At 39.0% G+C, this 72,089-nt stretch overlaps 1 protein-coding gene across 2 annotated transcripts; it reads left to right on the top strand.

The window, feature by feature from the left end:
• The first annotated feature begins 24,597 nt into the window (after positions 1-24,597).
• On the top strand, positions 24,598-60,306 carry LAMP2 (lysosomal associated membrane protein 2). Of its 2 annotated transcripts, none has more exons than XM_012739013.3 (9): positions 24,598-24,855; positions 37,244-37,362; positions 38,640-38,859; positions 42,741-42,899; positions 44,938-45,125; positions 46,273-46,395; positions 49,764-49,827; positions 50,232-50,399; positions 59,788-60,306. In XM_012739013.3, the coding sequence occupies exons 1-9, from the start codon at positions 24,624-24,626 to the stop codon at positions 59,925-59,927; spliced, it is 1,413 nt and encodes a 470-aa protein (XP_012594467.2). In that variant the 5' UTR covers positions 24,598-24,623; the 3' UTR covers positions 59,928-60,306. The 2 variants fall into 2 exon arrangements, with proteins under 2 accessions (XP_012594467.2, XP_012594459.2); XM_012739005.3 differs by lacking the exon at positions 59,788-60,306 and adding an exon at positions 52,754-54,821.
• Positions 60,307-72,089: the final 11,783 nt, after the last annotated feature.

Genomic DNA, 72,089 nt, shown 5'->3' with positions numbered 1-72,089 from the left:
GCTCCGCAGCCAGTTAACAACACCAAGAGAGGTGGAGAGGGGAGGGAAGGCTAAGTCTGGTTAAGTTTCATTTTTTATTAAAATCTTCACGTGACTGCCCAACTCTTGACTCAGCGATTTTTCTAAATAGCCTCCTTTAATTTATTCGTTTGTCATCACCGCCCTCACCTTTTCTTGTACAGTCCTACCTACCAGTTTTGAGCATTTAAACAGAATTCCCCCATTCGATACAAAGAACAAATAACTTAAAAACAAAAATCAAGGTTTAGTTTCTAAAAAAGTTCAGTTTAGCCTAATTCATTTCAAGTCCGCCAAAGACAACATAGGGGTTTTAAATAATCACTTGACACGAGTCTCCTCCCTCATTCTCCACGGAAGCAACTGCCACATTATTTTCTTAAAAGGACCATCAGGTTTTCTCACTCTTCTACCTTGCTTCTGGATTATTATAGACCCTTTTTTCTACCCTACCTTCCTTTCTTCCTTCCTTTAATTGACAAGTAAAAATTGTATATATTTATGGTGTACTGCTTTGATATACGTATACATTGGGATATGACTATATAAAGCTAATTAACATATGTCTCGTCTGCCACACTTGTCTTTTTGTGGTGAGAACACAAAATCTACTCCCTTTAGCAATTTTCAAGCGCACAATATATTGTTATTAACTATAGTGAGCATGATGTGTGATAGATTTATAAACCCATTCTTAAGCAAATGGGAGAATTAGAAAATGACTTGATAAACAATTCTCCTGGAAATTTTTCTTCCTCAATAGTGACACCTCAATAGTCACCTTGATAATGACAATTCTGGAAGGTTTTGTGCAAATAAAATTTTTAGAAATCAGATCTTGAGATGGGAGGATCACTTGAAGCCAGGAGTTCAAAACCAGCCTGGATGCCAGAAGACGCAAAACCTTAAAAAAAAAAAAAAAAAAACCAGCCTGGACAACATAGTGAGATCCCTCCCTCTTCCCCTGCCCCATCTATACAAAATTTTTTAAAAAAATAGCGGAGCATGATGGTGGAAACCTATACTCCTAGCTACTCCAGAGGCTGAGGTGGGAGGATTGCTTGAGCCCAGAAGTTTGAAGCTATGATCGTGCTACTGCACCACTGCACTCCAGCTTGGGTGACAGAGGAAGACTCTAAAAAATAAAAAAAAAAATAATAAAACCCAAAGATGAGGAATTAAAGGCTCAGAGAATTTTTAAAAAAGAAATCAAATGTTGATTTTTGTTTTAAAGTTTATTTTAATCTTTGTAATACAAATAGTACATACCCATTATAGAAAATGTGGACAGACAATTCAATAGACAAAAAGAAAATTATTTACAATCTTGACATTCAGAAATAGGAAGTACAAATGTTTTGGTTACATAAATTGCTTTTGTACTGTTTGAGTCAAAGTTAGAAGTTTGCCCATCACTCAGATAGTGTGCATTGTACTCATTAGGTATGAATTTACCCATCCCCTCTACCCCCCTTCCACCTGCTTGATTTCTGATGAATGTTATTTCCATATGTGCATATAAGTGTTTGTTGATTAGTTCCAATTTAATGGTGAGTACATGTGGTGTTTGTTTCTCCATTCTTGTGATACTTCACTTAGAAGAATGGTCTTCAGGTCCATTCAGGCTAATACAAGAGGTATTACTTCATCATTTTTTTTTATAGCTGAGTAGTGCTCCATGGTATACATATACCACATTTTATTAATCAACTCATGTATTGATGGGCACTTGGGTTGTTTCCACATCTTTGCAATTGTGAATTGTGCTGCTATAAACATTCGAGTGCAAGTGTCTTTTTTATAGAATGTCTTTTTTTTCATTTGGGTAAATACCCAGTAGTGGGATTATTGGTTCAAATGGTAGGTCTATGTTTAGTTCTTTGAAGTATCTCCATATTACTTTCCATAGAGGTTGTACTAGTTTGCAGTCCCACCAGCAGTGTATGAGTGTTCTTATTTCTCTGCATCCATGCCAGCATTTATTGTTTTGGGACTTTTTGATAAAAGCCATTCTCACTGGAGTTAAGTGATATCTCATAATGGTTTTATTTATTTACTTATTTTTTTAGGCAGAGTCTCACTCTGCTGCCCTGGCTACAGTGCCATGGCGTCAGCCTAGCTCACAGCAACCTCAAACTCCTGGGCTCAGCAGATCTTCCTGCCTCAGCCTTCCGAGTAGCTGGGACTACAAGCATGCACCACTATGCCCGGCTAATTTTTTCTATATATTTTTAGTTGGCCAATTAATTTGTTTTTATTTTTAGTAGAGATGGGGTCTTGCTCTTGCTCAGGCTGGTTTCAAACTCCTGACCTTGAGCGATCCTCCCGACTTGGCCTCCCAGAGTGCTAGGATTACAGGTGTGAGCCACCACTCTGGGCCCTCATTATGGTTTTAATTTGCATTTCCCTAATGATTAGAGATGTTGAGCATTTTTTCATGTTTCTTGGCCATTAGTCTATCTTCTTTTGAAAAATTTTTGCTCATGTCTTTTGCCCACTTTTTAATAGGGTTGTTTGATTTTTTTCTTGCTGATTTGCTTGAATTCTTTATAGATTCTGGTTATCAGCCCTTTATCAGACGTATAGCATGCAAATATTTTCTCCCATTCTGTAGGTGTCTATTCACTATAATGATAGTTTCCTTGGCTGTGTAGAAGCTTTTTAGTTTGATCAGGTCCCATTTATTTATTTTTGTTGTCGCTGTGATTGCTTTTGGTTTCTTCTTTATAAATTCTTTGCCTAGGCTGATTTTTTTTGTTTGTTTGTTTGTTTGTTTTGAGACAGAGTCTCACTTTGTTGCCCAGGCTAGAGTGAGTGCCGTGGCGTCAGCCTGGCTCACAGCAACCTCAATCTCCGGGGCTCAGCGATCCTACTGCCTCAGCCTCCCGAGTAGCTGGGACTACAGGCATGCGCCACCATGCCCGGCTAATTTTTTCTATATATATTTTTAGTTGGTCAATTAATTTATTTCTATTTTTGGTAGAGACAGGGTCTCGCTCAGGCTGGTTTCGAACTCCTGACCTTGAGCAATCCGCCCGCCTCGGCCTCCCAAAGTGCTAGGATTACAGGCGTGAGCCACCACGCCCGGCCTAGGCTGATGTTTATATGAGTTTTTGCAAGATTTTCTTTTAGGATTCTTATAGTGTCAAACCTTAGGGTTTAAGTCTGTTATCCATCATCAGTTAATTTTTGTCAGAGGCGAGAGGTGTGGATCCTTTTTCTGTCTTCTACATGGGGCTATCCAATTTTACCAGCATCATTTATTTAATAGGGATTAGAACATAACTTTTAATGACTGTTTAGTAGTTCATTTTATGAACTGAACATGTGTTGGGAGCTGTCCCGAACACGGGAGAGTTAAAGTGCGGTTGCTGCCCGGAACACTGGGGTCCTTGAGACACAGCACCTGGCGCCTTAACTCATAGCTCTGACATTCTTGGCCTTTCTTCTAGCTCACGGAGGGTGCTGGAGATAACAGTAGCAGTTATAGAAGGTCACTGAAGTAATCCTGTGCACACAGCCCTCGTAGCTCATAGCCCCCCCTAGGCCCTGCACACTCCTTTCTCAGAATTGTTAATTACGCTTGGGTGCTCTTTCCTTGAACTGTCTGAGTGATCATAGTTGAGTATTTGTAGCTTTTTTGATATCAGAAAAAAGTTAAGTTGTAGATTAGAAAACTGCTTAAGCGAGGGAAAGGACTATCAAAGTGACGTAAGATTAAAAGAAACAAGAACTGTTTTGTTTTCTGGTTTAATGAAGACATGCACCACCTGTTCCAATGCATTTTGCTTCTCCTTTGTTCTTATCTGTATAAATACAGCAACTGAAATAAACGAGGCACGGCAGTCAGCAAGGACTCCGTCCTCCCGTCCCCATCTTTTTGTTGTCTTTTCATTTCTCAGCCTCGCCCCCTAACTCCAGGTGCCGCTCGTCGCCGGCTGCCTCCGGCAAACATGGATCACTTAATCTCAGTTCCTCTATTTTGGGATGTTTGGGTCAATTTCTTTTTCAAATGAGCTAACTATTTCAAATAAACCTGTAGAAAATTCTTTCTATGAGGTGAGACATCCTTTGAAATGTGAACAGCCACTCCCAGACCCAATCTATCTTTATAAATTTGAGTTCTCATTTATTGTGGTTTGGTTAAGGTAATTTTTTTTTGAAGTTTAGGAATTGTTTGAGGTTTTCCTACAAATGTATGTTAAACAAACAAACAACAACCCCAAACTATTGTTATAAGCATCTTTGTGTTTTTTTCCAAAGCATTTGAACACTATATATATATGTAAGTACATTCAGTGAAAGGAATGATTTAACTCCCTTCCCATGCAACATGCCTTTCTGAAGTTAAAAAAAACTCCCTTCCCACTCATTCCTTCCCACTGAGGAGAGAAGAGAAACTTGGAGAGAATGGGCGACCACTTGAATAGCAATTAGGGTTGGAGCTCAGGGAGAGAAGGGGACTGAGTGAGCATTGGGGGAGTCAAGGAAAATTAAAGGTGGTTTACCTGCCCGCAAGTGTTTACAGCCTAACCTGCCAAAACAAAATCAAACACGTGTCTGATATTTAGACAGATTCTAACTCATACAATGTCTTATTCTTTTGTAGCCCTGCCACAGGATCTGTAGGTACAAAGAAGAGAATAAATTCATACATTCAACAATATTTACTGAGTAGCTCAGGGGTTCTCAAACTTTTTAAACAGGGGGCCAGTTCATTGTCCCTCAGACCGTTGGAGGGCCAGACTATAGTTTAAAAAAAAATTATGTCCGAATAGTTTCTGCAGAAGAACATTCAATTAAAGAAGATAAATAAAATTAAAAATTATTTTTAAAAAAGAAAAAACAACTATAAACAAATTCCTATGCACACTGCACATACCTTATTTTGAAGTAAAAAAAACAAACGGGCAAAAACACTCGCATGTGGCCCACGGACTGTAGTTTGAGGACGCCTGGCAGTAGCTACTATATACCAGGCACTATTAATGGTGCTTAGGATATATCAATGAAGGTAAAATGCACATATTCCTGTACTTTGTGGCATTCACACTTTAATGGGGGAAGACAGACACTAAACATGCAACATAATAATAAGCACATTCTATTGTATGTTAGGAGATAAGTGCTATGAAAAATGTGCAGGAAAAGGGAGTTTGAAAATGTGTATGTGTGTGGAGGTAGGGTGGGGCAGTTAGTATTAAATAGGGTAGTCAGCATAGGCCTCATTGAGAAAGTGACAGTTAAGCAAACACTTGGAGGAAGTGAGAGAGTTAGTCATCTGGATATCTGGGGGAAGAATGTTCCAGGCAGAGAAAACAGCCAGTGTCAAGGCCCTGGAAGTGACAGTGTATCTGAAGAACAGCAGGGAAGCTAATACGGGGAGAGAAGCCAAGCTGATTGCTTAAGTGAACAAATGGATAGATATTACAAAGCAAAATGTTAAAATGTTAAGTGTATGACAAAACCCCTATTCATACAGCAAATTGAAGGGATGAGTACTTGAGCAGCTGCTGAGTTGGAAAGAAGTTATCCTGTGAAGATGGTTCTATTAATAAGTAGGCTTCCTGAAACTTGCGTTGTAGAAGGGAGAGGGGAGTGCAAAGGGGGTAAAAAATGGAGCCCCACAATCATTGTCTAAACCTACAGGTTTCTGGAGGACTAGATGAGAAACCTAACCCTTGAAACTATTGAAAATTGGCATGAGCTCTTATTCTGGGACTTTTGTTAAGTGGCAAAGAAATAATCCCCAAAACAAAAATCTGCATTTTCCACCAACATCCTATAAATGTCAATTTCAGGGGCAAAATGCTCAGAGCCCCACCTCTTTTCCCCTCTAACCTGCTAATCTTTCAGACAGGAGTGATTGTATTTGTCTTCTTTTCTTTCTTTCTTTCTTTCTTTCTTTCTTTCTTTCTTTCTTTCTTTCTTTCTTTCTTTCTTCCTTTCTTCCTTTCTTCCTTTCTTCCTTTCTTCCTTTCTTCCTTTCTTCCTTTCTTTCTTTCTTCCTTTCTTCCTTTCTTTCCTTTCTTTTCTTTCTTTCCAGACAGGTAACTGGAAACAGAGTAACCGGGCTAGAGTGCCGAGGCGTCAGCCTAGCTCACAGCAACCTCAAATTCCTGGGCTCAAGCGATCCTCCTGCCTTAGCCTCCCAAGTAGCTGGGATTACAGTCATGCGCCACCATGTCCAGCTATGTGTGTGTGTGTGTATATACATATATATATATATATATATATATATATATGTATGTATATTAGTTGTCCAGCTAATTTCTTTCTGTTTTTTTTTTTTTTTAGTAGAGACAGGGGTCTCACTCTTGCTTAGGCTGGTCTCGAACTCCTGAGCTCAAAGGATCCTCCCACCTCAGCCGCCCAGAGTGCTAGGATTACAGGCGAGAGCCACTGCAGCCAGTTGTATTTTCTTTCTTTCCTTCTTTCTTTCTTTCCTTCTTTCTTTCCTTTCTTTCCTTTCTTTCTTTTCTTTCGTCTTGATTTGTTGCCCAGGCTAGAGTGAGTGCCGTGGCATCAGCCTAGCTCACAGGAACCTCAAACTGGGCTCAAGCGATCCTCCTGCCTCAGCCTCCCGAGTAGCTGGGACTACAGGTATGCGCCACTATGCTCGGCTAAGTTTTTCTATATATATATCAGTTGGCCAATTAATTTCTTTCTGTTTATAGTAGAGACGGGGTTTCGCTCTTGCTCAGGCTGGTCTCGAACTCCTGACCTCGAGCAATCCGCCCGCCTCGGCCTCCCAGAGTGCTAGGATTACAGTCTTGAGCCACCGTGCCCGGCCTGTATTTATTTTCTATTGATGTTTTCCATTGCTGTTTTCCACTGAATTTACCAAATCACCACAAATTTGGTGGCTTAATACAACACAAACTTATTAGCAGTTCTGGAGGTCGGAAGTCCTAAAATCAAGGTGTCAGTAGGGCTGCATTTCTTCTGGAGACTCTAAGGAGAGAATCCTTTTCCTTGTCTTTTCTTGTTTAAGTAGGCTGCCTGCATTGCTTGTCTCATGGCCGTTTCCTCCATCTTCAAAGAAAGCAATGGCTGGCCAAGAATGTCTCATGTTAAATCACTGTGACCTCTGCTTCCATTGTCACATCTCTTTCCAAAGAAAGACTGACTCTGACTCTATCACCTCCTTCTTTCCTTTATGAGGATCCTTGTGATTACATTGAGCCATCGGATAATCTAGTTATAATCTCCCCATTTTAAAATCAGATGGTAGCAAACTTAATTCCACCTGAGACCTTAACTCTGGGCTCAAGCGATCCTCCTGCCCCAGCCTCCCAAGTAACTGGGACTACAGGCGCGTGCCACCATGGCAGGCTAATTTTTTCTATTTTTGGAATTCATGGGCATCTCACTCTTGCTCAGGTTGGTCTTGAACTCCTGAGCTCAAGCCATACTCCCGCCTCAGACTCCTAAATTGCTTGGATTAGAGGTGTGAGCCACAACCCCGGCAAACACCTTTTTTTTTAATTAAAAAAGAAAGGGTCACGTGGACAGGTGTGGTGACTCACGATCTGAAGAGAAACCTGAGACTAATCCCAGCACTTTGGGAGGCCGAAGCAGGAGCATCACTTGAGGCCAGGAGTTTGAGGTTCGAGATCAGCCTGGGCAACAATCCCGTCTCTACAAAAAATTAGCCGGGTGTCATGGCTCATCCTCTAGTCCCAGCTCCTCAGGAGGCTGAGGGAAGAGGATCCCTAGAGCCCAGGAGTTTGAGGTTGCTGTGAGGTATGGTGACATCACCATCACTACACTCCAGCCTAGGTGACAGTGAGACCTTGTCTCAAAAAAAAAAAAAAAAATCACACTGTTGATTGTTGACTCATTGAGTTTCTGGGTCATAAAATCCTGCAAGATGTTTTTTTTTTTTTTTTTTTTTCTGCAAGATGTTTTTCGCATGAATTTTTGCTAAGTATGGTCTCTTCCATCTTGTATTTGTGAAATGGATTTTTAAAAAAACTTCTAAAACCAGACTGCATGTTTTTGTTTGTTTGTTTGTTTGTTTGAGACAGAGTCTCACTATGTTGCCCGGGCTAGAGTGCTCTGGCGTCAGCCTAGCTCACAGCAACCTCCAACTCCTGGACTCAAGCAATCCTGCTGCCTCAGCCTCCCGAGTAGCTGGGACTACAGGCATGCACCACCATGCCTAGCTAATTTTTTCTATATTTTTAGTTGTCTGGCTAATTTCTATTTTTAGTAGAGATGGGATCTCGCTTATTGTTCAGGCTGGTCTCGAACTCCTTGCCTCAAGCGATCCTCCCACCTCGGCCTCCCAGAGTCCTAGGATTATAAGCGTGAGCCACCACGCCCAGCCCAGACTACATGTTTATCTTTGTACAGTTTAATCTCACTGGTTTGGACCACTCTTCCTATCTGTTACAGACAATTAGAAATCTTGATGAATTTGAATCTGAATCATGAGACTAGCTTGCCCTCTTAAATTTGGATCATTTCAAAGTTTATGTTTACTTAATTTTCATAAAAATGTTTCCATCATTTAGAATGTAATTTTCATTTTCTTTTCCATACTTACACTCACGTTAAGCATATTGGAAATTAGTATTGTCCTTTAGTTTGAATCATCAGTTTAACCTAAACAAATCTTGTTTTTTTCTTTCTGTAGAGCAGAGAACCATAATTGCTTTTCCCATATCTGACTATAACAGCTACAGTTTAATTTTCTGTCAAATGTGTGTGTGTGTGTGTGGGGGAGAGAGAGAGAGAGAGAGAGAGAGGAGAGAGAGAGACAGGGTCTCACTTTGTCACCCAGGCTGGAGTGCAGTGGTTTGATCATAGTTCACTGCAGCATCGAACTCCTGGGTTCAAGGATCCTCCTGCCTCAGCCTCCTGAGTAGCTGGGACTACAGACGCACACCACCTCCACCGCACCCAGCTAATTTTTCATATTTTTGTCTCACTATGTTGCACAGGCTGGTCTTGAACTCCCGGCCTCAAGCTATCCTCCAATCTCAGCCTCCCAAATTGCTGAGATTACAGACATCGGCCATCAGGCCTGGCAATAGCACATTCGTAAGGAAGTAAAAAATAAGCTATAGAATTTTCCAAAATTTTCATTTAGAACAGAGTTTCTCAAAGTATGGTACCTAGACTACATATGTCTGTATCAACTGGCTATTTTCAAAAAAATGCAGATCCCTGGATCCTACTCAGACCTTTAGAATCTCTGGTAGTGAGGCTCAGAAATCATCATTTTACATAAACTACAGGTGATGCTTTATGGACACCGGAGTTTAAGAGCCCTTTCTTAGGACTTCAACGTGGTGATCTATAGCACTGGGTCTCAACACTGGCTGTACATTGGAATAATCTGGAGGCCTCTTAAAATTCTGATATCTAGATCACACCTTGTGTTAAGTCAGAATCTTTCTGGGTAGAATCCTGGCACCTGTGCATTTAAAAATTTTCCCCACGGCTGGGCCTGGTAGCTAACGCCTGTAATCCCAGCACTCTGTGAGGCTGAGGCAGGAGGATTCCTTGAGCTTGGAGTTCAAGACCAGCCTGAGCAAGAGCAAGACCCCATCTCTGCTATAAATAGAAACAAATTAATTGGCCAACTAAAAATATATAGAAAAAATTAGCTGGGCATGGTAGCACATGCCTGTAGTCCCAGCTACTTGGGAGGCTGAGGCAGAAGGATCACTTGAGCCCAGGAGTTTGAGGTTGCTGTGAGCTAGGCTGACGCCACGGAACTCTAGCCCAGGCAACAGAGTGAGACTCTGTCTCAAAAAATAAAAAATAAAAATAAATAAAAATGTTCCCCAGGTGTATTGTGCAACCATTTTTGAAAAACACTTATTTATATGTTACCCAGTGTAGATTTGAGGGTTTAATACTATTTAGCAGCTTGTCAAATCTCTTAAACCATTTAAGAGCTCATAAAATGTCACCTGTTTACTTTGGGGTTTTTTTTTTTTTTGAGACAGAGTCTCACTTTGTTGCCCAGGCTAGAGTGAGTGCCGTGGCATCAGCCTAGCTCACAGCAACCTCAAACTCCTGGGCTCAAGCAATCCTCCTGCCTCAGCCTCCTGAGTAGCTGGGACTACAGGCATGCGCCACCATGCCCGGCTAATTTTTTCTATATATATTAGTTGGCCAATTAATTTCTTTCTATTTATGGTAGAGATGGGGTCTCGCTCTTGCTCAGGCTGGTTACGAACTCCTGACCTTGAGCAATCCGCCCGCCTCGGCCTCCCAGAGTGCTAGGATTACAGGCGTGAGCCACTGCGCCTGGCCTTACTTTGGGTTTTTAATTATCCTAGAGTAAAAGGTGACTTTATCGTGAGAGGAGGCACTCAAAGTTCCAGAAGCAACTGCCACTATTATTCCTCAGACAAGGAAGGTTGAGGATCTACCATCTGTGCAGCACAGTGCTAGGAAAAATAAACTACTGTAGTATTAATAGAAGGCACAATCCTCAAGGAACTTAGTCTTGTTGGAGAGTTAAATGAACCTGGGAGAAGCCAGAGTGAAAATTTATATAAAAGCTCATTGTAATGGCCGGGTATGGTGGCTCATGCCTGTAATTCTAGCACTCTGGGAGGTCAAGGCAGGAGGATTGCTCAAGGTGAGGAGTTCAAGACCAGCCTGAGCAAGAGCGTGACCCCATCTCTACTAAAAATAGAAAGAAATTAGCCAGACAACTAAAAATATATAGAAAAAATTAGCTGAGCATGATGGAGCATGCCTGTAGTCCCAACTACTTTGGAGGCTGAGGCAGGAGGATCACTTGAGCCCAGGAGTTTGAGGTTGCTGTGAGCTAGGCTGACACCATGGCACTCTAGCCTGGGCAACAGAGCCAGACTCTGCCTAAAAAAAACCCCCAAAACAGACAAACAAAACCTCATTGTAATGAAGTACTAAGCTGCAAGACAATTGTTAAATGCTACTTCAGAAGTTCAGCAGATGAGATTGGTGAGGTCTATAGTCATCAAGGAAAGATTTGCCAATACGTAGGGCATCTTGAAAACGTTTCAGGATTTAAATTGATGGTGGAACAAATGGGTAGCTTTCTGAATGAAGGATATTACACTAGTTCAGATGACTTCAAATGCAAGTAACAAAATTCCCCAACTAATAGTAACTTAAACTTATACGGGCATTTATTATCCAACTCATCTTAGTCTAGCTTTGGCTCCTATAACAAAATACCATAGACTGAGTGGTTTAAACAACAATTTATTTCTCAGAACTCTGAAGGCTGGAAGTCTAAAATCAAGGTGCCAGCACATTTGGTGTCTGGTGAGGGCACCCTTCCTGGTTTACAGACAGCTGCCTTCTTGCTTTGTCCTCACATGGTAGAGAGAAACAGAGCTATGGTCTCTACCTCTTCTTATAAGGATGCTAATCCCATCATGTGGGATCCACCCTCAGAACCTTGTCTAAAGCTAATTACCTCCCAAAGGCCCCACCTCCAAATACCATCACTGGGTATTGGGCTTCAACATAAAAATTTTGGGAAGACACAAACATTCAGTCCATAGCACCACTTCACAAGAAATTAGGAGATGGGCAGTCCAAGGGTTTGTGTAGCAACTCAACAATAACATCAATATTTTTGTCTTTTTGCTATGACATCCTCAGTGCAATAGTGATGTCTCCCCTCATGGTGGCCACATCAAGCATCACATTCTAACTCTAGTATGTTAAACAAGAGATTGCTGTAGCTCTTTTCTACATTTATCTCTTTTTCAGAGAGGAAAAATCTTTCTCACAATCTCCCCGAGTCTTCCTCATGTCTCATTAGCCACAGGTAAGTCACCTGGTCACCTCTATATCCTTCACTTGAAAAAGTTTGTATGACTGGCTTAAAACAATTGTGGGCTGGGCACAGTGGCTCACACCTGTAGTTCCAACAACTGGGGAGGCTGAGGCAGGAGGATTGCTTGAGGCCAGGAGTTCGAGACCAGCCTGGGCAACATTGCAAGACCCTCTACAAAAAAATTTTTAAAGTTAGCCTGGCATAGTGGTGCATGCCTGTAGTCCCAGCTACTTTAGAGGCTGAGGCAGAGGGATCACTTGAGTCCTGGAGTTCAAGGTTACAGTGAGCTGCAATCAGGCCAATGCACTCCAGCCTGAGTGACAGAGCAAGATCATGTCTCTAAAAAAAAAAAAAGAAAAAGAAAAAGAAAAATTGTGATTCACCTCTCAGGGCTGAGCATATTGTCACCTGTAACATAATCAAGCTTCTGTTACTAAGGAAGTAAGGGGAATGACTGGTAGGCAACAAGCCATGCCTGCCACAGACGTAATGTGAATGAAAACTTATGCAGCAATAAGGAGACAAGCCAAGTTAGAGCAGGCAATGTGTAATGTGAAAATAAGATTGGCTTGGTAGAAAGGGACCAGATTGCGAAAGCCTTAAACGCCAAGTAGAAACATCTTAATATAGTAGAAAAGGGAAAGCTATTGAAAGATTTTGAGTAGGAGGAGGATGTGGTAAAAGCAATATTTGAGAAAGATAAATGTGACTTTGGTGTATAAATGGATTGGAATCAAGGAGACCAGCTAGAAGGCCTGGTCTAGGGTGGAAATCGAGTGCTAAGGATGCATTCAAGAGAAATAATAAAAGAAAAAAATTAACAGAAATTGATGAGTCATTAGTTTGGAGTATGGAGGAACTAGATTAAAAGTAATGTCAACATTTCTAGTCTGGGTGACTGGGAGAATGATGTAGACAATAAAATTGGGAGGGACACTTGGCTTGGGAAAGAAGAGAAATGATGAGTTTGGTTTAGGATATATTAAATTTGAGCTATCAGTGAACTATTTGAATGGATATGTTTAACGGGCAGATGGATTTTCAGGGATTAGAAACAGCATCTATACTTGGGAATTGAGGCAGGAGGATCACTTACGCCCAGGAGTTTGAGGCTACAGTGAGCTATGATTGCACCACTGTACTCCAGCCTGAGTGACAGAGTTAAGACCTTGTTTCAAAAAAAGAGAAGAGAGAGAGAGAGAGAGAGAGAGAGAGAGAGAGAGAGAGAGAGAGAGAAACAGAATATGGTGCTAGAGAATTTTCAAAATAGTGTTGTGGTTAGGAACAGGGACACTAGAACTAGACTACCAGGGTTTGAAATGTGGCTTGGCTCTACCACTTACTAGGCATGTGACCATTGGCAAGTTATTTAAACCTTTTGGGCTTCTATTCCCTCATCTGTAAAACAGAGATAATAATACCTATCTCATAGAGTTGTTGTGAGGATTACAGGAAGTAATATATGTAAAAGGTTTACAATAGTCCTTGGCATATAGTAAATCCTAGTTATTATTACTCTTTGGGTGTCATCAGCTTCCTGGAACACTGCCATGGTTGTGCTCTTCAAGTGTTCTTATTTGAGCTGCTATTATTAGAGCCAAATACACCAGAATGTTTCATTGTAAAACAAGCCCATATTGGAAACCCAGAAAGAACCTAGAATTTTAGACTATTGCAGCTGGAAGTGAGTTTGGTGATTGCAGGCAATTAGCTACGCTCCCAGCAAAAACGGGTCCCTTGGCAGGGTCATTGCAAGGCATATGGAAATGACAGAATTGAAGAATAGAGAAATAATCAAGAGATACAGAAACAAAAGTATAGTTTTAAAGATTGGGGATTCAGGGGACCTCTAGCATTCCCATGAGCTGTGAGGCTCTGCATGAAGTCACGCATCAGTATTTATTGGTGCAGTGATTAGTTGCCAGTGGTAACAGATGTACATAATAACAGTCTGTTTAGGTTTTAAGTCTCCCCCAAAGCTTCTAGAGATCCCTTAATTAACTCTATCTTTGTGAGCAAACAGTTACAAAACTTTTCTAAGATAAACTTCTAAGTCCTAAGATAAAATTACCACTCCACTTAGCAGAAAGGCTAAACAGAAATATTGAGTCTCTAAATTTCTTTATCTGGTTTCTTGTTGATTGAGACAAGTGATCAGGAATGAAGCAGGAACTGTCCCTTAGGCCAGTTGTCTCTAGCTGCAGGTGACTGTCAGGCGGGCATTCTTCCGTCAGTTCTCAACCTGTGGCCCCATCCCGAGCCTTTTCCTACAGAGACAACAGGCGCAAGTCTTTAGGTCTGAGAGACGTGAGTAGCCATGCAAAATGCTACCCATCGGTGAGATGCCCTCCTGAGGCGAGGCAGCTTTTGACCTGTAAACTAACACGTTCACATATTCCTTCAAGGCAAAGCCCTATAAAACTCCTGCAATCTTTTATGTCTCTATAGGCCAACAGGTGATTTCCTAGTACAGTGTTTCTCTTTTTTTTTTTTGAGACAGAGTCTCACTCTGTTGCCTGGGCTAGAGTGCCGTGGCATCAGCCTTGCTCACAGCAACTCAAACTCCTGGGCTCAAGCAATCCTTCTGCCTCAGCCTCCTGAGTAGCTGGGACTACAGGCATGTGCTACCATGCCTGGCTAATTTTTTTCTGTATATTTTTAGTTGGCCAATTAATTTCTTTCTATTTCTAGTAGAGACGGAGTCTCACTCTTGCTCAGGCTGGTTTTGAACTCCTGATCTTGAGTGATCCACCCGCCTTGGCCTCCCAGAGTGCTAAGATTACAGGCATGAGCAACCACGCCCGGCCCCTAGTACAGTGTTTCTTATAATTTTTTAGCCACAGAGCTCTTCATTCAAATTAAATTTCACACAAAAACCCATTATCTAAAAGAGAGAAAACTAGAGCCATTCTTATTGTTGTTGGGTGAAATGTGGGGTGTCCTGTCCACCCGATCTCTTCCTCACCCCTTCTGAGATACTGCCCCTGAACCCAAGGACTCCATGGGACACACTTTAAGAAACACCAATGTAGTTCAAACTCTTAGACAGTGGAGAAAATTGTGTTCCAAAGAGATGAAATGGCCTGAACAGGCCACAGGCAGAATGAGTAGTGATCAAACTGGGATCAGAAACCAGCTCCCCTGATTTTTATGTTGAGGAGAGTGAGTGGCTGTTAGGCACAAGTGCTGTGCTAGATATGGTATCATGCTGAAGCCTCAGCAGGGCCTGTGAGATCCATCAGTTGGGTTTTATCCGATGACTTCAAGTGGGTGTGCCTGTCCCTGGAAGCCACCTGTGGATCTCAGGGTGTCTTCATTGTGTCTGGGGAGAAAGGATTGGAAAATATGATCTAGAGAGGAATGGAATCAAGTGAGCTGTATTTAATTTTTGTGTGTGTGTGTGTGTGTGTGAGAGAGAGAGAGAGAGAGAGAGAGAGAGAGAGAGATGCTTTTTAATTAATATATTCAATAACAATACTTAGTAGGGTATCTAATAACTCAAAATTCCATCATAATGATGAATATGAATAATATTTTAAGATCTCTGCCTCAGGTCTATTATGTAAAAAAACTCTATCTGCAATTTCTGCTGTTAGCAAATCACAAGTACTGAAAATATTATTGTGGTTTGTTGTGTACTTTAATAACTAAAGGAACTGCTAAGTTTCAGTTAGAGGTTGTGAGTATAAAGATGGAGATTTCCCCCCCTATGTTTATAAAGCCCTAAATTCTACTCTTGGACCCTAGATTAAGAACCCCTGAATTAGAGCATAAAATAAATCCTATAAATGGGAAATTGGCATAAGGAAATTAGTTGATGATGTGTACCTTAAAACACAGTATGACATCATAATATATTAGTATATTTCTCAAAAGAAGAAAGCTATTCTTTTTGCAGTTTTATTGATGCACAATTGACAAATAAAAATTGTATACATTTAAGATGTACAACATGATGTACTTATTTTTATTGACTTCTATTAAATCCCTAATGAAGGGATTGGCTGGATGAAATGTCTTCCTTAAAACTCACTGTAAAACCAGCAAATACTTATGTAAACAGTCAGCCGGAAAAGGGAATAAATAACATCTGGAAGAGTAAAGTTGCTAGGAAACTTACACATTTCAATTCAGAAGAGTGCTAAGGTCTCCATCTAATAAATTCTGTACCAGAATTGAACAGGGCCTTCAGTGTTTTCATGGCCTTTCTCACTGACATGAAACTTTAATGAAGGGGGCCTTTTAGGGCACAGCATTTGAGCCAACTGAGAATAGAGTACTGGACAAGAAATACAAAGGTAAGAGTTCTATTCCCAACTCTCCTGCCTACTTGGACAAATAACTTGACCCCTATGGGCAGAATGAAGGGGTTGAAGCAGACAAGGACTCTTCTGATTTTAAAATGTCTATCATTCCATAACAAGAGTCTGAAACAAGTGGCTGCCATCTTATGTCAAAGACCTGGCTGCAGCCTTTTCAGTCACATTAAACAGAGTAGGTTATTGTCATCATCAATAGTGTCATAAAGGGAGAGGTAAGAGTTTCTGAATCTGAACTCTCTCCTCCAAATCCCTACTGCAAAGGAAAAGAAAAATATGACATTTTTCCTAAGCAATGTATCATTTCACAGTCTGGTAGATCATAATGTCCTAGGTTCATTCTTCTTCATGATCTACTGAATTGAAAGAGAATATGGAGATTACAGTGGAGAGATAAGTAAAGCTGGCCTACAAGTGTGTGTGTGTGTGTGTGTGTGTGTGTGTGTGTGTGAAAGAGAGAGAGAGTGAGAGAGGGAAATAGCATGAGAGAAACACACACATACACAAAGAATGAAGAAAGGCTCAAAAAGAAAGAAAGAGAGAGATAAAGACAGACACATAAGCCAGGAAAAAGCGGTCGAGGTGGAAATCCGAAGTTTGCCCACGTCAGCTGGCTAGTCTAGTGGAAAAAAGGCACATATCCTGCCACTTTCCCTGATGTGACACACATGGGAAAAAACCTGGGAAATATGCTGGGAAGATCTTCCACCAGCTCAGCAATTAGGTCATATGGTCTCCAAAAGCCAGAACCTATTGTTATATCTTCTGCTCATTCATTAGTTCAATAAACATTTACTGAGCACTTACTATGAGAAGAGATTTGTGGAAAAGTGGCCACTTTTTCTGCCCTAAAGAAGTTCACAGTTACTACAGGGTCTGGGCCAGTGAACAGACAATTACATGAGGGAAGTCCAGGTTATTAGGGCAGCACATAGGCAACTCCCTCTGATTCAGCCTTGGCTGTTTAAGGAGGGTTTCTTTGGAGAAAGTCATGTCACCTGAAGAAGGAGCAGGAGCAGTCAGCCTGGTGGGAAGGAAGTAGAAGAAGGAATGTGCTAGGCAGAAGTAGGACTACAGGTTATTTTTTCTTCTTTGTGCTTAGCAATGTTTTATACATGTTATTCATTGAACACATACTACATAGATATAAAAAAATTATAAAATATGAAGGGTAGGAACGGCTTTCAGGTCAATTGGCTCCCTTGTTCAGTGATCACCAGTGAGAACTCCATGAGGTTTATGTTACACCACCTGGGAGAGAAGGGAACACTACAATTATTAGTACTAATAACAGCAATTGTTAATATTTATTGAGTGCTTACTACATGTCAGCATTTTCCATGTACCTCATTTAATCCTTACTGCAACCCTATATGGAAGGTACTACTATTATCATCTCTATTTTTTTTTTTTTTGAGACAGAGTCTCACTTTGTTGCCCAGGCTAGAGTGAGTGCCGTGGCATCAGCCTAGCTCACAGCAACCTCAAACTCCTGGGCTCAAGCGATCCTCCTGCCTCAGCCTCCCGAGTAGCTGGGACTACAGGCATGCGCCACCGTGCCCGGCTCATTTTTTTCTCTATATATTAGTTGGCCAATTAATTTCTTTCTATTTTTACAGTAGAGACGGGGTCTCACTCTTGCTCAGGCTGGTTTCGAACTCCTGACCTCAAGCAATCCGCCCGCCTCGGCCTCCCAGAGTGCTAGGATTACAGGCGTGAGCCACCGCGCCCCACCTATCATCTCTATTTTATGCATGAGAAAATGGAGGCCCAGAGGTCACACAGCTAGTAAGTGGCAGAGGCAGGAATCAAATCCAAGTAGTTTAATGCCAGAGCCTGCCTGAGCTCTTTCTTAACCATTATACTATACTATGGTGCCCCTCTGTAAATGATAAAACAGATACACACAAGAGACCAACTAGTGTTTTAACTTGGCCTTCTTCTAAGAAGCAACTTCTTGCCATCAGCTGATTACGTCCCTGTCTCCTCCAAATTGGGGAGAGGTGTATCTTAATTTGTATGTGGAGAGAGGGATCAGACGCACAAAGGCGATGAAGTGATTTTTCTAAGGTCAAATAATAATCTGATGGCTGAATGGGTTCCAAAAAAACTAGTTGAGCATTGCAACTGCTAGAAGTTATTTTGTTCTGGCCACACCAGCAATGCTTATCTTGAGGCACATTTCCAATTTCCAAAACAATGACATAAGTTCAAATGGTTTATTAAAATTCCCTATAAAAATGATATTCTGTGATGCAATCCCTATGCTAACCACATGGTGATGCTACAGATAGATGTAGGGATTTGTCTGGGGAAGAAGGGCTTAAGAATATATGTATTTTTTGAGACAGAGTCTCACTCTGTTACCCAAGCTAGAGTGCCGTGGCATCAGCCTAGCTCACAGCAGCCTCAAACTCCTGGGCTCAAGCGATCCTGCTGCCTCAGCCTCCCGAGTAGCTGGGGCTACAGGCATGTGCCACCATGCCCGGCTAATTTTTTCTATGTATTTTTAGTTGGCCAATTGATTTCTTTCTATTTATAGTAGAGACAGGGTCTCGCTCTTGCTCAGGCTGCTTTTGAACTCCTGACCTTGAGCAATCCACCAGCCTTGGCCTCCTAGAGTGCTAGGATTACAGGCGTGAACCACCGTGTCCAGCTAAGAATATTTTTATTTTTATAGATTATGGTAAGGTCACACAGTTAAAGATTACGCTGCCATTTAAAAGAATGAGGTATAGCAACAGACAGGGCGTGGAAAAGAAAAAAAAAAAAAAAAAGAAAAATAAAATAATAAAAAAAAAAAAAAAAAAAAAAATAAAAGAATGAGGTAAAGCTGTATGACTTACAAGAAACATCTTCAAGATACGCCACCAAGTGAGAAAAGCAAGTCACTAAATAATATGAAAAGCATGCTCACATTTGTATAATAAAAAAAAAAGAATATAAACATATATGCTGGTACATGCACAGTTTTTTCCTGAGAGCATAAAACAAGGGACACTTAACAGTTGCTACTTTGGGGAGTGAGACTGGGGAAAGGGTGTTTCCTTTTGATTTTATCTGTTTTAAATTATTTGATTTTTTAATGATCTACATTCATTTAAGAATTATTATTACAAAAACAATCCATTTGTTGTACAAACTTTTTTTTTTTGGAGACAGAGTCTTGCTCTGTTACCCAGGCTGGAGTGCAGTGGAGTGTAGAGGCTCACTGCAGCCTCCTGGGCTCAAGTGGTCCTCCTGTCTCAGTCTCCCAAGTAGCTGGGACTACAGTTGTGTGTCACCACACCCAGCTAATTTTTCTTAATTTTTGTAGAGACAGGGTCTGACTACTTTGCCCAGGCTGATCTCGGACTCCTGGGCTCAAGCAATCCTCCCACTTTGGACTCCCAGAGTGCTGGGATTACAGGTGTGCACCACCATGCCTAACCCTGTTGTATAAATTTGTTAATAAAAATCCTTTCTCCCTAACCTCTTAATCACATTCCCCAGAGGACAAAGAACCACTGAAAAGTTTGGGACCTTATTACTCAGAATGTGATCTCCAGACCAGCAGTATCAGGATCACCTGGGAAGTTGCTGGAAATGCAGATTCTCATGCCCTACCCCAGACCTGCTCAAACTCCACAATGAGGCCCAGTGATCTGTGTTTTAATAAACCCTCCAGGTGATTGTGATGTATGCTCAAAGTTGAAAACCATTTCGTTTTGGCAGATTAGATCTGATCTTTCTGCATGGAACTTTGAGAAGAATTCTGCTTGGAAAACTAACAACTCAAAATGGCACATCTCTATTTACCCAGAGAGCTCTAGTTCAAGGGTAAGAAACAGAACACACCACTTCAGTTCACAGTGTTAAGGAAATCTGTAAACAACCGAACATCTAGCTGCTTTCTCTAAGTGAATTTAAGTGTTTTCATACGGAGCATCTTTTTTTCTCACATGATGTTCCTGCGAAAGTGCCTTAGCCCACTGTGACCTCTCTGTAGGGTTGCACAATGACCATACTGTCACAGTTTAGAGGCATTACCCAGAAAAGGAGGAAAAGCTAGAAGGAGAAAGGAAAAAGAGGGAGTGTAGGAGAAACTATAAGGATGAATAGGGAAAATTGGGTAGAGAAAGAGAGCATATAAATAAAAATATGAAGATCGTATGGTGGCAAGTAGATTACATTAATACCTCAGGGTCACTTATTTATTTAATAAGTATTTATCATTTTTCCGTTCTAAACTTCTGCACTTTTTTTTTTTTTTTTGAGACAGAGTCTCACTCTGTTGCCTGGGCTAGAGTGCCGTGGTGTCAGCCTAGCTCACAGCAACCTCAAACTCCTGGGCTCAAGAAATCCTTCTGCCTCAGCCTCCCGAGTAGCTGGGACTACAGGCATGTGCCACCGTGCCCCGGCTAATTTTTTCTATATATTTTAGTTGGCAAATTAATTTCTTTCTATTTTTAGTAGAGATGGGGGTCTCGCTCTTGCTCAGGCTGGCTTCGAACTCCTGACCTTGAGCGGTAGATCTGCCCACCTCGGCCTCCCAGAATGCTAGGATTATAGGCATGAGCCACTACAACCGGCCTAAACTTCTGCACTTTTAAGTTCACTTCCTCCCCCACCCTATTCCCACATGTCAGTGTCTGTCATTTACCAAATATGATAGGGTCATTATTTCTTACACCATTCAGTGTGTTGACATTTAGGGAAGTGCTTGCCTGTGATTTCCTGCTTATTGGCCAAAAAGTCATGTGTTTAAAAGCTTCTCGAAAGAGACTTAATCTACCTATGGCTAGGGGTGGGAGGGGATCATGAGGAGTTATGTGCACTGGATGGCAGTAGGAGGCATGGTCAGGAGAGCACATAAGTGTGCTCTGGATACAGCAGTATCAACAATCAAGTCGACCTATGTGAAGCTTAGATCAGAGGGCATCTCACAGAGTCTTTCAAATGTCAACCCCGGTCCCATGTATAAATTTGCCTACACCACAGAAAGCCTAGAAAAAGCTCCTTCAACCTGGGGTAGGATAATGGGGAACTATATACAAAAAGGGGTTGTTCTCATAGTGTTTTGGGGGAAAAGCATTAAACAATTGTGAGTGTGGAAGGCCAGAGCAAAGATTTGACGATTTTTAGCCTATCTATTTTGACAAAATAACCAGCACATACCTATAAATTCCAAAACATTATTCTGTTTCATGAGGGTGCCTGTCCCAGTCCAAGGAACAAGCATTTGTTTTTGTCTGAGGAAAAGGTTGTGATGGGGGGATTTCGCTTATAAAGCTGTTTATATTTCACTCTGTTTCTTTTTTTAAACTTGATGACACCTGCGAGAAATAACAGGCAGCAATTTTTTAAACCAGATATTTGACAAATTGGGACACTTTGTTTTCTTACACTTTAAATAAATGAGTATTTACTCATATAGAATCCTAGAATTGTAAATCTGGGGCCACCTTAGACACCTTAGAGATCATCTGTAGCCTATTAACACTGCCTTGGGGAGTTTTGAGAAAAGCACCATGCCCAGGCCTGGCTCCAGACCAACCGAATCAGAATCTCAAAGCATGGGACCAAGGAGCATCTGTACTTTTAAAGTGCTGCAATTAATTCCCCTGTGCAGCCAGGATTGAGAAACACCTCTAGCCTCACAGTTTCATTTTACAGATAAAGAATAGAAACTCACTCTAGCCTGGGCAACAAAGTGAGACTCTGTCTCAAAAAATAAATAAATAAATAAATAAATAAATAAATAAATAAATAAATAAATAAATAAACAAACAAAAATAAAAAAAATTTTAAAAAAGGAATAGAAACTCAAAGAGATACAGTGACTTGTCCAAGGTTACACTTGCCAGTAAGTGGTGTCTCACACTCAACTCCTCTGACTGCCAATCCAATATTCTTTCCATGATGCTCTTTTCTGTTCTTCTAGAACTTAGGGTTTTGCTCAACATTAAAGTTACGCAATTTACAGTTGAGGAAGAAAGGCCAGAGCCTATTATAATAGTAAGGATTGGTGGGGCAACTTTGGAGGATTCTTCTCAATCATGAATTCTCTGAAGACTACTATACCCAGGACATAGCTGCTGCCAAGTCTTATTGATGATGGGGCAGTCAAATGACATTTTACTAAGGGCAATGACTAATAATGTAGTGTATATTAGTCTTGTGTGCTGGCCAAGTTACTTGCTCATGACTTCATTTCACCCATGGTGGCAGACATTCGTTGACAAATGTTCTCACTTTCAGGAATTTATCACATTAAAGCAAATGATAGTGGGGGCAGATCAGTGTTTTTTTGTTTGTTTGTTTGTTTGTTTTTAAGACAGAGTCTCATTGTGTTGCCTGGGCTAGAGTGCCATGGCATCAGCCTAGCTCACAGCAACCTCAAACTCCTGGGCTCAAGCAATCCTCCTGCCTCAGCCTCCCGAGTAGCTGGGACTACAGGCATGTGCCACCATGCCCGGCTAATTTTTTCTATATATTTTTAGTTGATCGGCTAATTTCTTTCTATTTTGAGTAAGAGACGGGGTCTCGTTCTTGCTCAGGCTGCTTTTGAACTCCTGACCTTGAGCGGATCCTCCTGCCTCAGCCTCCCAGAGTGCTAGGATTACAGGTGTGAGCCACCTCCCCCGGCCAGTGGTTCTTAATATTTGTGTTGGGGTGGGGATTAGGGTGGAGAACTAATGAAAACTATGAACTTCCCCATAAAAATACCCATGCATAAATGTTCCACGTAATTTCTGCGGATTCACTGACACCGTCTACACTGCCTGCTTAAACTCATTCATAGACCTCAGATTAAGATCTCCTAGATTAGATTATTTTGAAGCTCTCTTTTAGTGTTTCTCAAAATGTGGCCCATGGCCCACAGAATCAGAACCTTTTGGGGTGTTTGTTAAAGAAAATAAGAGTCAAGCCGGGCGTGGTGGCTCACGCCTGTAATCCTAGCACTTTGGGAGGCCGAGGCGGGCGGATTGCTCAAGGTCAGGAGTTCGAAACCAGCCTGAGCGAGACCCCGTCTCTACCAAAAATAGAAAGAAATTAATTGACCAACTAAAAATATATATACAAAAAATTGGCCCGGCATGGTGGCACATGCCTGTAGTCCCAGTTACTTGGGAGGCTGAGGCAGGAGGATTGCTTGAGCCCAGGAGATTGAGGTTGCTGTGAGTGAGGCTGACGCCATGGCACTCACTCTAGCCTGGGCAACAAAGTGAGACTCTGTCTCAAAAAAAAAAAAAAAAAGAAAACAAGAGTCACAGGACTGCCACAGCCCTACTGTTTCAAAATCTCTGGGGAAGGCCGGGCGCCACGGCTCACGCCTGTAATCCTAGCAGGCTGAGTCAGGTGGATTGCTCCAGATCAGGAGTTTGAAACCAGCCTGAGCAAGAGCAAGACCCGTCTCTACTATAAATAGAAATTAATTGGCCAACTAATATATATAGAAAAAATTAGCCAGGCATGGTGGCACATGCCTGTAGTCCCAGCTACTCGGGAGGCTGAGGCAGGAGGATCACTTGAGCCCAGGAGATTGAGGTTGCTGTGAGCTAGGCTGACGCCACGGCACTCACTCTAGCCTGGGCAACAAAACGAGACTCTGTTTAAAAAAAAAAAAAATAAATCTCTGGGGAATGAGGTATAGGAATCTGAATGTCTTTTAAAATCCCCAAATGTCGTTGTGGAAACTAACATTTGAGACTAAGTGCTTTGTTCTAACTTGAGATTTTTATGGGTTTTAAATGCTTTTATCTGTTGAATATTTTAGGTTTTGTCTGTTCACCTGTCAAGTATACCAAACAGTATGTTTAGTATGAAGTCATTACAGAATATTTGTGTGTATATACATAGGAAAAACGTCTGGAATAATATATAGGTGTATATATGTATTGTGTATATATATGTATATAAAATGATGTTAACAGTGTCTCTCTCTGGGTAGTAGGAATATGGATGATCTTTATTTTTTCCTCTTTGTCCTTCTTTCTCATTGTTTTCTTTCTATATTTAAAAAGGAAACTTTTTGTTGCTGAGCTTACTTTCCCCTTCTGAGAAACAGGGTGTTGTAACTATGTGAACTTCAAGACCACGTCCTGCTCCGGCGGTCAGTGTCTTCATACTACCCTCTAGCTCCCTCGTCCATCTGATGGCATGAACTGCATAGGTAATAACAGTGTTTGGAGAATAATCATGTATTATTTTTGTATGTATTACGTTGAGATGCCTAGCAACCGTTTTTGCTCCAGCAAAATTATTCTGTCCTTCCTCAAGGAGCCAAAACGAAAATAATCTACTAACTACAGCCCTCAAAAGTTCCTCCTCTCTTCAGCCTTAGAAAATGCCGTCCGCGCGTATCTCTTTAGGAGCGTAAGAATGATTGTGAACCAAAAAGCCAGGGCGTGGTCGCCCCGCCCACCGGCCTCTACATCACCACCCCTCTCGCCGCTTTCCAGCGCGGACATTGGCTGTGAGCAAGAAAGAGCCCCGCCCCTAGTCTTATGACTCGCGCTGAAGCGGCGACTCCTGGCTTTTGCAGCGTTGTGGTCGGTGGTCACTGGTGCTCCCGCCCCAGGTCCAGCAAGCCTTTTCCCTGGCGGTGCTGCTCTTGTTGCCACCGCTGCCGCCGCCGCCGCCGCCGCCGCCGCCGCCCCCTGTTCTGCGGGATCATGGTGTGCTTCCGCTTCTCTCCCGTTCCAGGCTTGGGGCTCGTTCTGTTCTGCCTTGCCCTGGGTGAGTTGTCAGGCCCTCCTGATTAATCTCTCCGCCTGGGCCCGGGGCGCCGGTTCAAAGGCTACAACCGGCGAGACTGGTCGCGGGGGAGGGGGTTGAAAGGCTCGGCAGCTGACACTGGGCGGTGGCTGTTGGCCCAGTGAGGCGAATAGTGACCTAGAGAGGGCCTGACTGAGGGACGGTGGGGAAGAAGGGCCCATTAGAGTAAGAAGGGGCAGATAAAAGGGGGGTGGACGTTGGCAGGGAAGAGTGAAGAGTGGAGGAGGTCGGGGTGGAAGGAATAACTTGGGGAAGACACTAAGGAGCCAGAGACAATTAGGATAGTCCTGGTTTCCTGGGATCAGGGAAGAGTTTTGAAGATGGTGGAAAAACTATGAGGCGAGAAAGAAAATTGGGAGGGAAGAGACTGTGCCTGCGTTGAGTAGCTTTGGGAAAATGTGTGGGTGGGGGACAGATTGGACAGTGGAGCCAAAGGGGCAGGGACAGGGTTGGGGATTTTGTAGGTGGGAATTTGAGGTTGTGGAGAAAGGGTGATTCAAGACATGAGAAATAATGCTGGATTTGAGTTTGGTAGTCAGTTTTCAGGGTGAAGGAACCTAAGGAAACTGGGACTATTTCCAGGAGAGAAAACTTGGGCCCAACCTTTGGAGAATACGGGAGTGAGTATCTGACTTTCGAGGTGTTGAGGATGTCAGTTTTCTGCCAGTTTTGCTACTTCCAGCCAGATCCGACAAAAAAATCCCCAGACACTTCAGTGGGGAGGGCCTCCCAGAAGTGAGGTTTTGGGGTGGTATATGTATCTGAGTTTTGTGTACTACCTCCTTGCCTTCAGAGTATCTTGTTTTCTTCTTCCCATCACACAACTGGCCCATTACCTCATTTTTTGGGGGGGTCGGGGTAGATAACATGCTAAGGACTGGGTTTGTGACCAGGTCCTAAAATGCCTGGATGAATGTTGGCCAGTTGTGCTCTGCCCCAATAGGCAGTGGGTCCCTAAGAACTTTAATGCCTAAAGGCGAACTTTGGCCAGAGTCTCTCTTCCTGACCCTATTCATCCTGTGCTTGTTGGTACCCACTGGCTGTTGCTGTTTGTGACCTAATAAAAGAACAGAGGGAACGGACCCAGATGGGAGTGGGGAGGAAATAGACGTATTAAGGGTCTGAGAAGGCAGTGGGAGGTATATGTTTTGCAATTGACATTTCAGTAGAATAAAATCAACACCTTAGAGTAGTGGGTTCTCAACCAGAGGACATTTGGCCATATCTGGAGACATTTTTGGCTGTCACAACTGGGGGATTGTTTTGGCATCTTGTGGGTAGAATTCAAGGATGCTGCTAAACATCCTACTAACCACAGGACAGCCCCTCACAACAAAGATTTATCTGCCTCAAAAATGTCAGTAGTACCAAGGTTGAGAAACCCTGCCCCAGAACCATAGCATTGGAAGGGTTCTTGATTATCTAATCCAGTGATTCTCAAGAACCTTTTCCAGGGGTCTGTGAGATCAAAACTCTTCAGAATAATACTAAGAAGATATTTGTCCTTTTCACTTTCATCCTCCCACCAGTGAACAGTGGAGTTTTCCAGAGGCTACATAATGTGTGATGACATCACTACTCTGATGGCTCCTGATGTTCTTGTGTTTTATTTATTTCTCAGTTTTAATCTATAATACAGTAACTACTGATAGATAAGACTCACATAAACCGAAGCTCTGTGAGATCCTCAGTGGATAAAAGAGTAAAGGGGTCTTGACACCAAAAGGTTTGCAAATTCCTGGTCTAGTCCAGCTGTTCACAGGGTGCAGGAAACTCTTCTGTAGTACTTCTGAAAGGAGGCCATGAGGCTTTTCTTGAACACTTAATTTGAAGCCTTAACTGTACTGTGAAGCACTTACTGAGTGAGGGTCAGCTGACCCTAAGAGAGGATTGTTTACAACGGAAAGTACCTTATCAGTGACTAGAACACATCTGACCAAGGCATCTGTTAAACAGTACTTCCCTGCCAATTGAATCTGTGCACAAATACAACACAGTTATTGTTTAGAGAAAGTGAAGAAAAATAATAGTTGTCCTACTTGTTGGCTTTCATGTCATTATATTTTTTTTTGTTTTTTAATGAAAGCTTTTTTGTTTTATTTTTACAAAAGCAATGCTTGCTCATTGCAGAAAATAAACAGGCAAAAAGAAACACATAAAAGAACCATCAGCTCATCTGCTAGTTTGCCATTTATTGATCAGGACTAACTAGATTCATCCTCTTGGAAGATTTCCAAGATTGATTCCCTCCACCTCCAAGTTCAGAGCAGGATTTGGAGGAGTAAAGTTAGTAATATACGTAGATCCGATTTTTAAAAAGGTTCCAGGATGAAATAGAAACCATCTTTCTATACAGCTGCTTTTTCTGACAGCTCTTGGTTCAGTGTGGAGCTCAAAGTCCTCCCATATGGCTTTTTATCCTAAGAATTTAGTAGTTTTTTGGTGGGGTTTACATGTTACTTTTCTGTATCAAAATGGATACCAAGAATAGGTTTTTGAAAAATTCATAAATATTGGTAAAGTACCTACTATGTACCTAGAACTATGCCTGAATACTGTAGAGCAGCCTTCTCGAACCTTTTTGACAGCAGGGACCAGTTTCATGGAAGAAAGTTTTTCCATAAAAGGGGGTGGGGAAGGGGGAATGTTGATGGGAGGTGTTGCCACCTGGCTCCACCTCAAATCATCAGGCATTGGATTCTCATGGGGAGCATGCAACCTGGATCCTTCGCATGTACAGTTTGCAGTCAGGTTTGCACTCCTGTGTCTGACGCACTGCTGCTGATCTGACTGGGGAGTGGCTGTGTGGGTGCAGGTGGGGCTTTGCTCCTCCCTAGCCTGTCGTTTGCCTCCTGCTGTGCAGCCCAGTCTGGGGGGGGGTGGGGGTGGGGGGGGGCGGGAGGGGTTGGGGACCGCAGCTGTAGAAGGTGCCAGTAAAGGAAGATCTGTCCTGAATTTATAGTCTCATTAGCATTGGTGCTCTAGTTGTGCCAGTTTCGCTTTGTAACTTTATCTCTATCCCAGCTCCACCCATAGCTTTTTAAAAATAGCTGCTTTAGCAGTAAGCATAGAAAAGGATTCTTAGAGGCTACGTATTGGTCTTTGTCATAGAGATTAAATTATGCTGATATTTATTTGAATGAATTATAACTGACCAGAGAACTTTCTGAAGAAAAACTATGATTCAGAGGCATCATAAAGAAGGTAGTGGATGAAAATCCTTTCCTAACATCATCGCCTAATTATATTCCCTTTGTGACATCATACATTTCAGGCTTCTTCTGTGCTTATTGATTTTTTTTCAGAATATTATGGGGGCACAAATGTTTAGGTTACATATATTGACTTTGCCCCACCCGTGTGGGAGTTACAAGTGTGTCCACCCCCCCAAATATTGATTCTTCTAAGTAGCTTGATGCTTGACTTCTGTTTTGTGTGGCATTTTTTGTTTGTTTTTGTTTTGTTTTGTTTTATTTTGGTTTGGTTTGAGGCTTTCTGGGTGGGAAAGACCTCATAGAATATTCTTCATGTGTACTTCACTGGTAGGGGCCCCTCCCTCCCACAGGTGTTTATTGAGTGCTTACTGTGTCCCAGCCACTATACTAGGTGAAAGGGACAGATCACTGGATAAGACAGATGAAGTCCCTGCTTTCATGGAGCTTACGTTTTAGTGGGGGAAGACAATAGCCCCACAGATAAATAATGTAATGTTAGATTGTGATAAACACTGCAAAGAAAATTAAGCAGGTAATGAGGAAGGAGAATGAATAGATGATGGGGGTGAGTGATGGGAGATGACCTTCTTAATATATATTTTGTAGTCAAAGGGCCTTCCTTTATTGGGTGACATTTGGGCAGAGACCCGAGTATTGGAAGGAGGCCAGCCATGTGACCACCGGGGGAATAGAAATAAATCTTGTCATTCCCAAATTCTTAGGTTAGTATGCTAGCCTATTTTCCACTCTTTTTTCTGCCAGTTCCAGTCAAGTCTGCCATACCTTATTAGTCTCTGAGAACAGTGACTATCTTATGTACTGTTATTTCCCACTGCTTACCTAGCATAGGGCCTGATGCTTGGTTAACCCTTGGTAAATTTTTGTCAAGGGCATTGGGGATATGATGGTGTACTAGACTAACTTGCTTTCCTTTTTCTTCCTTGAACCTAAAATGACATTTTGCAAGAAGTTCTTTTGTGTCTTTGGATTGAGAACTTCAAGATCAATTCTAAGCAGTACAGATAATTATTATATAAACCAATTTACTAAAGTATAATCCCATATAGTAACACTAATCTCTTAGCTGCACCCTTCAGATATACCTCCCTAGTCATGGAGGGTAATATGCAAAAATAGGAGGTCCTTGGTGAGGAGAGTTCAGTTTTCACAAAGAACCAATATCTCTCTATTTAGAGGCAGTCTGAAAGAGAGAAAGTAAGCAGGAGATGTTTCTGTAGCCTTACCACGTATCATTTAACTGATAACTTTGATTTCAAAGTTCTGTCAAAATTATGCTAACTATAATAGAGACACTCGAAAGGACAGGTTTGTCATTAGTCTGTTAGTCATTGGTTATCATGTGTGATAGGATTATAGATATTCAAATATTTCCCTTGGGAACAACTTCCTTCCCCTATACCCTTGGGTGGATTTTGTCTGTAACCAGGGATTATTTTGCAGCACTGGAGCAGACTTAGGTGACCCTTGGTGCAGGAAGGCTGCTCTTCTTCCTGTAGTTACAAAAGCATTCCGATCATAATTTCATATTAAAGTGATCAGAGATCCCTTAGATCCAAAAGTGTACTTTATAAGTACTTGTTGGTATCCTGGTGTGCATTGCGATAGAATTGTGGAGGTTTGCCAAACAGCGCTCAGCAATAAGCGCTTTCCATTAGTTGAGGAGCGTTCAATCTTGTTTCCTTACCCACTCTCTGACCTTAAAAAAAAAAATTAAGTCATTTTGTAGCCTAAAAATCATATTTTTATTAATTTTTACTGCTCCTTTTCATGTGTTTAACATTCTTAGCTTAAAATCATATTATTCTTTTTCTGTTTAAGAGACTTACCAAAAAGCAAGAGTATAAGTAACCGAATGCAGTGAGTGTATGTATTATTATGAATGTAAACGAGGAACAGTTAGTCTGACTTAAACCTATAGGAAAACCCTCACTCTGAGTGGAAAAGAAAGAGTAAATAGGTACTGTGTGTATCTATGTCCTGATTTTTAAAAGGACCTTTTTGTTCAACATCATTCTGTATTGATGAGTGTGAGGATAAGAGTCCAGAACTTAATATGATGAAAATAAACATAAACCTAAAAGTTGGGAAAGATTCCTTTAGGTGCTGTGTTTACTAGAAGAGTGGCTTGTAAATTAGAATCTAACTTTCTTGGCAAAGTTCTCTTAATTCTGAAGCGTTTATATGCTTTTTTTTTTTTTCCGTTTATATGCTTTCAAAGAACTTACACACTATAGTGTTGAGCAAGAGTAACCTACCCAAAATCTTACAGCTAGTAAGTTGAACTGCCTGATTCAAATTATAGCTCTTCAACTCCAGGAATGGAGGCTCCTAATCACCTCATTATATTGCCTCTTAGATCATTGTTTGTTTTTTTGTTAGTTTTATCACTAGTATTACATTCTTCTCCCACCCTCAATTTTGTTTGTAGATGTGTATTTTTTTTCAGCTACACTTTGGGTCAAATAGATTTATTAAATATAAAAACCTAGCCACTTTTTGCACTGTCTTATGCTTGGAAAATAAGGTCTGAGTTCTAAAACAACCTATAATGACCTTTTTGTAAACAGGATTGAGAGGATATTTGACTTTGAGAATGTTGATTTTGAGGCATGCCTCTTTTTTTTGGAGAATAAACTCTCAGCTCAGCAATTGTACACTCTAGGCTAGGATATAGTCATCTATGGATTTTTAATGACATGAAGCCTTTTAAACGAAAATGGCTTGGTTGTTCTAAAATCAAACACAGCAATAGGGGTGGAAATTGCTTGCTAGAGACTTTTTACCAAAGTGTAAGCATTTCAACTGCAAGCCTACCTTATGGGAAAAGCATTATTCCTAACTTGAAATTCACGTCAAAATTTATTGAGGAAAAACGTGATATGGGGTTTGAGGGAGTATCCAGAAGACTGATAGGTTCAAGATTCGGAAGAGCTAAAAGACTGGTCTTCGTGTAATTAGATTAAGCTAAATTTCAGGTCCTTATTACAGGTGTTTTCACCTTGATATAATCAGTATTTATTGAAAATCTAATATGTATTCAGCACTCTTAGGAATGATAGGAGATAGAGGAAAAGTAATAGACATGATCTCCCCCACCATGACACCATGACAGATGACATTCATATAAAAGGCACATTGCTAGGGGCTGTGGCATAGATAAGATCATCCGATCAAGGGAGCATATTGGAATTCAAATGAGTGACAGAAATATTATCAAAAGATAATATCTTGAATCTATCCATATATATCATTCACTCACAGACTTTGGTACTTTTTTTATTAGTAACAAATTACATGCTGTATACTATAATTTACCATGGCATACCAGTTTGTTGTGAAGTGACAGTTGAAAACTGCTGTTTTGGAACTTATGACAGTAGGGGCGATGGACTTTACTGGTATAAAATAACTGAATAATTCAGGATCTTATAAGACATACTGAAATGTGGCAATATGCATTATGACTGCTCCTTGAGGGCTTTTATAGTCAAGAAAAGCCTTGTGGAGAAAATGGCTGCTAAAAAATGGATAGCATGTCAGTTCAGATTCTTAATTTCAAGCAGGACACAATCTGATCTATTCGAAGCAGAAAAGGAATTTATTAAAAAGATGTCAGGACATATGGCATACCCTTTGACCCTATAATTTTATTCCTAGCTATATACCCAACAGACACATATACATTCGTTTACCAATGTGGGCAAGAGTGTGTACAGCAGCATTTATAATAGAACCAAACTGGAAACTATCCAAATGCCCATCAGTGGTAGCGTAGATAAGTAGTGTAGTATTCACCCGATAATAGAAAGCTATACAGCAGCGAGAATGAATAAATTGCAATTACGCACAACATGAGTGAATCTCACAAAACATAATATTGAGTGAAAGAAGCCAGGCACAAAAGAGAGCATTGTGAATGATTCCATTGATATCAACTTGAAAAACAGGTAAAACTAATCTATACTGTTAGAAGTCAGGATAGTGGCTAGCCTTGGGAGGGGAATAGTAAGTGGAAAGGGAAACAAGGGGGCTTTGGGAGTACAGTTGACCCTTAAACAACACGGGGGTGGGTGGGAGGGGAGAGGGGTTAAGCACATTGACCACTTGCGAAGTTGAAAATCCACATGTAACTTTTGATTCCCCAGAAACTTAACTACTAATAACCTACTGTGACTGGAAGCCTTACCAACAACATAAACAGTTGGTAAACACATATTTTGTATGTTATATGTATTATATACTGTATTCTTACAATAAAGTAAGCTAGAGAAAAAATGTTGTTAAGAAAATTATAAGGAGGAGGAAGAAGAGGATAGATTGGTCTTGCTTTCTCAGGGGTAGAAGAAAATCTGTGTATAAATGGGCTCACATAAACCTGTGTTGAAAGGTCAGCTGTACTTGTAACAGTTCTGTTTCTTGATACAAGTGGGTTCAGTTTGTGAAATGCTTTGAGTTTTATACTCCATGTTACGTGCACTTTTCACTTAATTTGTTATGCTTTGTACTTTCCTATATGTATATTACATACCAATAAAATGATTGCGTTATTTATTTATTTATTTTTTGAGACAGAGTCTCGCTTTGTTTCCCAGGCTGGAGTGAGGGCCGTGGCGTCAGCCTAGCTCATAGCAACCTCAAACTCCTGGGCTCAAGCAATCCTTCTGCCTCAGCCTCCCGAGTAGCTGGGACTATAGGCATGTGCCACCATGCCTGGCTAATTTTTTTTTCTATATATATTAGTTGGCCAATTAATTTCTTTTTTAAATTTATAGTAGAGATGGGGTCTCGCTCTTGCTCAGGCTGGTTTCGAACTCCCGACTTTGAGCGATCCACCCGCCTCGGCCTTCCAGAGTGCTAGGATTACAGGCGTGAGCCACCGCGCCCGGCCCAATATACATTTTTAATAACTGCAAACATGGCCTGGCGCAGTGGCTCACGCCTGTAATCCTAGCACTCTGGGAGGCCGAGGCAGGTGGATCGCTCGAGGTCAGGAGTTCGAAACCAGCCTGAGCAAGAGCGAGACCCCATCTCTACTGTAAATAGAAAGAAATTAATTGGCCAACTAATATATATAGAAAAAATTAGCCGGGCATGGTGGCGCATGCCTGTAGTCCCAGCTACTCGGGAGGCTGAGGCAGTAGGATCGCTTGAGCCCAGGAGTTTGAGGTTGCTGTGAGCTAGGCTGACGCCATGGCACTCACTCTAGCCTGGGCAACAAAGTGAGACTCCCGTCTCAAAAAAAAAAAAATGTATATTGGGTAAGTGGGAATTACTGCCACTCTTGGCTGTATAGCCCAAAGCGTGATTCAGTACTCCAAGCCCTGCCACTGAACTTCACTACCACTGTCAAGCCTGAAACTTCAGCTTACTCTGCTGGCCTTGTTGCCTGGGAGCTTTATCCTGCTGTAGCTATTCCACCCCACCCTCCCATCACCCCACTTCCATTTGCAGCTCTCCTATTCAGTCTCTTAGGCAGAGCCTAGCATAAGTGCTCCTCCTTGCTGCAAGGGAGGCTGGGAAAGCAAGTATCCAACATTTTCAGCTTTTATAGTAGATGGTGACATCTGCCAGAAATTGTAACAAAGAGGGGAGGTTTCAGATTTTGGACCACCAAAAAGAGAGGAAAATCCATCTGGAGGTGAACATTTAGGTCAGTAGAAGAAAGTGGATTTCAAGTGTTAGGAACAACAGAAGCCTGGGGCAGAGGCTGAATGGAGTATAGCATTTGGGTCCAGTAGAAACAAGTTTAACCGGATTAAAGGGTGTGTTCTGGGAAAATGGTTTGAGAAAAGTTTAAGGAATAGGGTGGGACAAGATTAAGGATTACTTTGAAAGTCAGGTAGAGGCAGAGCAATTTAAATTAAATATGGGAATTCTGGAGGCAGTAAAAGTTTTTGAATAAGAAAGTATCCTAAAAGGAAATGGTATTTAAGACTATTAAGCTGGCAGCACTTCTGGGGGTGGCTAGTAGGTGTCTGTCCTAATTTAGGGGTGGGGTGGTAAATTGGGAATAGAACTAAAAGGCAAAGGTTGGATTTAAGAGAGAATTTTCAGGAAAAAGGAGGACTTTCTGAAGAGAATGAAGTAGAAACTATTTCCAAAACTTCCAAGCCTGAGTGATTGATCTCTCCTTTCATTTAGAGCTAGAGAGGCTGAGGAGGGGACTCGTTTGGAGGAAGTAGAAAAATGAATTTTAGTTTGGGAATTGTTGAGTTTGAGGTGAGAGATATCTGCATAAAAGTGATCCCTGTACAGTTGAAGGTAAGGACAGGGAAGTGGAAGGAATCCCTCTTCCTGGCAGAAAGGCTGTGAAGGGAGTGGAACCAGTGTGCGGGAGCCCTCAGGGCATTTCCCAGTTCTCATTTATGGGCCCCTGGGTAGACTATCTTGAATTTTATTTCAAGTGATAAATTTGAAGGACAGCCTGTGCCTTCTCCTTCATAAAATTTCAGTTCTCATACCTCAGAACACATTGATCCTATTTACTATTTTACATGATTTTCTTCCTATTGCTCTAATATCTTTGGAAAGAAAATGATTAATACATATGAGGCTTTTCTTGGTTTTTAATAGTTTTTGAATGCATTGAATACAAGGAAAATAATATGCTAAAGCTAGGGACTTTAAACAAGACTAAGAGAGACTGCATATAAAAAGTAAACCTCCAGTGGATGAGAAAAATTGTAAGTTGGTATTCTCAGCACCACTGCAGGGTAGCCTTGCATTAGTATGACAGCTCTCTTCCGTATTGTACTTATAAAAGAATGGTCATAAAACCTACTTAGGCCTCACAAGGTCTTTTTGAGCCGTAGCCAATGCATTTAGTCACTGTCAGTAACTGCAAGCTTCAGCATAATGTTCAGGCATGCCAAGGCAGCCAGGTCTCCAGAGCATGTCGGTAGGCTCTTGTGTACAACTTGAAAGCTGTTGCTGAGGCACGCCTTCTTGGTATTTCTCTTAGGACATTTTTCTGTACAGTCTATAGCATGTCCCTGCCTGTAGATGACACTGGATTGCTCAGATATCATTAAAGGACATGCAGCTTTTTTAACAGGAAACAGCTTATCCTTTGGGTAATGTGTGAGACAGTGAAGAAAACCCTTAAGTGGTTGCCCAATATGTATGCTGCTGTTGCATTTGCTGGCATATTTTTCCCCCTCTGAGTTAGTATTTTAAGTTCTTGGGCTCTTCAGTTTAATAGGTAATGTTACTACGTTTAAGTATAGAAGATTAGACTTGAGTTAGCCGAAAAGTCCCAAGAGTTAGCTGAAAAGTCCCAAGGCTTTTCTGTCTCTGTAAGGTCTCTCTGCCTCAAGAGGTAGCAGGTTGAGAATTTAGGAAGTCACTTTGAGTCTATGTCAAAACATTCATCAGCTTTTCTTTTTTTTTTTTTTTTTTTTTCAAACAGGGCAGACTGTCTCAAAGCTTTTCTAATCAATTTAGTTTTAAAGTGGAACAAAGTGATAAACTTTGCATTTATAAAAATTAACCTTTTTCTTATGGCTTTAATAGTCTTTTGCAATTCTGCTTCTTTGATCATGTGATTGCATGCTTCAAAAGAGCTGTCCGACATCTTATCACATCATAATAAAATAGTTGGAAAGACATCTGTGTGTCATAGGTCATGTAGCCTGCAACAGGATTTTTTTTTTTTTTTTTTTTTTTTTGAGACACAGTCTCACTTTTGTTGCTTGGGCTAGAGTGCCATGGCATCAGCTTAGCTCACAGCAATCTTAAACTCCTGGGCTCAAGCAATCCTCCTGCCTCAGCCTCCCCAGTAGCTGGGACTACAGGCATGTGCCACCATGCCCGGCTGATTTTTTCCTATATATTTTTAGTTGGCCAATTAATTTCTTTCTGTTTATAGTAGAGACAGGGTCTCGCTCTTGCTCAGGCTGGTTTTGAACTCCTGACCTTGAGCAATTGGCCTCAGCCTCCCTTGAGTGCTAGGATTACAGGCATGAGTCACCACGCCCAGCCACCTGCAACAGGATTTTAGACAAGACCACAGAACACCAGATCTATCATTATTTTTTTTAATTATAAAAATTTAAATTCTCTCTCTTTTTTTGTTTTTTCAGGAACTTACTCAGCTTAGTCAAGCATATCATTATTTTTGCAGAGAATGTTTCCCCAGCTGGTTTGAGAGGGGCAGGAATTTAATGCCCCTACCAGGCTTCCCCTTACCTTACTTACCTTGAAAAACAAAAGTCCTGGCTGGGTGCCATGGCTCACGTTTGTAGTCCTAGCTGCTTGGGAGACTGAGGCAAGGAGGATCACCTGAGCCCAGGAGTTAGAGGCTGCAATCTATGATTGTATCACTGCACTCCAGCCTGGGTGACAGAGCAAGACCCTGTCTCTTAAAAAAACAAAAAAAAAAGGCTGGGTGCGGTGGCTCACGCCTGTAATCCTAGTACTCTGGGAGGCCAGGGTGGGCAGATCGCTCAAGGCCAGGAGTTTGAGACCAGCCTGAGCAAGAGCGAGACCCTGTCTCTACTATAAATAGAAAGAAAATTAGCCAAACAACTGAAAATAGAAAAAATTAGGTAGGCACGGTGGCACTTGCCTGTAGTCCCAGCTACTCGAGAGGCTGAGGCAGGAGGATTGCTTGAGCCCAGGAGTTTAAGGTTACTATGAGCTAGGCTGTCGCCAGGGCACTCTAGCCCGGGCAACAGAGTGTTTGTTTTGTTTTTTTTTTTTTTTTTGAGACAGGTCTCAAACAAACAAACAAAAAACCAAAAAAAAACCCCTCCTAACAGGCAAACTATAATTGCCTAAAACAAAACTTCCAAGGGACAGAAAAATGTGGAAACGATTATTAGGAGGCAGAAGGCAAGAGGCAGAAGGCAAATGTCATCAGTCTGTACCATTACCTAAGCATCTTAGGTCTGGTAACCATTCTTTTGGGAAGAGGTAGTGCTAACTTTATTAATAGGATTCCATTAAAAATACAAAGAAAACCAATCACCAGGACACCATATATATTAAAAATACTTTGTTTCATTTTAGAGCTGGTTAAACTTCAGTGTTGGATAGAGCTTGTTTCTTTATATATATATATACTTTTGTAGTATAATTTTAAAATCTTATCTTTTTTTTTTAACTAAATCCAGGAGTTGTGCGGTCTTATGCATTGGAACTTAATTTGACAGATTCAGGAAAAGCCACTTGCCTTTATGCAAAATGGCATATGAACTTTACAATAAAGTATGAAACTACAAACAAAACTTATGTAAGTAAATTGTTTATTTTTTCTTTGATTTTTATGGTAGCAATTTAATTCTCTTTTTCTCCTTTAGATACATGTATATAAATAAAATTTCGTGTTAACTGACTTAACACTTAAACTATGTATTTTTTATTTTAAACATACACACTTGAAGTTATTCTGTTTAGTGTTGGAATGAATATTTCTTCTGATTCATTGATTCTTTGGAGTTTTTCTTGAAGTTGGTTAAGGGCAAATGAACTCAAGACTATATGGTATGCAGGTCTAACTACTTCTGTATTATGTTTAAAATGTACTAACACCAAAGCTTACCCTTTTTAAAATAGCTTGCTATTATTAATAAAATCTGGCTGGGTATGGTGGATCATGCCTATAATCCCAGCACTCTGGGAGGCCAAGGCAGGAAGATTGCTTGAGGCTAGGAGTTCGAGACCAGTCTAGGCAAAGTAGCAAGATGCTGTCTCTACAAAAAATAAAAATAAATTAGCCAGGTCTAGCTACTTGGGAGGCTAAGCCAGGAGGATCACTTGAGCCCAGGAATTTGAAGTTACAGTGAGCTATGATCGTACCACTGCACTGTAGCCTGGGCGACAAAGTGAGGCCCTGTCTCTAAAATAAATAAATAACGCCTGTAATCCTAGCTCTCTGGGAGGCCGAGGCGGGCGGATTGCTCGAGGTCAGGAGTTCGAAACCAGCCTGAACAAGAGCGAGACCCCGTCTCTACTATAAATAGAAAGAAATTAATTGGCCAACTAATATATATACAAAAAATTAGCCGGGCATGGTGGCGAATGCCCGTAGTCCCATCTACTTGGGAGGCTGAGGCAGTAGGATTGCTTGAGCCCAGGAGTTTGAGGTTGCTGTGAGCTAGGCTGACGCCATGGCACTCACTCTAGCCTGGGCAACAAAGCGAGACTCTGTCTCAAAAAAAAATAAATAAATAAAATAAATAAATAAATAAACAAACAAATAAATAAAAATTTCCCTTCTTTGGGGTTTCATTAAGGTCCTGCCTACTTACAAACTAATTTTTAAAAAAAATAAGTTTAAGAACAGCAGTTTAGGTTAGTTTTCCTTTTCTTTTTAGACATACATGAATTCTGTCCAGAGAACTGGTATGTAGTTGAAAAATCTGAGACTGGTTTACACAGCAAACCAGGCAAAGGGCAACCTGACCATGGGGAATGTGTGATTTGGGCTGACATGGCACGCCCCATATAAATGCTTGGGGCTCCTTACTGCCTGCTTGTTTCTTACCCTCAAACTTCTATTTCTTTTAGAAAACGGTAACCATTTCAGACCTTGACCCTGTGACATATAATGGAAGCATGTGTGGGGATGATCGGAATGGTCCCAAAATAGCAGTGCAGTTTGGATCTAGTATTTCCTGGATGGTGAATTTTACCATGGTGTCATCATCATCTTCTTATTCCATTGACAGCATCTCATTTTCCTACAATACTAGTAATAGAACAACATTTCCTGATGCCGAAGATAAAGGTAACCTTAAGAATTGCATTTGTGTTATCCTCTCTTGCTTTTTAATAATAATAATAATGTAAAAAATTTAAAAAATCATTATGAATGTCTGTTTTCCTAACTGGAATGGAAACTTCATGTCTTTATACCCTCCTTACCCAACCCCATGCATAGCACTCTCGACCCTATTTGATTCAGTGATGATATTTGCCGTCATTGCTTGAGTGCTTTACTCCTGTACCAGGTATTACCCTAATCTGGTAAGTGAATGAGCTTGATATTTGAAGTAAAGTCTGTTGAGCTATAGAATTCATATACTATTAAATAAATATTATTTATTAAATATTAACTAATAAATTATTTATTAAATAAGTAACTATTTTATTCAGTAGTGGGCACTAAACATACCAAGTGAATGAGAAAATACTTTATTAATAGCAATTTAAAATGTGTACAAGTTTAGTAACCTGAGATTAGGAGACATGCCTCACTTTTTACCATTTAGGTAGGACTTACCTGAAAAGTAAATGATGATTAATTAAAGGTACAGTAGTCCCCACTTATATAGGGAGTATATCATTTCAAGGTCCCCAGTAAATGCCTGCAAGCTCGGATAGTACCAAACTCTATACAGTATATACTATGTTTTTTCAGTCTCATAACTGAGACAGCTACTAAGTGACTAATAGGCAGGTAGTATAGACAGCATGGATATGCTGGACAAAGGGATGATTCATGTCATGGGTGGGATGGAGTAGATGGGGAGAGATTTCATCATGCTACTCAGAATGGTGTGTAATTTAAAACTTATGAATTGTTTATTTCTGGAATTTTCCATTGAATATTTTCAGACATTGGTTGACCATGGGTAGCTGAAACTGGGGAAAGCGAAACCACAGATAAGGAGGGGGGAACTACTGTAAAATGGCTAAAGTCAACATTTGCTGCTATTTTGAGACAATTTTAGGTCAAAATGAACTTGGCAAAGCATTGGCAATTAGGTCATTCTTGTAATTCCCCAAAACTGAAATGTGTATTAAAATGTTTTAAAGGCATAGATAGTGGAGATTTTAATTTTGTTAGGGTTATAATTCTGTTTTTTCTTCTTCTCCATTGAAATTGGGTTAACCTGGTGTTTGTAGTATTAATAGCTTAGCTCTTCTCACAGATAGCATTTCATTCTGACCCCAGAAACACAGGTAGATGGGCTTTCGTTGCCTAGACCTGGGGATTAATAACTAATTTGGACTTACGGATATGAAAAGATCATATATTAAAGATCCAGAAGTGAATTAGTTCACGTAAAACTTGGGCAGTATTGCAGATTGAGACTTGGAAATGAAATCCTAGTTTTCTTTTTACTCATCTCTTAGTTTGAGAGGATAACTAAGGCAAGTGGTTATTGGCTGTTTTATATATTTATCCTTGTGCCCTGCATTGTCTTTCAGAACTATGTAAGATTTGCCCCTCACTTTCAAGGAGCTTAAAAACTAGTTGGAGAAGCTAAATTGTGTTCCCAAGTTATATGGAAAAATTGGAAAACATTGAGCTCAGTCTGACTTTGTTGTTTGTGTTTTTGTTTGAGGGAATAGATGGTTCATAAGTTTTTTCTGACAATGTAAAGAAAGTTCCAGACCATCTCTCTCAGAAAAACCAAACTGTCAGCTTTGCATATGAAACATAGTCCCTGATCCCATCTGTGGATCCCTATGGTTAAGAGTGTATGATGTAAAAATGTTCCCACAAGTCATCCTGATTAGGAGCAGAAAGGAGAGGTCGGTGTGTGTTGGAGGAGTGAGAAAACATGGTAGAGAAGTAGGACCTGAGCTGAAACTCTGGCTAATGGTAGAACTTGAGTAAGCACAGGATTTTGAGCAAGATGTTTCCAGCAGGGGGAAGCATAATGTACGCAGCTGTCTGATTAAAATAGAGGCTGTGTGTGTAGCAGAGGGAAAATAAATGTGGCTGAGTGCAGTGGACCTAAATGATAGGGGGCCTTGGAAGCCAAGGAAAGGCATTTAGCTTGATGGAGTAGGCACTGTGAAACCATGTTAGGTTTTTAAAGCAGGAAACTGATAGAACAAAAGCAGAGACAGTAGTTTATAATGAATATTCTGTAGGATTGATTTAGAAGTGAGGAGACTACAGGCAGAGATGCTAGATTAAGAGGCTGTTGTAATCAAGGGCTGATGTAATAATAAATGCCTGGACCAACGAGGCAGCAGTAACAGGAGGAAGGGTTTAATCTCACATCATTGGGTAAAAAAACTATGGACTCTAAAATGTTAACACTTCTCTCACCCCCAGTTTATTTTAAAGAAGGGAGGATTACTTTTTTAATACTAGCTTTTATATAATAAGATATTTGAAACTATTTGAAATTTAAAATGGCTTCCTTAAATGGACTGTTGATAATTGTTTTTGAAATAATTCAGTGTTTCAAGATACTAATTTATGTTTAGGCATCCGGTAATTGAAGTAACTTTGAAGCTGCTGTTTTCTTTTTAAAAACATTTTTATGATTAAAATACAGAAAAGTATAGAGAATAATATAACAGATCCACATGTATCCATTACGCACAATTAACAAATGCCATTTTGTATATTTGCTTCATCTTTTTCTTTGTTTAAAGAAATAAAATCTTGCAGACACACTTGAGGTTTCCTTTGGCCTCACTCCCCAGACCCGTTTTCCTCCCTGCCTGCTGAGAGGCAACCACTCTCATAAATTTTGGGTGTAGCCTTCCTGTCCATGTGTTTATCTTTTACTACATAAGTACATGTTCATAAACAATACATAGTTTAAAAACGTACATAGTTTCATAACGTAACTCCAATATGTCTGCAACTTGTTTTTTTACTCATTTGCTTTTAAGGTCTATCTATATACAGCCAGTTTACCTATCTATTTGTTTTTGTTATCGGTGAGAAGTGATTTGGGGAAAAATGTTCTAGTTCATTGGTTTAAAAAAATTCTTTTGGCCATTAGGGGGTGCCAAGGCAGCATTAACTGGCTGCTTGCTACATGATGGAGAGATACAGAAGGCAGCCTATATTAAGGACCTTGAATACCTTCCTTTCTTGCTGCTTCTCCAAAAGAAACTAAACCATTTTGGTAGATAAGATTAATCATAGTCTTTTGAAGTTTCGCTATAGGCATGCTAACAAAAACTCTGTATAGAAAATGGAATAGTCTTTAAATTCCACCCAGGAAGAGGTTCTATAAGCTCATTAGAGTTAATATAAGCTGTTTTGGGATATTAGCAGAAAAATAAGGATTTATTATAAAATCTGTGATTAACCCATCTCTGCTGCTTCCTTACATATAGTCACTAAGTCATGTCGATTTTACCTTAGATAGGTGTTCTCAATTTGGCTTCTTTGCTCTCCTCTTACTATCCCTCACTATCTTGAGTTTAGGTAACTCTCCTTCACCATTCACCTTAACCAGGCCATCAGCCTTATAACTCGTTTCCCTCTCAAGTGGATTCCCTGAAAAGTTTTCTCCTCTGCCTCTCCCCTACAAATTTGCTATCTTCCTTAAAATAAATTATATTTGTGTTATTTCCTGCTTTAAAAACTGAGGCTAGCCCTCTACTGCTAAGAAAGAAAGAAAAAGCCCACACTGTCCTTAGTTAGAAGATGCTTCAAAGTGTGACCATTTGCAACTTGTCTTTCCTTCTTAATCCCTTAATCTCCTTAATAACGATTTTTTCCCCCTACTCCTTATGTTTCAGTCACAGTGCATTTATCATTCCCTTGAGCGTGCCATACCTTTTGTCACTTCGGGGAGCGGGGAGGGCAGGCAGAGAGAAGGAGAAGAAAGCCTATATAAATATATTTAATCTTACCACTTTTCTCCTACCTTCTTGGAAACAGCCATTGTTAATCTCATTTTGTAGGAATTGTTACTGTTTATGAACATCTGGCAATCAAAATTCCATTGAATGTCATCTTTAGATGCAATAGTTTGTTAAATTTAGAAAACAACAATCTTGTCCAGCGCTATTGGGATGTTCTTGTACAAGCTTTTGTCCAAAATGGCACAGTGAGCACAGAAGGTGAGTACTTAAAGTATATATTTCTATACTTGGATCCTAATTTAAGATTAGAGTATACCAGGTAGCTTTCTTTGAAATTATCTGAAAGCATTTATATATTATGTAAATTATATATATTAAGGCTTATTCATAGCTTCTACTAGGCTGTAAAGTTTTTATAAATAATAACAATTCTTATTCTTGTGAAACTTTCAATTTAAAGTTATACTGTACATGTTGTGGAATGGTCTTTTGGGTTTTTGTTGTTGTTGTTCTTTTGAGACAGAGTCTCACTTTGTTCCCCAGGTTAGAGTGAGTGCCGTGGCATCAGCCTAGTTCATAGCAACCTCAAACTCCTAGGCTCAAGCAATCCTTCTGCTTCTGCCTCCCGAGTAGCTGGGACTACAGGCATGTACCACCATGCCTGGCTAACTTTTTCTATATATTTTTAGTTGGCAAATTAATTTCTTTCTATTTTTAGTAGAGATGGGGTCTCACTCTTGCTCAGGCTGGTTTCGAACTCCTGACCTTGAGTGATCCACCCGACTCGGCCTCCCAGAGTGCTAGGATTACAGGTATGAGCCACCATGCCCGGCTAGAATGGTCTTTTTTTTTTTTTTTTTTGCCACAGAGTCTCGCTTTGTTGCCCAGGCTAGAGTGAGTGCCGTGGCGTCAGCTAGCTCACAGCAACCTCAAACTCCTGGCTCAAGCAATCCTGCTGCCTCAGCCTCCCAAGTAGCTGGGACTACAGGCATGCGCCACCATGCCCGGCTAATTTTTTGTATATATATTAGTTGGCCAATTAATTTCTTTCTATTTATAGTAGAGACGGGGTCTCGCTCTTGCTCAGGCTGGTTTCAAACTCCTGACCTTGAGCAATCCGCCCGCCTCAGCCTCCCAGAGAGCTAGGATTACAGGCGTGAGCCACCGCGCCCGGCCTAGAATGGTCTTTTAAAAGGCTGTATCCATAACATTTTCAGCTGATAAAACCTAATCTTTGTTTGAACAGGTCCTCAAATAGCTTGATCATCAGCTCTTTAGCAGTTCCAAGACCAAAGCTTAGATATTAGATTTTTATGTTCCAATCTTGAATTTTGTTTTTTTTTAATAGTCTGTTTTTTATTTTTATTTTTTTCCATTTACTTTTATTTGTATATATTCACGGATACAAGTAGAATTTTGCTACATTGATATATTGCTTTGTAGTGAAGTCAGGGCCTTCAGTGCATCCAGCACTGGAGCAACACACATTATACTCCCATCATCCACCGCCTGCCCCGCTACTCAAGTCTTCATTGTCCATAATTCCACATTCTGCTTCCATATGACTCTTGAATTTTGTAAGTCAATTGTGTAACTTTTATATGGCTTTATGGAAACATAATAATTTGTCATTCACCAGTTCTTTCAAACTACTAACACTTCCTAAAAAGAGGTTGAAATGCCTATGATTTGCTGTAGGAGTAAAGCAAATAAAAGGTTAATTTGACTTGATTATTACACATTCTGTGCATGTAACAAAATATCACATGTACCCCATAAATATGTATAAATATTATGTGTCAATAAAAATTCTAAAAATAAGATTTATTTGTATTTAAATCCTTCAATGATTTCTAAACTTTTCTCTAATAATAAACAGTATCCTTCCTTATAGTAGCTGTATGTGAGCATAAAGAAGGCAAGCTAGGGAGGGATGAAATGTTTTCAGACTTAAAATCTTTGAATTTCATGTCAGGGGCAGGTGAAGTTCTTTGCTAATGAAAGGATTTAAGGTTTTGAAAAAGATGCATGTGTAGCCATGTGTGAGAAAATAAAGCATTTGGATATGTCCCAAGTTTGTCTGCTGTGTCATAATTTGTAGAGATTGTCTGTATATGAAGCAGCAGTTTGAGAACCTCTGCCTCATTTAGTTGAAAATATACTAAGAAGATAATCCCTTCTCCTAATATAACTCTCTTGGACTTCTATTGTGAGAAATAGTTTGCTCTCTCATGGCCTTATGAATTAAAAAAAAAAAGTCACTTTAGTTACTTTTGTCCTTTCTGGTTTATTTTAGAGCATCTGTGCGATGAAGACAAAACTTCAACAACAGTAACACCCATCATTCACACCACTGTTCCATCTCCTACCACAAAACCCACTCCAGTGGAAAAACCAGAGATTGGAAACTATTCGGTTAACAATACCAATGGTACTTGTCTGCTGGCTACCATGAGGTTGCAGCTGAACATCACTCAGGATAAGGTATAGGTGCCTATAAATATCCCTACATCCTTTTTATACTTCCTTGCAATTACTGTGTATCCTAACCTTCAGCCCAAGGGTAGCATTACTAGAATGATTCAGTTTTTTTTTTTTTGTTTTTTTTTTTTTTTGAGACAGAGTCTCACTCTGTTGCCCAGGCTAGAATGCAATGGTGTCTGCCTAGCTCACAGCAACCTAAAACTCCTGGGCTCAAGCGATCCTACTGCCTCAGCCTCCTGAGTAGCTGGGACTACAGGCATGCGCCACCATGCCCAACTAATTTTTTAAATATATTTTTAGTTGTCCAGCTAATTTATTTCTTTTTTTTTTTCTTTTTTAGTAGAGACGGCGTCTTACTCTTGCTCAGGCTGGTCCCGAACTCCTGAGCTCAAATGATCCATCCGCCTTGGCCTCCCAGAGTGCTAAGATTATAGGCATGAGCCACCTCGCCCGGCCTAGAATGATTCAGTTTTAAATAGAGATTTGATGTTGACTTGTTGAGCTTTGATTAGTTAGGAGTTACTATTAATATAATCATGAAGAGTTAATGTCACTTTCAAGGTGTTGTCTTAGCCAGCAGAAAACCTAGCAGTTAAAAGGGTTCTGTGGGGTTTAGATTCTATTTACCATCAGTAGATCAGAGTACAAACAGTTGGTCTTTATTTCAGTCAATTTAAAATATAACTTCATACTTTGATCTGAAACACACTGTATGTTGGTGCACAGGAACAGTGCAACTGTTTCTCTAGTTCTTTTGATGACTTGGATTGTCTAGATGTGCTCAATTATATGATAGCACTTTTAGTTGCAATGTTCCACTGAGACTACAGAGGGAGTGCCAATAAACAAATCCCATTTCCAAAATCCTGTGACTTAAACAAGCTAGACAGATGTCTCTTGTGCTCTATAAAACTGTGTGTTTTCATTTGGCTCATTACCACGGAAGCTTCCCTCTTTTTTTTTTTTAAGTCATCTGAGTCATAGCTTGAGGGCCCATGCCAACTTTGTTTGAAAGTAAAACACCATGAATTTAAGTATCCAGACAAAGGATATTTTGTTCTACACTGAAGTTGGTCTTACTAGAGTATAAGGCTTTGCTATAAACTTTTATAGCTAACCTGTACTTTTCTTCCCTCTTCTTCTGAAGGTTGCTTCGGTTATTAACATTAAGCCCAATTCAACTGGCTTCACAGGCAGTTGCCATCCTCACACTGCTCTACTTAGGCTGAATAGCAGCACCATTAAGTATCTTGACTTTGTCTTTGCTGTGGTGAGTAATGTATTTTTCTAAAGTTATGTTCATTCTCTTAGAAACACATCTGAAAGTCTAAATAGTTGTGTGGGGGGAGGACTAGGGAAGGGGAGGATATTTAGCTTAATTTTCCATTTCAACACTACTCAATTATAAAGTGTAATCCATTAATCCCTGTTCATCCCTCAGAGTCTGTGCAGTGGTCTGTGGATGGGGCTCTTATATGAATGTTCAGTAAGAGTGACCATTCTGCCATTGTGTAAACTCTAGGGTAGAAGCAAGAATTAACTCACATCAGAAAAACTATGTGTAATCTATCCATATATAAGTAATTTCCATGATAATCTTTTTCTTTATTGTTGGTTAGACAATGGTCAAGTTTCTCTATGATAGTATTTTAAGCCTTTTGGAGGCTATACTATTTGTAATAGGATCAGCAATAAAAACAGCTAACATTTGTTGAATACTTTGTACAAGGCTCTGTGTAAGTACATGTGTTAATTCATTAAGTCAGGATAATTTATAATGTCAGCATTCAGATTTTTGTGGTTGTTCAAGCTTTGTATCAAGAGCTGAAAGCTAAACAGAAAGTTGTTAAGCATACCTCTTCTGCTTCTTTCTAGCATAAATGAATCATTGAGAACGTTTATTTCCATCTTATCAGATACAATTATTATTCCCATAATTTTTTTATGAGGGAGCGTATGTGTGTCCATGTCGTGGCAAATGGGAATGGTGGAATAGGGGATAGTTATAGGTGAGAGAAAGTGTCAAACCACCAACAGTTCTTAAACTAAGAGCTATCATATAATTGGATAAAAACCAGTTTTACTTTTAAATCACATTATTTAGGGATGGGGATTTAGTCTCAACATCTGATATATAAAAAGTAGGTATGCTGTTATTTCATATCTGAACTTGGTATCTTGAATCTAAAGCCTTTTTTCTTTATAGAATATTTGCTGACTAATTGAGGATTATGTTAGGCAATTACATTTTAGAAAGGTTTACAAAGATCTTACTTTTCCCAGCATTGAAATAATTCCTCTGTTATAGTACATATATGACCAGCAAATTAGTATTGAAAATGTCTAATTAAACTTGTCCTCTTCAATATGGGAAGAGGAGGCTTCCCCAGGCACATTCTCTTTTAAAGTTATCTCATATGGTCAATAAAAATTAGGAAAGTAATATTTTAGGTTAATTCCCTTTTGAGTGATTAAGTTTGATCTTTCTAGCCATGGTAGGCTTCTAAAAAGAACATGGTTTCTTCTGACTCTCATGGGGAAATGTTTAATATTTAATAATTACAATATTTAATTTGCCTAGCAGACTATTTTAAAATGTAATCCAAAATAGTGACATTTTAACCGTGCTACAGGCACTTTGAAAATCAAGAGACACCTGCAATGTCACCAGAGTTCATTGGGTCCCATGTCATCTTCAACACTTTCATGATAGATGCTCCTTTGGAAAATTTATAGAATTTTGAGTATGTTACATGTGGGCTGCTATGAGTGGGATACAAAGAAGAAAGCCTGTATTCTTAAGGTGTTTACAGTTTAGTGGTAGAGAGGGAAATGCACAAATAATTACCATTTTTGTGGAAGGCCTAAATGCCATGCCAAAGCTTTTGAACTTGATTATGTGGGCAGTAGAGTACTATGGAAGGTGCATACAAAATGGGATGAATGCCAGGCCAGAGGTTAGTACAGAGTGCCATGGGAGAATAGATGTGGGAGAGGTTAATTCTGGCTGGAGGAGAGTCAGGAAGGTTGAATGGAAATTACGGCATTTGAGCTGGGCCTTCAAGGATGGGTCAGATTTGTACATAGGGAGATAAGGGGAGTAAGTGGAAAAGTACAGGTTATCCCTGGATAAAGGAGCATAATCAAGACCAGCTGGGAGAAAGAGGCATATGACATGTTTAGTGAAAGTATAGAAAAGTAGTTGGGACAAATTGTGGAGAGCCTTGAATGCCAAGCTGAGGCATAGCCTAAACAGAGGACGGACTCAGTGAGGTCTTCAGATCCTCCTTTCTGCTTCTTCCTGGCATGTCTCTGGTCTGTCACCTCGTTTTCCCTCCCCACTGCCTTTGTTCTGGGTCCAGCCTGCATTACCTCTTGCCTGAACTGTTCAGACAGCTGCCTACCTGCTTGCTCCTGTTCCTCGCCTCCCCAAGTGTTCTTCTGCATTAGCTTAATCCTCCTAAAGCACATCTCTTCCTGAGAAACCTTCAGTGGTTCTGTTTTGCCAGCAAGGTAACAATCTCAGCTCCCTGGCCAGGTAGTTCGAGCCCCTCTTGCCCCACCCAGTGTAAACCTCCATTTCCAGGCTTTGTTTCCTTCACTCCTTCTTCATGAACCTTATGCTTCCCTCACTCTATCCACTGTGCACATCTTGTGAGGCAGGAGAGCAGAGTAGTAATCAATACACAAACTCTGCAGTCTGCCTTCTTGGGCTCAAATCCCAGCTCACTGACTACTAACCATATAGCCTTGGGGGAAGTTACTCAACATCTCTGTGCTTGATTGCTCCATCACCAAATGTGGATAATAATTGCATCTATTGCATAGGGGTGTTGTAATTATTCAGGGAAGCCTCATATGTAAAGTTTTAAGAACAGTGCTTGGCACTTAGTGTCCTCAAATGCTAGTGTAAAAACTTGTGATTCTGCTTGTTTTCTGACTACCTTTACTCATGCAGTTGTCCTCTTGGACACTCCTTTTCTGCTTGTTTCCTAATGGAATCCTACCTAATTCAAATGCCCCATCCCTAAGCTGGCATTACTTTTGCTCTTCCTCTCATTGGAAGTAATTTATCTCCTATTTTAATAACTTCCCACTTTCTTTTTTGTAATATGGTTATTTGTTTATGTATTTATCTTAGCTTCCCTGGCAGATTGCAAACAGGGTGAGGAGGGCAGGATCCAAGTCTGGTTCATTTTACTAGCTCGCTGGAGCACTAACGCTCAAATAATTAGAATGACTGGCTGATCAGATGAATGTTTCAGAAAGATAATAGCAGTGAAAAGGAAAGAATTGTGCTGGATAGGCCAAAAATCAGAGAGCTCAGTTAAGAAGCTATCGTGATCCAGGCAAGAGGTGATGAGGGCTCAGCAAGTGACAGGAGGAATAAAATTGAGGGCATGAATCATCAAGTGTCCAAGAACCACACGACTACACCCATGGGCAAGAAGTTGGAAACAAAATACAGAGGAAAAGGGTTTCTGACACATTTTGAGTTCTCTTTTACTTAGTTGCAGTTTATTCTACTGCATGGTTTCTTCTGTGTAATAGTATGAGATTGCTTTTCTTCTATAGATATTACCTTTAGCTATAGACAATTGTGATATGTTGATTAACTGGAAGCTCTTTTTCAAACAGAAAAATGAAAACCGATTCTATCTGAAGGAAGTGAATGTCAGCATGTATTTGGCTAATGGCTCTGGTAAGCAAAACATTGGCCTGGGGAAAAGAGTGTGGGTTACACGGAGGGAATAGAAACCATATGGTCTTGTTATCAAATAGTGCCTTATTTAATAAAACAGAAGATGCTATATAAAAAGTATACCTTGACCATACTTAAAATCAGTAACTTAGAACTGTGGTATTCTGTCTTTTGTAGTGTCCCATCTTTTCAAAGTATAATGGATAATAGTTAAAGATGGGACTGATTTTTAGACTATAGAAACATCTATAGAAAGATAAGAGAACCTAGTGATGGTAAGAATTGTTTTTTGTGGGTAGACCCTGTCCTCCAAACTCCCATAGTTCACTGCAAAATCCGGAGGACTGTCCCATTTTTAGTGTTGATAAGATAAGAAGTTATTAACTTATTTCTTTTCTTTAAAGTTTTCAGCATTGCAAATGATAATCTCAGCTACTGGGATGCCCCCCTGGGAAGTTCTTATATGTGCAACAAAGAGCAGACTATTTCAGTGTCTGGAGCATTTCAGATAAATACCTTTGATCTAAGAGTTCAGCCTTTTAATGTGACAGCAGCAGGAAAGTATTCTACAGGTAAGAATCAAGCAAACTTTATTGAAAATTTATGTTCTTATGTTGACTGATAGGTGGCTTTTCCTTTAAGTCATGGAAATTTAAACGTTGAAATAGAGAAATATGAATTCACCTCTTGACTCTGTTGTAGAATTCTGATAGCCTTGAGCCAGTTGTGTAACTTTATACTTGGCTCATCATTTTGTTCAAACTAGATGTTTTTGTGATCTGAAAACCATTTGCAACCAAGTTCTTAAAGCCAAAAACTGATGTAAGCTGTGAGCTTTACTTAAGGTACAGATGTTCCCCCTAGGTTTTAGTTTGTGGGAAAGAGGATGACACTTGGGAGCTGTAGCTTTGAGCATCTTGCATGTACCTTCCTGGGGCCATCTTCTTGCGGAAAACATTTTCATAGCTGCACGAAAGCAGTTTGGTCTGATTTTGTTAAGACAAAAGATAAACAGCAAAGCCTCAGATATCATGAACTATGTTTTTGCCAACCAAAATGATCTGGAGAGTTTTCAAAGCATGTGCCAGTGTGAATGAAGCTCTTTGAAGTTCTACTCAGGGCTAATTGTGGTATTTATTAGATTTTTAATGAAACCCTTGTGAAGGGCCCATTATGATGTGTTCATATGAATATGAAAGATATATTTAGCATTACAGGATTAAAATTTGCATGAAGAAGAAAAAGAACATAAAATTCCTTAATTGATTTGTCCTTTAAGCCCATTACTAAAAATTGGGGGTTTGTACATCACAACTGTGCTAAGTGGAGCTGTTCCAGTAATCCACGTCCTTTTTATAATTAATCCTTTGGTTTAGAAGAAAATGTGGAAGCTGTGTTTAAAAGTGAATATATTGTGAACCATTCAACTGCTTTTGCAGTGGTGCCAAATACCTAGTCTAACTTTGTTAGGCCACAATAAATTGGGCTCTTCACCCTACCATTCTTGTGACTAGAGAGGTTAATCACACTTTAAAAATATTTTCAATAATTCATTTTTCCTTTTGTCTATTTTGTTTATGTACTTCAATTATTTTGATCCTTTAATAGGTTTATTTTTAGATATTTTTATCTGGCTTCCCTATATTATTACCCTAATTTTAGGTCCAGATTTGAATTTAGAGTTTAAAATAATTGCAGTATTAATATTAGTTCAAGTCTGTTTATCTAGTCTGCTGTAATGCAGATAAGCTATGCTCTTTCTCTAATTTGAAACTTTGATTTTTACATATATTGAATTAAAAATGTCACCCAAAGGGATATATGCAACATTTAATACTGATATTGAATGTGTAATATATTTATGGAACTAGGTTCTTGGCTATGGGTATCTATAAATGCAACACATAGTTAATACTTGACTGTATGGGGGAGGAAATAGGATTGCAGTAAAGTAGGAGAGTGTTGATTGGATTTTACTGGATCAGGTGACTTTCTAGAAATAGGAAAAATAGCTCCGATGGGCTGCCAGCCCTGACCAGATTGATTAGAAATGTAGTAAGCACACTCAAATTAGTAAGAGTTCCCAGTCTGTTGACTTTTGCAGCCACTAAAATCATATATTCTAAGTTAGGGATCTGCAGACTTTTTCTGTAAATGTCCAGATAATAAGTGTTTTAGGCTTTGGGGCCACATGGTCTCTGTCACAACTATTCAACTCTGCCATTGTAGTACAAAAACAGCCATAGGCAATACATAAACAGATGCGTGTGTCTGTGTTCCAATAAAATTTTATTTATGGGTACTGAAATTTGAATTTCATGTGCCTTTCGTGTGTCACAAAATATTATTTTTTTGTTCAACCTCTTAAAAATGTAAAAGTCATTTTTAGTTCTTGGGCCATGTTTGGCCCATGGGCTTTAGTTTGCTGACCCCTTACTCTGAAGGAACACGAGAGCCGCCTGGCTGTTCTGATCCCATGATGCTTTCCTGATCCGTTCCCAGTTTCCCAAAAGACATTCAGGCTACCACTGCTAATCTGTCTATGTAGAAATGGGCTATATTAGCTCTATTCATTTCTGATAAAGCAATACTCCTGTTTTGGAAAGGACTTGGAATATAAACATATATACATGTATGTATGTATATATATATATATATTATATAAACTCTTCATAGATATAAATGATATATATGAATATCTGTATGTACATACACAAACACAAATGAAAAGACAAATATGTTTTAGGATTTTAATTCTAGAACCATCCATAATTTTCCGTAGCTTTATCATAAAACTATACCTGTTTTAGTTACTTGAAGTTGATCTTGTGAGAGTATTACTGACTTTTGAATCAACATCTTTTAATTTTGGACATTCTTTTTTGATTATACTCATTATTTGTTACACACTTTTTCTCATCTACAGCCCAGGAGTGTTCGCTGGATGATGACACCATTCTAATACCAATTATAGTTGGTGCTGGTCTTTCAGGCTTGATAATCGTTATAGTGATTGCTTACCTAATTGGCAGAAGAAAAAGTTATGCTGGATATCAAACTCTGTAACACTAATCCATATGTGATCTCTGTTACAAAATAATAAAGCAAGTACAAGTTCCAACACTCAATACTGTTCAATTTAAGGTATATTTAGTTGCAGTCCTGCTCTTAGAATGGGTGGTATGGGGGATTTTGAACTTAAAAAGCCCTTCAAAACTATAAGCTACAAATTAGTCATGTGATTTTTGGTTTCCCCAACCAAGGAATTTAATACTTTTATTTCTCACAGCAAAAGACAAGTACAGAATCACCAGATAATAGGTTCTATTCTATTGTTTTGAATTAGTATTTCAATGTTTTCACTTTAGATATTCTGCCTGGAAATACACAGTTTAGGAGAAATAATTTTTAAAAAGAGACTTTTTTTGCCCCTGCATGTAGTTGAGTTCGGACAACACATTCTACAGTGGATTTGTACTTGCTCCTTTTGCATATTTTTTGGGGGATTTTTTTTGCAGGTTAATTGAGCTACTTCAGCATTGCTGCATATTTGACCTGTGAGAATACGCTAGTAGATTTGAACAGGGCCTCATATTATGATGTTCTTAGCAATGAATGCTTTTCTAATGCTTTTTGAATACATTTGTATTTAATGTGACTGTAATGACAAAAGATACAAAAGCTTTTTAAATTTCAGAATAAGTGTTAATCATATTGTTTAATACTTTAAAAAACTGGGCATTTCAATCTTTTAAATTGCAAGATACAAGACTATTCCAACTGGGCATTTCAATCCATTTTTTTAGGTGCTTTAGAGATAATTGCTAGGCAGTGCCAATTGAGGGCATTTGTCCTTTGTACCCACAAATTGGCCTCTACATGCAGTACCAAAATGAATGCAGATTTCTCTTTAGCCTTCCAGTATTCTTTGTTGGTAGTATGCATTTTATTCTTTTCTTTTTCTTAAAGAAGAAATGCCAGTATGTCCTAGAACATAGATAAAGAAGTGCACTTATACTTATAAAATAACTTGCACCTAACCCAGAAGTCTTGGTCTTCTCTTAGTCCATTAAAAAGTTGTTCTTTGTTGCCAGCTTGCATTGATTGCCACAGCATTTACTAATTTGGCTTTCACATTTAAATGGTTCTGTGCTAATCAAAACTTACATTGTTATTGTTCATTATGATGGAATCATTATTAATTCATGTACTTCGTATTCACTTTTGTGCTCTGAGAGACGCACCAATTGTCCATTTACTGTGTACCACCTAATGTTTATAGGAGAAAGCAAAACATTTCAGCTTAATAGTTAACACATCAAATATTTCTTTCTGCTTCTAGGATAACTTTTTTTTTGGTGTTGGAATGGCTGAGCAAATTTCAAGAAATTATTAATATGCAGCCATATATGGAAGATTCCTGTGGGGTTTTTGGGGGGATTATATGCCTCCCATTCACTGGAAATTGAGAAAATATCTGGGTTTCAAAATACTGATGTTGACTACATCAGTACACATACACACATGCACACGTGCATGCATATACACGCACATATATAGGCAATTGCATGCTAGCATGTGTATGTCTATAACTATATTCCTAGTTATATTAGAGTGATAAATATTTTCTCTCACTTAAATTTGCTCTCTATTAGCCTGAAAATCTTATTGGCTCAGGATCAGATTCCTGACTAACTCCTCTCTTATAGCTACACTGAGCTGGATTGCCCAGCTTAAAAGCACTTCTTAAATACTAAATATAAACCTGATTTTAATTATTTTTTATTTAAACTGTATTTTAGGGTAAAATTGTTAACCTTATAAGAATTAATTATAAGAACTTGGGCCTTAGATACTCCTCATGAGTCAAAACAAAGCAGCTTTTTTAAAAAAAATAAAAATTAGAAGCACAAGTGGGTAGCACTGGCTTAATGCTGTTAATATTTCTAAAAGTTTCTACATTTAGATTATATGCCTGATTTATATTAAAATACCTCTAATAAGCACTGTTTTATAGAAAATCTGACTTCAGTGAATATTTTTGTATTTTACATGGGCCAGTTTATATACTGCTATTTTACACCATTATTTCCTGTAGCCACATGTTCTTTATACATTTTGTAGTTTTATTTGTTTTACTGGGTTTACACTTTGATGGGAGCACTCTGTTTGGTTTTGGGTATTGTTTATGTTTTAGCATTTGTATAAAGAAACTGGTCCATGTAAATACTTTCCATGTTTCTTCCTCAAATGTTTAAACCACTAGTTGATGTATGATATCTCTCTTTAGATATTTGCCTGTCTGTTTACTCAACATTGCTTCTAAAACAATAAAGATTCTTTTATTTCTTAAGGAAATTTGCTCACATTTTTTCCTGTTGGTTAATAGAAATACTTAGAAATACAACTAAATTTTTTCTAAAATGTTTTGTTTGTGTATTACAATCTGGAAGAATAGTCCCATACATAGTCCTCGACTGATGCTAGGCTGGCTACAGAATAAGAATCACCCAGGAAGCATGTTATAAAAATACGGATTCAAGGCTCCATCCTTAGAGGATTTAATAACTTAGCGAGTCTGGGATGAGAAGTGTATGTGTGCATGTATGTGTGTGTGCATGTATGTATGCATGTATGTGTGTGTGTAAGCTCCCCTGCTGAGTCTGATATGTAGCCAGTTGGGGAATCAGTGTTCTAGAATATTTATTTCATAGTAAAAGCTTTAGAGTATCTCTTTGTATACTTTCCTCAACTCCTAAGTTGAGGCTTATATTTGCTGTCTGTACATAGTGGCTTTACATTGCAGCCATACAAATTGAGCTATTGATCTGAACCAAAGTAGGATCGTGTGCAATCTAGCTCTTAGATCACCCTAAAATACTTGAACCTTCAATTTCCAGAGTTTTCTACCCACTTTACCGTATCGCAAAAACAAGGTCAGCAACATAGCTGGTAACTTTGTTTTGGATTACCTAGTTAAGCGATGTGAATGCCATCACAGCTTCCAAATCTGCTATTAGGTACCATCTGACTTTGTCCAAGTTGCTTAACTTCTAGGGTCTCAATTTCTTTATCTAGGAGGTGGGGGCTTTAAAATCCTGCTACTCTTATTTCTTTGAGTGATAGTTTCCATTTGAGAGAATATAAATATACATCTGAGTATTTTATAAGGAATCTGATAAGAAGCTACTTGTTATGTATCAAGAACATACTTTACATTCAGTGTAAGATGTGCCATCTTAAGTTTCCTGTATTTTTTCAGGAGGAATTCTTATAAGACTCACATGTTTTTAAGATTATAGCATTTCATCTGTCTATTTAGGTAGATAATGGTTACATTGTCTTGGGCTCATCTGTCTTCCACCCATCTTATACCCTAGTAGCTAACTTTCTGCATTGATATTTATCATTTCTTGTCTTTGAAACTGCTGTAGACATTCATGAGTGATACTGAATAGCTTCAAGTATCTTCTCAAATTCATTTGATAAACTTCAAGCAGTTTGAATATAGATTGAAAAGGTGTATAATAAATAAGATGTCACATAAGAATGTGATTCTTAATGCTGATTCTTCCAAAGACATTTTGACTCAATTGGTTTGTTTTCTTTCTTACTAAATTGCTCATGCTCCGAAGATTGGTTTCTAAGAAGAATTTTAGATTTTGTTGTAAATCTATGTCAGCTTTCCAATTCTTATGCTGCAAAATTATATTTGAAAAATTTCTGATCAAACAAAATTAAAGATTAATAGTATTTTTTAATCTACATGAAATTTTTCATTGAAATTTCAGTGGTCATGGAACTTTTTAATCTTTAAAAATATGTATTGCTTCTGTGGCTATTAAACTCTTCCACAAATACACTTTGGCTTTTTCCCAGAAATATTTTAAGTATGGTGTTAAGTGTACATTAGGCAAATAGATCAGCTCAGAATGACTTAAAGAATGAGATTTTCTTTGCTTCAGGATATGATCCCATTAAAGTTACGGTTTTACCAAAATTTGTTTCCATTACCTGAAGAATTTTTAAAGCTTGAATTCATTTTTTCAATATTTATTATAAATTAATATTCACATACTAATTGAGAGCATTTTAAGTAAGTGACAACATCTAGAAAGATCTTTTTATTAGTGGAATTGCCTTTTTGATCTACTCTGGGAATATTTGTCTTACATGAAAGGCTTATTGGCAGTATTTATGAAAGTCATTTCAGTACTAGGTCAAATACCCAATTTGGGAAAAAGAAGACAATGAGTCCATTGCCAGAATAAGAAATTAATCTACTAATGAATTTTTTAAAGACCAAGTTATATTAAATCCAAGGCATAATACTTTATGGTACCTGTCACCTAGTAGTTTATGGGATGCATGGTCATTTGGAAAATTGAAGGGTAGGAGCAAACTAGGGACTCTTAACACCATCTATTCACAAGTCATATCTGGCAGCCACATCTCTCTGGATTCTTAACAGAATCAAGAAGCAAGTAAAAAAAGATCATTGAGCTGGCAGCCAGAGTTGATGTCAGAAAGTCCATAAACACCAGGGTTGCATCTTGCTCCCAGTTATTGCCCCAAAGGCTAGCAAAAAAAAAAAAAGCCTGACACATTTCTTAAATGCAAGCACACTCCGAATTGTCTTGCAGCCTATTCATTCTTATCTTTGACACAATTCAAATAAGCCTAATTATCTGATTTATAAATCCCTGGTAGATTGCAAGCTAACTGGAGAACTAGGGCAATAAGAGGCAAGGAAATGGGATAGTGAGAAGTAGCAGTTAACATCCTAACCCTCTTTTTGTTTTCCTACAAGTATTTCCATCTGTACCATTCCTTCCTCTTTTCTAGTCTTAGGGTAGGTTTTCTTTTCCTAGTCAGTACTTCTGGAATCCCATTCCTCCCACTTCCTAGGACACCTTGTACCATTCAGCATTTTCAACCTGTCAATTGATAATAGCTCCTTCCCTTACCCTATGAATATTTAAGTCTCTTCCACCCTGAAGCTGTCCTTTCTTGTACCTATGTCCCCTTTTAGTTACCTTCTTATTGTCCTCTCTTTTCTTAATCATTCTAAACTTAACAAAATGAGTATTGTATGTTTCCCATTCCAAGTTCTTTGTGGTTTTTCTTTGTTTGTTTGTTTGTTTCTGAGACAGGGTCTTGTTCTGTCACCCAGGCTGGCATGCAGTGATGTGATCATAGCTCACTGCATCCTCAGACTCTTGGGCTCAAGTGATCCTCTTGCCTCAGCCTCCCAAGTATTAACATCTGGGACTACAGGCGTGCACCACCACTCCTGGCTAATTTTTATTTTGTTGTGGAGATGGGGTTTCGCTATGATGCTCAGGCTGATCTTGAACTCCTGACCTCAAGTGATCCTTCCACCTCCATTCCAAGTTCTTGATGTCCTAACCAATCAATTCCCACTCACCCCTAAACCTACAGCAATTTGACTCATACCCTCCACCCTAAATGTTGCTAGATCCAATGGACATGTTTCAAGCTTTTCTAATATTTTATACTGTTCTTCCACCCCAATTGAAACTCTTTCCTTTCTTGGCTTCCATGCTACCATTTTCTACCTGCCTTTTCTACTTTTTCCTGCTCCTTTGTCTATCCTCCAAGTATTGGTGTTCCCAAGAGTTTTGTCTCTGGTCCTCTTTTTATTCTACTTTCCCTTACTGACAGCTGTCTTGTCCATGGTTTTAACCCCCAGTTAGGTTCATATAACCAGTTCATTGGGACACAGGCATCTTAAACTCAACATATCCAAAAACTGAGCATCTCTCTCTTCCACATATCCTTTTTCACATGCCCCCCCCCAAGTAACTACAAATAAAACAAAACAAATGCATATATTCTTCCTCTTGTATTCCCTATCATGATGAATAGCACTAGCATCTACATAATCACTCAAGTATGGAATTGGTAACCATTCTATTATCTCCTCCCTGATACCCCCTACATCCATTTGGTCGATTTTGCCTTCTAATTTGATTTCCAGTCTGTCTCTTCTGCATCTCTTCTGTACTTCATTAACCTAGTACTGGACTGGTGATAGAGGTGCCTCCTAAAGTACTACCCCTAGTCTTCCATCTGCCATAACTTCTGAAACAAATATCCTGGATAAAATCCTGCTGCTGAAATTGTTTTTTAAATCAGGATAAGGCCAAACTACCTAAGAGCATACAGTGCCTTTGTGAGCTTGTGTCCTTGTACACTTTTTCTGCCTTCTGTGTAGCCAGGAGTACCTCTTGATCTGTTCTAGCTATGCCAACCTGCTTATATTTCCCTTGAAGTGCCATGTCTTTTTACACCCCACATTTTCATCTGTGTGTGTGGTATTTCTTATACCTGGAACACCCTTCCCCTGTTACCTGCCTGGTTAATTCCTACTCATCCTTAAAAATTTGGCTCAAGCGTCACCTTTTCAAAGTGTATCTTGTATAATAAGGCTGGGTTTGAGTGTGCCTCGGAAATGCTTCCACGACACTTTGTGTTGCCTGTGCTTCATTGTGATGCATTGAGTTCTTATATCTGTTCTGTATAGTTGTTCATTTGGTGAGTTACTACTTCACAATCTGCAGTATTTCAGGCACTGTGCTTCTTCAGCATCATAACAATTTGCCTCTGAAAGCTCACGGCCTGATCATCAAGGAAAGGTTAATTATATTTATTCATTATCTTTTGTTTAAGAAATCTGGGAAGTATGTGATCATTTTATACATCTTTCATGCAAAATGACTGCATTTTTTATTTGGTACTTAAAAGTGTATGATTTGGTTATTTGGAAAATCACTTTTGTGGAACATCTCATTTGCTGATAATAAATGCCAATGACTTGTTACCTTGGTGTAAAAAACAAATTGTGTGTTGGAAAGTGCTGTCATTTTTAACTTAAAATTGACAGATTTGAAATTTTATCACTGTTTCTGTTCTCAATTGTCCTTTCTCTACATCTAGCTCAAGACTGCAGTGCAGATGACGACAACTTCCTTGTGCCCATAGCGGTGGGAGCAGCCTTGGCAGGAGTACTTATTCTAGTGTTGCTGGCTTATTTTATTGGTCTCAAGCACCATCATGCTGGATATGAGCAATTTTAGCATCTGTAACCTGATTAATTATATAGAAATGCATGCAAATAACAAAATTTTCTTGCCTTTCAGTTTTTGAAACACTTTGCTTCTTAAAATTGATATGTTGAAACTTTAATTCTTTTATCAGCCCTAGCATTTTGAGATCAGTCTTTATTAGTAAAAACTGTTCTCTTTGATCAGCTTAAAATCAAAAGTGTTGTATTCACTGGTCCTGGAGAAAAACTTATTAAGAACATCGGTGTGCAGTGTTTTAAGGTCTACCTTAAGAAGCCTTGGCCAAATTTTGATCCTAAACTAAGATGCCTTAAACTTATTAACATGGCCATTATAAGGATAAAATATGTAGTTGTGTCTTAATTAAATTAATAAATATTGTTTCACTACCGGTGTTCTGTTTCAATGTATAAGAACTATCTTGATTTAAACTCATCACCGTGCCTTTGCATGAAGTTCATTAAATAAATATTGATGTGGCATAAATGCCCATCAGATATGTTTCAAACTTGGTTTTTAGTTGATTGAAGTAGAGAATGTCCTCAGGACCGTCAGCATTTTCAAGGTTATGTGAATTTTGCTGATTTCTTTGAGTTCAAGTTAAGGATGAAGTCAGTATCTCAGGCTTGTGATTTTTCCCTAGATACAAAACAAACCCAAGAGGCTACAACAGAACTTAAACTGGCTTCAGAATTAGTGTTTTTAAGAGAATTGTTTATTTTTCAGCACAATAGACTGAAAAGACTCAAGCATATTTAACCACTGCCTTTTTTTCCCTTGTGTTTTGCTCTTCTTTGGATGCCTGATTAGCATTGAAAGATAGAAATATTCTATGAACTAATTAGGACAGATTGTGTTGTGTTTCTCTACCTCATCTTGTTGATCTCTGGAGCATTAAAATCTATTTAGTGTTGTCATCAGACTGGTACTTATGAAATGTAAGCTAACAGCAATCTCAGAAGGGAGGCAGTGAAGCATAGCAACTAGGCTCTTCCTTCTTCAAGACAGCCCCTGTGGGGCAGCGCGTAGATGGGGTGTAGAGAAAAGCTGTTGGCATTAAAATGAGCTAGATAATCAGCCCTTGTTGAAGCATATTCCATGGTATAAGTACAACACAGATATCAAACATATAGATAAATAAGATGGAAGCTTAATAGATGAGAAGATTTTCCCATTGAAGTATTATTTTATTAAGTCATTTTGTGTATGTACTAGCATGTTCAGAGTGTCTGTAACTTACGATTAACAGTACAGTGTATCTTGTTACTGAGCTCTTGGTCTCTGTTTGAGGGCTTTCAGTAAAATATAATCAATTCTTTCAACATCGGCTAATGTGGTTACTGAAATTCATGTTGTGTACTCAGAATCGTAGCAACTTTTTTATGAATGACAAAAGTACAAGAGGAAGAAAAGTTAAAATTAGAGGAAAAATGCAAGTTATTGTTCAATAAAAAAATACACCAAATATCACATTTTGTTAGTTGCATTAGATTTATACTGGAAAGGACCTAAAGATTATTTACTCTAACATCATAATTTTATAGGAAGAGGAGTGACTTCACTGAGGTTACATATCTAGTGGACAACAAAACCATTATAAGCATTTTGATAAGAACTGCCCAATACAATCTAGTCATCCAATAGTAAAACAACTGGTGGCTTAAACTTGAAACTATGAGATCAGAATTAGACACTTTGAACTTCTATATTATGTTTACTTAAGTATTATTATTTTTTTAGAGACAAGGTCTCACTATATTTCCGAGGCTGTTCTCGAACTCTTGGCCTTAAGTGATCTCCCATCTTGGCCTCCCAAAGTGCTGGTTTTCCAGGCATGATTAAGTACTTTTTCATGGCAAGCTCTAATCCAATATGATGCTTAAGTATTCTTAAAGTACTAAATATTGGCTTTTTCAATAATAATATACTGAAACACTCCTATTTTGATCTCTACTGCTTCAAAACCTAAATGCTCTCAGATGGGATCACAAACATGGGAGGAAAAGAAATGGGAATGAACAGTTGTTGACCATTTGACATGTATCAGACACTTTAGAAATATAGTTATGTTTAATCTTCAAGTATTATAGGATAGGTATTATTATCTGCCTTCTACAGATGAGGAAAGTGAGGCCCAGTTTAAATAACTTGACGAAGGTCCTTTAGCTAGTACTTGAAGGAGTAAAAATTCAAACTCAGTTCTGTCCAAATCCAGAGCTCAAAATCAACACTGCACACATTGCCTTCCTGGTGGTCCAGTGGAATGGACTGCAGTCAATTAGATTTTGCTATTATTAGTTCAGGTTACCGCTCAGTTAAAAATAATTATAACCTGATAGCTACCTGATAGCCTGTGTGAAAAAAATTAAACTGCATTTTCTTGATCTTAAGTCTTTTTGTTTGGTTGTTTTTTTTGTGAGACAGAGTCTTGCTCTGTCTCCTTGGGTAGAGTGCAGTGGCGTCATCCTAGCCTCATAGCTCCTTGCAACCTCAAACTCCTGAGATCAAGCCATCCTCCTGCCTTAGTCTCTCCAGTAGCTGGGACTACAGGCAGACGCCACCACACCCGGCTAATTGTCCTATTTTTAGTAGAGATGGGGTTTTGCTCTTGTTCAGGCTAGTCTCAAACTCCTGAGCTCAAGCAATCCTCCTGCCTCAGCCTTCTAGAGTGCTAAGATTACAGGCTTGAGTCACTGTGCTGAGCCCCCTAAGTCTTTTTTAACTTGAATTTTATTACTTAAACAAAATTGTTATCTATACTTTAATGATAGACATGGCAAAGGACAAAGGGAGTGTGGAAATACACAGGCAGTGGCTTTAAGTGTAGACGATAGATAGCTCCTTTCCCCATGCCATTAGAAAATCAAACCTAAAATCTTCCCATTCTGTATTTTGGACCTTCCCCATTTTTTCCTTAACTTCTGCTTTTTGTATTGAGAAATTCAGTGTGATTTTAGACAAAATGGTAATGAGAGATGTAGGATGATCAGTTGCTTAGGAATATTTGGGTGGATATTGAGAAAATAAGAAAATAGAAGCAACGCTACAAAAGACTAATCTATGTATACTTTCAAAATGCTTGTTTCTTATTTGCTTGTTTCTACTTAATTGCATTTACTAATTTCCTTGCTCTCTGTCTGTTCTTTTCTAACAGCTGAAGAATGTTCTGCTGACTCTGACCTCAACTTTCTTATTCCTGTTGCAGTGGGTGTGGCCTTGGGCTTCCTTATAATTGTTGTCTTTATCTCTTATATGATTGGAAGGAGGAAAAGCCGTACTGGTTATCAGTCTGTGTAATCAGTTAAATCTAGTGCTTTTTGTTTTTTTGTTATCAGAAGTTATGTTTCCATTGGCTAAAAGCCAGGAAATGCTGTGCAATAGACTGTTTAAGATATGCAGACTAACCTCAGTGAGTTGCTAGCTAACTTGGGCATGAGTAGCACTTATGTAAGCAAAAATGTATTAGAACCAATTACTTTTTATCTATTTTTTCTCCTTTGTCAAAATGTAATTGAAAGAAAAATTTGGCTTAGAATTTAAATAATGATTTTAAGCCTCTGGATCCAATTATGAGAGGATTTCTACTGAAGTACAATTTTATATGTTGCAGTTACTTGTATTTTACTACTTTGATGTTATTTGCACAATCAAAGCTATTAGATAATTTACCTTGCTTCAGGAAATAAATTCAAGAACATAATGAATTCATTTTCATTGATGGCAAACATAAAATTTGATTCATAATAAGACTTCTTTTGTCCACCTCCTGATCAGCACTATTTAAATTTGTTTTTCTGTTAGTTAAAAAAAGAAAGAAATGGCTTCATGATATTGTATTTAGTAGCAAAAGTTTGAATGTTTTCTCCAATACTGTTAGTGGCTATTGTATTTTAATGTCTTTTTTTTTCTTTCTGGAGTTTGAAATATATTGATTTTCTCAGACTTGAAATTTATGCTGAAGGAAGAAGTATCTGTTTTTTAAGGTGTTGATTTAGAATGGGTTATGGTTTTCTAAGGTTATGATTTAGAATGTTTTTTTCTCTCAGAGCCTTAACTTGTTCAGAAAGTTAATTTAACCTGCACTAAAAAAAAAAGCTTCTATATACTTTGTGTGCCTCTTGCATTTTCCCATTCCCTATGTGAATAAGTTCTAATTGATATTTTTAATGTATTGATTTCTTTTTTTCTCGCAGCAGCAAGTGCTAACTTTAATGGCTAGTGGGCCCTGATGTGTCATCAGTCAGATGGCTGCCTAGCTGGACCGAGATTATTCTGTAAATTTGTTGATCTTGATATAGACTTATACTCCTGTAGGGACCTCTAATGGCTCTGGCTTCTGGAGTAAGGTACTGGAGACCACTCATCCCTGTGTCTGCTTGATTGGTTGAATTGCCCTTTTATTTGGAAACACAGCGTTGTGGTTGTCTAGGGCCCAAATGGCTGCTTTGCATACCTATCATTAGCATAAGGTACATGTTTACTTTATCAAGCTATTTTACCCACATATAACTAAAAACAAAAGTTCCCAAAGATCTTCCTTTATTTCATAAATTTTCCTTGGATTAAAAAATTAAGCCTGAACCTTAAATAAAGTTAGTTTGTTATTAAATCCAAGGATTAAGTCCCAATCTACCTCTCAGCACAATGCAGATGCTCATCACTGTATTGCTGCCATTAACTGATGCCAGAACTCTTACCAATAACTGGAATTACAAAATTTTGTTAAAAAGAAAATTCAACATCTTTCTTTACTATTTTAATCTATATATTTATCCCCAAAACATATATTCCAAACTGGAGTAGGAAGTCAGATTGTTCAATTGCATATCCTTTAGAATTCTGTAGCTCTGACTTGCAAATTCAAGCTCTCTTCTATTTGCTAAGTATGTAAAGAATGTTTTCTTATAAAATGTTCTCCTTTGAGAACAACTGCTTATTTGTTAGTTGGTAAAAGGCATTTGATCAAAATGATGGCATCATAAAGACCAGTGGCTTCATTCCAATACATATTTTTGAGATGGTTGTCTAGGAGCCAGATTAGTTAAATCAGCATGTGACTTTGCTAGGTATATGAATTTGGAAGTTCAGATACATTAAAAATCATAGGTTCATTTAAAAGTTTTCTACCTTTTGGGTAGGAGATTAATATCACTAATTTTTCATTAGATATCATGGCTCTATCTTAGATAACTAGCAAACATATCTTTAATTCTTTGAGAATTAAAATACAAAATATTAACAGAGGGTTAAAAGCCGCTTCAACTCCAATAAAATATAGGAAACTCAAAATCTATGAACTATGTGCTCAATTAGCTTTGCTTACTGAGTTCATTTTTATGTCAATACAACAGTGGCTCAGACAATAGGACTTTAAACTCATGAATATAAAGAACTGCATTTCACCTAGACTATTTTGGAAGAATTGATGCTTGCTGCTGCCTAAAGTTTTGGATATATCAATTTAGAGACCGAATTGATACCTGCAAAATAAAGCATACTGTGGTACTCCTGTTTGATCTGATTTGTGTGATTTTAGATTGATGGATTAAAAAATAATAAAGATCATATGTTCCATGCCCCTATTGATAACTTCATTTTTATTCCATGTCCTCAGCCTTAAAAGCTTAGATTGATTTGTATAACCTAAGTTCCTTAAATTCTAGTCTCTTGAATTGTCAACAGAAACCATATGATCTCATGGGTATGCAACTTAAGTCCCATCATTAGGAAAGCATTAGAAGCTTTAGTATAGATACTTCAAACAGGGAGACCTACATAGTTATAAAAATTCCAAGAAAACATTGAAAACAAAATATGGAAATCTAACAAATGTAAGAGCAGTGTATTATAAATATACTTTCAGCATATATCTGTCTGCATTGATGAACTATACTTATTGTTGAAGTTCATTCCATTCTGAGTAAGATATACCTCAGGGATATGTAAGGCCAGGGAAGGAGCTATCTCCACTTTCTGAGAATTCCTTTAAATTCCATACAACTCAAGTCAAATGCTCAGTTGTATGATTGGATTAAATGACAATACATACATAAACATACTCCTTTTTACATAAGGGGCATTTTTGGTGGAAGGAACTGAACATTGATTCCCTCCATAATTCCCGAATAATAGGGTTTCATTTTCTGGTTGTTAGACATTTAATAGCTTTTAATTAAGTCCAAAAACGGCCTTACCTTGCATTTGCAAGACTGGTGAGAGGGTCTCAATAGAACCTCTCTTTCTTGTCTCAGCTCCTTCATTGAATATATGTCACAACTCTGCCCTCACAAGGCACTTTAAGATTACTGATAGCAAGAAGAGTGGTTCTATATATGTTGCTGTGAGGGTTCATGTGTATCTAAAAGTCAACTTGGAGGGGTCATCTTTTTAAGTTTAAAGTGTTTACTCTGAATGCTAGAACTGCCTTTAGAATTCTAAGGGAATGTTTTTCTTTTCCTTGGTTTTTACTGTCTATATGTATCATGATGCCAGTGTAAATTTGGGTCCCTTATTTCAAGAGGCATGCATAATGAACAGGAAAGATGTTAGTATACAATGCATTTTTAGTAGAACAAAGCAGCTATAGTTTTATTGAGCAGTTCCAGTGCTGTGCACTTTACACATATTTCATGTAATAATTCTGAGGTTGAGGGTATCATTCCCAGTTTACAGGTGAGGTAGGTGAGGCTTGAATTGGTTACTTAACTAAAGTCGCATGTCAAAATAAACATTGGAGTACAGTTCTTTCTGTCTCCAAAGACCATGCTTTTAACCACTACACATCCTGCCTTTCTAAGAAACAATAGATTTTAAAAAACCACGTCTTATGTTAAATGGTTACAGAAATCTGACTTTTGTACTCTTCTGTCCCGTATATAGTCCCCTTATAAATGTTCTTCAATATTCTTAAATTAACTTGAGTTTTGTCCAGCGCACTTGAGGGGCAGATGAATGTTGTGGCAGCATGCTTTTTGAAAGATCAAAACCAAGGCCAGTTTGCACTGTACCTCATCAGTAATGGTAAGCCCTGAATGTCACGCTTGTCAGGGTAGCCTCATCTAGTTATTCTGATCACGTATCATTATCATTCTGCCCTCAAACTCTTCTGTATCATGAATCATTTTGACTCTGCATTAGTATGTTTAAGAGACTAAATGGAACTGTCTTTCTCCTCACTTTTCCTTAAATTAATGCCATCCCCACCCTCCCACCCCCAGTCATCACTTGGCTTTAAGTGCAGTGTAGCCATTACAATCAGTAATCCTTGCTAGGTGGTTTTTAACCTCAATACACAGTTCCTACTCCCAAATCTAAAGCCTTTTGGAAAGGGTTTCAAGAAATCCTTACCCACATATTTGAAGTTTCCAGCCATAATCTGCAACACCTTCCACCCCCACCTCATCTGTTACTTTCCTGTACTCACTCTACTCCAGCTGTACTAGCTCTCTTACTACTCCTCAAGCACTCACCACAAGACTCTTGTATTTGCTCTACCTTCCACCTGGAAAGATCAACCCCCAGCTATTTTCATGGCTTGCACTCTCACGCGGATTGCCTTGTCAGTGAAGCATTCCCTAACCACCCTATTTAAAATAGCACCTGCCACCGCTTTCCATCCCCCCCATCCTGTTCACTTATTACATATCACCATCTGAATATTATATATTTCACTTGTTAATCTGTGTTTCATGTATATTTCCCATGCAAGCAGGAATTATTGCTGTGTTTACTACTCTCCCAGTCCCTGGAAGAATGCCTGGCACATAATTCACATGCAATACATATTTGCTGACTGAATGAATGGCCATCTTGTGTAATAGCTAAACATTTATTAAGCATTTGATACTTTATTTCATCAAATCTAAGATGCCATCAATTGTAAGAGAAATACTGTCAATTAAACTGGTCATGAGAGGCCTACTGATTTCAAAGATATTAAAATTTGAAAAAATGTACATTTGGATTGATAGGTTCAGGGCATTGTGGAGAGTGCTATATGTGGATTATGTTATCTACCATTAATCATTAGTTACTGATCAATTAACAACTTATCACATATAATCTAATTATATCATCTAGTGATCTGAGCCAGGTCAGACAGCCAGTAAACTAGGATTCAAATGTAAGCAGTCTGAGCCAGTGCCTTTAAGCATTCTGTCATTACAACCTTCCTTTAGTACAACATACTTGTGCCAATTTCAATTCCACAAACAAGTCTGCATCTATGGTTGTTATTATATAATTTTCAATTTTAAAGCAGATAAACTATTCATTGTTCACTTTTCCTTCTTTTAAGTGCTATATAGCATACTATGGCAGGTTTGTCAGAACAGAATTTGATTCTTGGCTCTTACCACACAGTAGCTGTGTGACCTTGGACAAGTTACTTAACCTCTCTAAGCCTAGGTTTTCTCCATCTGTGAAATGGAGATGATACTACTACCTATCTTGTAAAGTTTTAAAGCAAATAAGATAATGCCACCAAGTACGTAGTAAGCAATAAATATTAGCTTTTTATGATGTATCAATTTGGACTTTCTAAAGATGATAGATATCAGATGTTTAGATAAAATCATGGAAAGAGGAATTCGATATTGAACAGGGCCGAGATAAAACCTTCAGGAATTGAAATCTACTCAAACTAGGTTAAAAAGAGAATGAACTGTGAAGTTATAGGTTAAGTCTCACAGAATCCAATTGAAGGAAGTATATCTATCACTCAAAGGAATGTAGAATTTGATTATAAAGCTTCAACTGAGTAAATACAAAACAGGTGGTGACTACCAAGAAAGTTTAGAAAAAGATGGATAATGAGTGATAATTTGCACTGCATTTTTTAAAATGTGTTATAAAGCTAGAATCAAGTGTTAGGTATAAGAATAGACCAGCAGTTCAAAGGACAAGACACAGTATGCACACATAATACACCAGTGTGTGTATATACATAATATGTATGTATATATAGTGTATATATTAATATATATATTTGGTATTTGATAAAGATGTTCTTTTCAGATGAATGGGGAAAGAATAGAACATTGAAAAATGATGCCAAGATACTAAGATGCTAGAATAATTATCTTGAGGAAAAATATAGATACCTACCTCACAACACCAAAATAAATTCAAGGATAATTAGAATTAAATTATTAAAAAATTTAAATATTTTTTAAAAACCTATAAAGATGTTGAACAAAATATAGATGGCTGTTTATCTTATCTCAAAATAAAGAAGACCTTCCTAGGAATAAAAGAAAAAGAAGAAATGACAGTGGAAAATATTTCAATTTATAAAAATTTAATGCTTTTCACCATTAAAATGCCACCAGACACAAAGTTAAACTACAAACAAGGGAAAATACTTTTAAGTATGACAAATGGTTAAGTTCATATTCTTATTATCAGATAAATAGCAAACAAGATGAATATTCCATGAGTAAGCTGGAATAAGGACATGAATAGCTAAATCATGACAAAAGAAAGATATATAGATAAACAATTTGAAAAAATGTTCCATCTTCCTAGTAAACATAGAAATACAGGTTGAGTATCCCTTATCTGAAATGCTTGGGACCAGAAGTATTTTGCATTTCAGATTTTTTTTCAGATTCTGGAATATTTGCACTATACACTGGTTGAGTATCTGTAATCTGAAAATCTGAAATGCATGTCAGCACTCAAAAAGTTTAGGATTTTGGTTAGATTTCATATTTTCAAATTAGGGATGCTCAACTTGTATAAATTAAAACCAGATACCTTTCAAACTTGCTAAGATATTTTTAATGATAATATTCACTCTTGGCCAGGGTACAGAATAACGTAATGTTGAGAGTGAAAATAAAAATTTGGAAACAAGTTAAATGCCCAATAAGCCCAATAAGATAGAACTGGTTAAGTATATTGTGAAACATTGACATGACAGAATGTATGAAGCTATTTAAAACTCAGTCTCAATAAGAATATGAGACTATACTCTTGTCTTAATGAACATTAAAAATAAATGTGTACCATTCTGTTTTGGTAAGTAGATCTCGCTCTACCTCTCTCTCTCTATCTCTCCATATAACTGCTCCTCTACCACACAGAAAGTGCTTCCCCCTATCCCTGTAGCCTCCCACATGCTGGGTACAGAGTCTATCACAAGAGGCTCCAGATTGGAGCCGCTACTTCTACAGTTGAGTAGTCCACAAAAGAATATGTACTGGTTCCTGTCTTGGTATGTATGTGTGTGTGTGTGTGTGTGTGTGTGTGTGTGTGTGTGTGTGTGTGTGTGTGTGTAAAGTAAATATATCAAAGTATGAACAGTAGTCACCTCCAGGTTTGGGCATTATGAATGTTTTTCATTGCCTTTCATAGTTCTGTTTAGGTGAATGCTGTTTACTTTGATAATCAGAAGGGCCTCAGGAAAATGATTTCCCAAGAGAGTGGGTTTTGAATCTCCTTGGTTCTTTTTTTTGTGTTTCTTGGTTTCTAGTGTTGGTGCTAGAAAAAAAAAAAGTGGCAGAAGGAAAGGATTGGGGACATGGCTCCTAGGGGTGTTGGCCTGATTCTTTCTTTCATTCTACACATAAGTGAGAGTGGTCCCATGAGAGGACAAAGCATTCACTTCTACCAGATATCAGGGCACTCTCCTCATTTGAAACTTTTTTTTTTTTATCAAAAATTCATTTATTTTACATTGTTGATTAGTCCAGTCACCTGGCCTTGATCATGCACAGCTCTCTGGCCCCCATAGGGATACAGAAGCACATTTATTATCAGTTCCTCCTGTGACACCTCTGAAAGGTGCCTCTCCCCATCCCTATGTGCTGTCTGCAGAGGATCTCACAGGAAAGGTCCAGGGTGGAGCCACTGTTTGCAGTTGAGTGAGATGAATGGAAGTGGAAGTGTTGATGGCAAGGGTCTTGGTGGGGATAGAGGTGGGGGACATGTCGACCACTGCATGCTTCTCTGTCTCCTGCATCTCTGACTCTGCAGGTTTCACCAGGCCAACACCCATAGGAGCTATGGCCTCAATCCTCTCCTTCCACCACCTCCTTTTCTAGCAGCAACACTATCCACACCAACCAAGCCTAACTCTTTCCATCTCTGCCCACTTTCCTCTCCACCAGACTGCCTCTAGACTCAGAGTCCCTCCATTATTGTTAATTCTATGGGTCAAGGTATTGGCAGACCATTAAGTGCTATTAATTGGTAAGAGTAAAAGGTCAAGGCACTGTGCTAAGGTAGAAAGAACACAGAATTTGGTGCCAGGCAAATTGGGGTTTGAACCCAGGCTTCAGCAACTCTCAACTGAATGACTTTGTATAGGTGGTTGAGTTGGTACAGCTGTAAAATGGAATAGAATATTCTCCTTGAAGAACGATTAACAAGGGTGTCTATTATACCTATACCTTACAGAGCTGTGACAGTCACCAACAGGATAATGGCCAAAAAGTCTCACAAATTAGGCACTTAGTGGTATGAGTAGGCAGTCAGAATCCCTTATACCCATTACCCCAGCATCACAGAGAAGAACCCCAAGGGTAGGGGAAAGAAGCCAACACTTTTTGGGGCTTGGAAATATTCAGAAACTTGTTCAAGGCCGCCCAGCTAGTGAATAGTAGAGCAGGTATTTGAACCCAGTTATCTCTGGTGCCAAAGCTCAGGCTCTTCCCACAAACACTATCTTTTACCTGCATGCACCCAGCCCAGAACAAAGAGAGAATTGCCAGCCAACTCCAGTGATTCTGGCCAAAGATTCAGGCAGGTTGCTGTGAAAAAAGCCAGCACTAAAATACTGGGTAATCACATTAAGCTATATAAAAACTGCACAGACTTACAGACATTCCAATGGACATCGGAGTATATTATGAAGCCCCAGGTGAACCAACCATAATGAAATCTATGGTGGTTTGGTCACATTGCACAATGGATTAAAACAAAGGTTCTCAAACTTTAGCATGCAGCAGAATCACCTGCTAGGCCCCACTTCGAGAACTTCTGGGGTCAGGAGGTCTGAGGTGTGGCCTGAGAATTTGCATTTTTAACACGTTCCCCTGTGATCCTGATGCTGCTGGTCCAGAAACCACACATTGAGAACCACATTAAAATATAACACTCCCAAGTTTCATGTGTGTCCCATCTTCCCCCAATCCCAAGGAGCTATCAGCACACATGAGTATTACAAGACCA

Source organism: Microcebus murinus, chromosome X, assembly GCF_040939455.1.
Source record: "Microcebus murinus isolate Inina chromosome X, M.murinus_Inina_mat1.0, whole genome shotgun sequence".
Classification (NCBI taxonomy): domain Eukaryota; kingdom Metazoa; phylum Chordata; class Mammalia; order Primates; family Cheirogaleidae; genus Microcebus; species Microcebus murinus.
The sequence above is the reverse complement of the archived record's forward strand: the minus strand, read 5'-3'. Positions and strand labels throughout refer to the sequence as shown.

What these genes read in the sequence shown, in the direction of transcription:
- LAMP2 (XM_012739013.3), top strand. Translation starts at nt 24,624, where the DNA reads ATGACTCGCGCTGAAGCGGCGACTCCTGGCTTTTGCAGCGTTGTGGTC. An exon ending in AAACTACAAACAAAACTTAT is followed by an intron (nt 37,363 to 38,639) that starts GTAAGTAAATTG and finishes TATTTCTTTTAG; the next exon opens with AAAACGGTAACCATTTCAGA. An exon ending in TGGCACAGTGAGCACAGAAG is followed by an intron (nt 42,900 to 44,937) that starts GTGAGTACTTAA and finishes GGTTTATTTTAG; the next exon opens with AGCATCTGTGCGATGAAGAC.